We start from the raw sequence: 72,089 nt of genomic DNA, 5'->3' as shown, positions 1-72,089 counted from the left end.
GCGGTTTTCCGGCGAGAGTCCCAAATCCCTCAAAACACAACCAAACAACGCGATTCTTATGCCAAATTAAAGCTACAGACTTCTATAATCATTCCCAACAGTTCATATGAATCAAAAACATCAAAAAAACTAAAGAAAACAAAATCAAAAATGTTAGATATATTTGATAATGTCATGTCTAATATGATTTATGTTTAGTTTTCAGATCTTACTTAAACAGGACAAATCAGTACTTAACTGAAATCAGCACTTATACTGAAGTCAGAACTTAAGTCATCAGTACTTAAGGTTCAGGAGATATTTATCAAAAGATAATATCAGGACTTAAAGGAAATATTCAGATAAGGAAGGCAGCTGATTTACAGGAAGAGAAGATCTAGACAAACGTAAGAAGAGATATGCATGAAGAAGGAATTCCGTGAAGAATGGAATACTTGGAAGAAAAGATATCTGATTGATATATTTTAGGAAGCGGAATTATATTCCATATCAATTAGCGATTATCTTGTAACTGTGTAGTATATAAATACAGACATAGGGTTTACACTATAAGTGTTATAATTATCGAGAAGATTATTAATTGTAACCCTAGCAGCTCTCGTGATATTTGTTCATCACTGAGAGAGGACAGTTCCATACTGTAACAGAGTTTATTATTTTGAATAAAGTTTGTTTTCTGTTACTTGAGTTATTAAAGTTCGATTTGATTGTGCTATACACTGTATTCACCCCCCTATACAGTGTGTGTGACCTAACAAGTGGTATCAGAGCCTATCTATTAACACACAAACAGTTTAAGATCCAAAAATAATCATGTCTGAAGTAAAAACTCCAACTAAGCCCACCAAAACTGAAGAACCTCCAAAGACACAAATCCATAGCCGATATGAGGCTATTAGAGTTCCCATATTGAGACCATCTGAATATCCCATATGGAAGGTGAGGATGACCATGTTTCTGGAAGCAAAAGATCCAGAATATCTTGATAGAATTAAGGAAGGGCCTCACAAACCAACCAATCTCGTTGTTGCAGTTGCAGGTGAAGCAGCAAAGTCAGTACCAAAGGAGAAGAGTGACTACACTGCTGAAGATATCGCATCAATTGCTAAGGATGCTAAGGTACGACACTTACTGCATAGTGCCATTGATAATGTAATGTCAAACAGGGTAATAAACTGCAAGACTGTAAAGGAGATATGGGATGCCTTGGAAACAAGATGTCAGGGAACTGATACGATTAAGAAGAACAGGAAGACAATACTCACTCAAGAGTATGAACACTTTGACTCAAAGGCTAATGAGTCATTGACTGATTTATATGATAGATTTGTCAAACTCTTGAATGACTTGTCACTGGTTGATAAGGAGTATGATCTTGAAGATTCAAACCTTAAATTCCTGTTGGCTATTCCTGAAAGCTGGGATTTGAAGGCAACAACAATAAGAGACAACTATAATCTTGATGAAACAATTCTTGATGAAATTTATGGGATGCTCAAGACTCATGAACTTGAGATGGAACAAAGAAGCAAGAGGAAAGGAGGAAAGTCAAGAACAGTTGCTCTTAAGGCTGAAGATGAATCCCCCAAGGCAGCTACCTCAAGGAAAGGCAAGGGTAAAGCTCTCTTCACAAAGTCTAATACTGAGTCATCAAGTTCTGATAGTGATGATGACTCAGAATCTGAAAGCTTGCCTGAGACGGATGCTGATGAAGAGATGATGAAGCTGTGTGCCCTTTTGGTGAAAGGAATCACAAAGATTGCATACATGAAGTTCAGGAAGGGAAAGAAGTTTTCCAGGAAAGGTGCAAGTTCTGATAAGAAGAATTTCATAAAATCTGAGGGCAAAGGAGGAAAGTCTGACAGAGGAGATTATACGAATGTCAAATGCTACAACTGTGGTGAGAAAGGCCACATATCTCCTGATTGCAAGAAAGTGAAGAGTGACAAAGGCAAGGCTCTTGTCACAAAGAACAAAAGCTGGACAGGCACCTCAAATTCTGAAAGTGAGGAGAATTATGCCTGGATGGAAAATGCTGATATGGCAAGTGCTGAAAGCAGTCTTGAAGCTGCTGAGTTAAAGGTACCTCAAACTACTTATGCCTTTCATACTGATGATATTAATGAGTTAAGAAGATATCTTAAAACCATGTTCATTAGCTATAGAGATCAAACTTTAACATGTAAAAGATTAACTTCTGAAAATCAAAATTACAAAAAGAGGAATGATTATTTAGAAAAAGAGTTAGTCATGTTCCATCAAACTCGGAAAGATAGAGATGATGCTTTCTATGTTAGGGATGAATTACTTAAAATGAATGAATCTCTAAAAACTGAGTTAGAAAAGGAAAGAGAGATTATCAGGACTTGGACTAACTCTGGCAGAACAACTCAGAATTTGTTAAGTAGTGAAAACTGGAAAGAGGGCTTAGGTTATGGAGAGGATAAGAATGATAAAGGAACTGTAGATGTTAAGCCTATAGTTGTTAAATAAAAGCCAAAGTTAAAACCTGTTAAGTTTGTAGCTGTAAAGTCTGATACTGAGAAATCAAAAGTTAAAAAGAAATTAACTTCTGACAAACTAAAATAGGAAAAGCCAACTGAAGTTAACATAGGCTTAAAGACAAAGAAGTAGCTTAAGTACAAGCTGAAAGATGTTAAGAATGTAAACAAGGTAAAGTCACCTAGGAAAAATAGGAATGGAAAGGAAGGTGTGAATAAAGGCAATGATTATAAGCCTGTTCCTAATGCTCCTAGAAAAACATGTCATAACTGTGGAAAATCTAACCATCTAGCTTCTTTTTGCAGGAAAAATATGAACATAAACTCCTTACCTTCAAAGTCAGGAGTTAAGAGTCAGTCTGTTAGACATAAGCCACAAAATCCTTGTTTTCATTGTGGTAGTTTATGGCATGCCATTTATACTTGTAAGGAATATCATAGTTTCTACTATGATTATTATCAAATAAAACCTTCTTTAAAGAAAGTTAGCATTGTTCCTTCTAGTGTAAGTTCTGATACAAAGTCTGATAGTGTAAATGCTGATAAAAAAAATGTCAACATAAACTCTGATGCTAAATCCGCTGCAAATGTTAACAAACTTAATAAGGCCAAAGGATCCAAGCAAGTCTGGGTCCTTAAAACTAATCATTAATGGTCTTTGTGATTGCAGGGCAACAGGAAAAATATCCTAGTTCTGGACAGTGGATGTTCAGGATATATGACTGGAAATAAAGCCCTGCTATCAGACTTTGTGGAGAAAGTGGACAATCTGCTGAGTGTTAGTCAAATCTGTGACAGAGGTTATCATCTGGATTTCTTTGAAGAATACTGTGAAGTTGTAAGTAAATCTACAGGCAAAGTTGTTCTGAAAGGATATAGGCGTGGTAACATTTATGAAGTCAAGCTTTCAACAAGTACTGATGGTTTTGCAATCTGTCTGATGAGTAGAGCATCAATTGAAGAAAGCTGGAACTGGCACAAGAAACTCTCTCATTTAAATTTCAACAATATAAATGAATTAGTCAAGAAAGATCTTGTGAGAGGACTGCCAAAGTCAGTATTTGCTCCTGATGGCCTTTGTAATTCTTGTCAGAAGGCTAAACAAAGGAAATCCTCATTCAAGAGCAAGACTGAATCATCAATTCTTGAGCCTTATCACCTACTACATGTTGATCTATTTGGTCCGTTGATCTATTTGGTCCAGTAAATGTCATGTCTATTGCAAAGAAGAAATATGCTATGGTCCCAGTGGATGAGTTCACCAGATATACATGGGTGTATTTCTTGCCTACAAAAAGTGAAACTGCATCTGTCTTGATTGATCACGTCAGGCAACTGGATAAATTGGTCAAAGATTCTGTGAAGATAATAAGAAGTGATAATGGTACTGAGTTCAAGAATTTGTTAATGGAAGAGTTCTGCAAAAACCATGGAATCAAGCAGGAATTTTATGCTCCTGGAACTCCACAGCAAAATGGAGTTGTTGAAAGAAAGAATAGAACTCTCATTGAAGTTGCACGTACAATGCTTGATAAAGCAAAGCTTCCAACCTATTTCTAGGCTGAAGCTGTGCAGACTGCTTGTTTTACTCAGAATACAACACTCATTAACAAGCAAGGAAAGACACCATATGAGATGGTGAAGAAAAAGAAGCCAAATCTGAAGTATTTTCATGTATTTGGATGCAAATGCTTTGTTCTTAAGACACACCCTGAACAGCTATCCAAATTTGAATTAAAAGTTGATGAAGGAATCTTTGTTGGATATCCACTTTCCACAAAAGCCTTCAGAGTCTATAACTTGAGAACAAGAGTGGTCATGGAATCTATCAATGTCTCTTTTGATGATAAGAAGATTACTGGACTTGAAGATTTCAATGATCATGATCAGCTGAGATTTGAAAATGAAGACTTAAATTCTGATACTAAAAATCCTGACAGTCTAAATCCTGATACTGCAAACTCTGATGGATTAAACTCTGATGTTATTGAAACTGTGGTGACTACGCCAAAGGAAGATGCACCTATGCAGGGGGAGCATACTCAAGATACAACCACATCTCAAGAAGCATCAGAACATACATCTGGCTCTTCAAGTTCTGATTCGTCAAGTTCTGATAAGCCAAGTTCTGATAATTCTGAAAACTTAAATTCAGAAGAATCCAACTCAGAGAGCATAGTTTCAGGGCGAGCATCAGAAAATGTTGATGAAGATAGCATGGATCATGGAGGAGCATCCAGTTCTAGAGAAAACCTTCCATCTGCAAGGAAGTGGACTAAATCATATACACCTGACTTAATAATTGGAAATCCTGATGCAGGTGTCAGAACTAGAACAGCTACTTCAAGTGAATGTCTTTACAATTCTTTTCTTTCTCAGACTGAACCAAAGAAAGTGGAAGAAGTTCTTCAAGATGCTGATTGGGTGCAAGCAATGCAGGAAGAGTTAAATGAATTTGAAAGAAACAAAGTCTGGACCCTAGTGCCAAGACCAAAGAACAGATCTGTTGTTGGTACAAAGTGGATATTCAGAAACAAAACTGATAGTGATGGCATAATTACAAGCAATAAGTCAAGGATGGTTGCAAAAGGATACTCTCAACAGGAGGGAATTGATTATGATGAAACATTTGCACCAGTTGCTAGATTGGAAGCCATAAAGATATTTTTGCCTTATGCTGCTCACAAAAAGTTTACTGTCTTTCAAATGGATGTGAAAAGTGCTTTTCTCAATGGAGAATTGGAGGAGGAAGTATATGTTGAACAACCTCCAGGCTTTGTAGATCCCAAATATCCTAATCATGTCTACAGGCTTGATAAAGCACTTTATGGCCTTAAGCAAGCTCCAAGAGCATGGTATAATACTTTAGCTCAGTTTCTTCTGGAAAGTGGATTTAACAGAGGAACTATAGACAAAACACTGTTCTACCTCAACCATGGAAAGGACTTACTTCTGGTTCAGATATATGTTGATGATATCATCTTTGGTTCTACAAATGACAGACTTTGCAAGAAGTTTGCCAAATTGATGCAGTCAAGATATCAAATGAGTATGATGGGGGAACTTAGCTATTTTCTGGGCCTTCAAGTCAAGCAGAATGAAGAAGGCACTTTTATTTGTCAAACTAAGTACACCAGAAATTTGCTAAAGAAATTTGGAATGCAAGATTGTTCAAGTGCATCCACTCCCATAGCCATTGCAACAAAACTGGATAAGGACACTGGTAAATCAGTAGATATTACTGATTATAGAGGTATGATTGGCTCTCTACTCCATCTAACTGCTAGTAGACCTGATATCATGTATGCTACCTGTCTTTGTGCAAGATTTCAAGCAGATCCAAGAGAACCTCACTTAACAGCTGTGAAAAGAATTTTCAAGTATCTTAAAGGAACAGCTGATCTGGGAATGTGGTATCCCAGAGAATCAGATTTTAAACTAATAGGTTACTCAGATGCAGATTTTGCAGGTTGCAAAATTGACAGGAAAAACACAAGTGGAAGCTGCCAATTTCTTGGAGGCAGATTGGTTTCTTGGTTTAGCAAGAAACAAAAGTCAATCTCCACATCAACTGCAAAAGCAGAGTACATTGCTGCAGGAAGCTTTTGTGTACAGATTCTTTGGATGAAGAATCAGTTACTGGATTATGGGTTAACATATTTTAAAATCCCTATTTACTGTGATAATCAAAGTGCAATTGCTATGACAGGTAATCCAGTTCAACACCCAATGACAAAGCACATCAGCATTAGGTACCACTTCATAAGGGAACATGTGGATGAAGGTATAGTGGAATTGCATTTTATTCTAACAGATCAACAACTAGCAGATATCTTCACAAAACCACTGTGTGAAGCTACTTTTACAAGATTGGTAAATGAACTTGGAATGGTTTCAGGTTCTTTCTCTAAATCTGCTTAGCTTTTGTTCTGATGCATCAGACTTTATGATCAGTATTTACAGAAATTACTCTCTTTGTGTACTCTGTGCTTAATTGAAAATTGCTTAAGTACTGATTGTTGTCTGATGTGAATTTATGAACTTTGATAGTGATATGACTGTTTATGTGACTATTCATTCCTATGAGGATCACTGTGCTAGATGCTGACCTAGTAGTCTTTAATATACTAGAGATCCCATGTTAGAAGTAATTATTTATGTGGAAATCTATTGACACAAGCAAATTCTGATATTGAGCTTAGTTAAGTTTACTTTGTCTATCTTATTACTAAGTCAAAAACTAGAATAATGCTTTTCATCTGTTAAGTTCTGATGTTAGTAAATCTGTTGAATGTACTAAGTGCTGATAAACCTCACTTATCAAAAGAAAAAGGAACAGAATAAGGAATAAAAATCAGGTACTCCTTTGAGATCTAGAGTAAAAATGTGGAAGGGACGACCCAAGTGCATTGCTGGTATTAAGTAATATGCATCAGAAAAGCAAATAATTATTTTTCTTGGTGACTTTTCACACTCTATGATTACTGGAGAAATACTCTGATAAAAGCATAAATTCTGATAAGCAGTCGTGACTCACATACACTGAGAAGCCACTGTAAATTGGAATTTCAAAAGATGCATAAAATAAGCACAAAACAGTTGAGGTGGGCTCATGCATAAACTCACTCAATAGTAGGCTTCAGAATAATGACAGATTTTAAGTAAAGTTCTTAGTTATGCCCTATTTCTAAGATGTACTGAAGTGAATCAGACTTTACTCTTTGTCTGATATTTTGCTTAATGCACACACTTATATTCCATATGAATGATGAAAATTACTGTGGAGTTCAATGTTGTTTTAGATGAACAGTTTATGTGTCAGATTGCATAAATTCTGAGGACAAGTTCTGATGGAAGTTCTGATAAATAAAAACTGAAGAACCAAAATCAGAATTTGTGTGAAGAATCACAAAGATAGGCTTTCATTTTTCGAGTTAAGAAATCATGTTCTGATGACTGTTAAGTTTTGATATAAGTCTAAGTGCTGATATTAAATTCTGATCCTCTACTTGACTTATTTATGGTTTAAATCTGAAACAGTCTTATTTTATTTAATGTTTGGGAGGAATATTAACAGTCACTATAATTAGGGTTAGTGGAACACGTACATGCACATTCATATTTACTTGTTTTTTGTGCGCATTAAACCCTGTTGATCAGAACTTGGAAACAGATCAGCACTTAGAGGATGATGCTGACGCCTCTATTGCATCTCATATTGTTGTTTTATCAGAAGATGCTGATTCTGTCAGTTCTGATACTTCAAATGTTGATGTTACTGGTGATGCTGCTATTAATGCAGATGCTGATGCAGCTAGTCCTTCAAGACATGCATCTCAACAAACTGTTCATAAATCTGAACTAGTTAAGAAGTTTGTTACAAGAGCAGCACCAGTACCTTGGAGTGAAACTCCTAGAGGACAGGATTGGACTAAGGAATGGTACTCAGTTACCTTTGTTCTATCTGAAAAGATTCTTGCTGAGCACTTGGCAAAAGCTGATGAAATGTTAATTAATGATGATTTCAAAACACAGCTTCGAGTCACTGCATTGAGTACTAGACATCTGCGAGGTCTCCATTCAACAACTCATGCAGAGTTACGTCAAGTTAAGGAAGAATTGCTCAAGCAAGATATGACTAGGAAACTTGATAAGAAAAAATTCTTCCAACCTACCTTTAACAGAGTTGCTTACATTGAGAAGACCCAAGAAAAGCAACAGTCTCAGATTGATGATATTTTGAAACATCAAGCTTCTCAGAAATCACAACTCGATGAAATTCAAACATCTGTGGAATTGCTTGTCTCTCTTCTCTTACCTGCTGATGCCAAAAAGGGGGAGAAAGTAATTAAGTCCAAATGCAAAAATGTTAAGACACTGAAGGGTAAGGATGATGAAAAATATGACCAGGGAAACTCTGGAATGGGTGGAGGTCATGGTCAAGGTAGAAGTTTCTCATCAAGAAGAACTGAAACTACAAGTCATAGGACAAGTTCTGATGCTGGAAAAAGAATTACTTCTGCTACTGGTAAAAGGATAAGTTTTGATGAACTTCTGGATCTTGATGAAGAAATATCAAGGCAGTCATTTCTGAAAGAAAATCCAGGAATGGACTTGGAGAATCTGATGGAAGAAGAAGCTAGACTTAAGTCAGAAAAAGTCAATTCTAAATCTGAAGCTTCTGTTGGTAAAAAGAAACTTCCAAAGGCCAAAGGCATTGTGATAAAAGAAAGAACAAGTTCTGAAGCAACCAAGGCTAAATCAAAATTGCAGATAGATCCAAGGTCCACGGGCAAAGAGAAAGTTGGTGAACCTATCAAGGTTTATGTGCCTCATGTGGATGAAGAAATTACTGTTGAAGATGCTGATCTTGCTCTAACTTCAAGAAAAATTTCTAAGACAACCTCTGACATGGCTCAAGTTGTTCAGAGTAAAGATATAGTTAGTTCTAATATTTCAAAGAAGCAAGTAACCTCTGACATAGCTCAAGTTAACTTGATATCAGAAGATAAATCAAAGGAAACCTCTGACATTGCTCATGTTAAACCTTCAAAGATACTCCTACCAGGATTCAACAAAGCCAAACAGACTCAACCTTTGAAGACTGCTGCAAGTGGTTTTGAAGCAAGAGTGGTTACTGGAAAGGAAGCAAGAGATAAATCTAGATTGGGTAGTGTTGATGAAAGAAGAATACAGAACACAACCAGTGATCCAACTTCCTTAAGTGAACCAGGTATTAGAGCAACTCCTGAAAGATTGAATCAACTAGAATCTGTACAGATGGTTTACCATACCTACTTGAGAGAACACATCTTGTTGTACTTCATGACAGATGGTAGGGTTTATCATATAAGGGAAAATGCCATTCCACTGAAGTATTTTGAAGAATTGGAACATGTATTATTCTTACTTGAAGTGAATGACAAAATAACAGAAAGTGCTGCAAACTATTTGAAGAGTAAATTTAGAAATAGAAAAGGCTTTATTTTGTTAAGCCTGACAGCATATATCTTCCAAAGTACAGAGATCACAAGGGTGATATTGTTGAGATGAAGCCTAACTCTGCTAAGATTACAACTACCTTTCTGGGTTACAAGGCTGTGGAATTCAATCTTGAGTCTGACAAGGCATATTTGATCAGACTGGATCAGGACATAAGGAAAGCTAAAATTAATGATCTCAGGGCTGCAATCTTTCAAACTGGTGAAGATTCTGCAGAACTTAAAGATGCTAAAAGGAGGATGATTGATGAACTCAGATATGCTGAGATATGTTTGTTAAAGAATTATCTCAGAACAACTCCTGACATCAGAGAGATCAGAAAGTAAAGCCAAGTCAAGATCTACAACTGCTCAAATTCTGATATGTATACAGACTTAAGTTGTTATCAGAAGTTAAAGTTGGTAAAGCTTTAAGGACTGTAAGTTGTAGTTATTTAGTCAAGTTCTCATGCATTTGTACTTAATATTTTTGACATCATCAAATATCTGTTAAACTTGTATATTATGCTAATTTACAAGTTGGGGGAGATTGTTAGATATATTTGATAATGTCATGTCTAATATGATTTATGTTTAGTTTTCAGATCTTACTTAAACAGGATAAATCAGTACTTAACTGAAATCAGCACTTATACTGAAGTCAAAACTTAAGTCGTCAGTACTTAAGGTTCAGGAGATATTTATCAGAAGATAATATCAGGACTTAAAGGAAATATTCAGATAAGGAAGGTAGCTGATTTACAGGAAGAGAAGATCTAGACAAACGTAAGAAGAGATATGCATGAAGAAGGAATTCCGTGAAGAATGGAATACTTGGAAGAAAAGATATCTGATTGATATATTTTAGGAAGCAGAATTATATTCCATATCAATTAGCGATTATCTTGTAACTATGTAGTATATAAACACAGACATAGGGTTTACACTATAAGTGTTATAATTATCGAGAAGATTATTAATTGTAACCCTAGCAGCTCTCGTGATATTTGTTCATCACTGAGAGAGGACAGTTCCATACTGTAACAGAATTTATTGTTTTGAATAAAGTTTGTTTTCTGTTACTTGAGTTATTAAAGTTCGATTTGATTGTGCTATACACTGTATTCACCCCCCTCTACAGTGTGTGTGACCTAACAAAAAAACTCGGCACATCGATTTAGGGGTTATAAAATCAAAGTAAAAATACCCGATTACTCCTGAGAATACAACAAAACTAACTGAATCAACCAAACAATTAAATGATTCTTCAAAATCAAAAACTAAAATTTATGCCAAAAACATAAAAATCGATTTTAAGATTAAACGAACCTCAGTTGTTGATATTAGTATCAATAGATTCGTCTCTTCACAAGGATTATATCGGTTACTCGAGCTTTTTACGTGGATTAGTGAATCTCCTAAAAACATGAATTGATCTTCTCCCTTTTCCAAGAACACAAAAGTCACCAACACTTTCTAATTTTTTAATAATCTGATTTTTATAATTAATTAACTAAAAATTAATAATAATCCAGCTATTTATACTATGGAAATTAATACCCCTAAATAAAATTAAGGGGCTAATTACACTCCTAATGAAAATATTTGGCCCCAATTTTTATAATGTTTGGGTATTAATAATGAATTTTTAAATATCCAATAAATACAAAATAAATGCCAAAAATTGTGAATATTACAAAAATGCAAAGAAAAATATTGTATGATAATTTCATGATCATATAAAAATAAAAATGTGATTTTTGTGGGGTTTTGGTACCCGCAGGGGTCCGGAAAAGTCGTTTTTCGCGAAAAAGGTAAATTTGTAAAACGTCTAGGGGTTCAGAATAGCGATATGGTATAAGTTGTTTTTGGAAAAATAGGGCCAATGATTTTGTTTGAAATACGGGCTTTTAAAACATGGTTTGAGCTGTACGGGTTTTGATATAAGATATATAACTTACGTTTGGATCAAAATAGACAACACGTAGCACATAGCAGTTAGGGTTTAATAACGCAACACATTTAATCACATAATAATACACATAATTTATCTTTATTATGATATAATACAAGCATAATTTCTCGGTCGTTACAAAACACATCACACAATTGAGGCCACTAACTCTATGAGAAATGAAGTTAGGGACAGGTGCAAAGGGAGAAACCTCAATTATCAATGAATTCAAGCCCATTGTTGTGCTAAAGCTCAAACCATAAAATTTTAAATTCTCAAACAAACACCCAATGTTGCTTGACTATTTACCACCTAGGCCTGATGAACAAAAGCTTCTGGTAAGATAATTGAAAGTTACAAAATAATTAAGGATGCAGCTTTAAGAAGCAGAATTGCAAAAATCTACAGACATGGACAAATGATCTATGTAATGAGTGGGCATCCTCATTTTGTTGAAGCTAAAAAAGAGGAAGACAAAAGGATAAAGCTATTTCCAAAGCCAAAGAAAATGCAAGCCACTGTTGAAGCTAAAAAGAATGTTGAGAAGCATGCAACTAACCTAGAAGAAAAATTGGTTGATGAAAGAGAAAAGAACCCTAAATGGAAAAGAGGCAAAAGAATCAAGATGAAGCCTGTTAGATGGGTAAGCAGAATTTCTGAAGAAGAGGAAAGTTAACCATCTCAATTCATGCCTTCAAGCCAACCAACTGTGCCATCTAGGAAGCAGCTGAAATTAAGGTCAATCTTGAGGTCAAATTTCATGGTGAGCAAATTGTGCCAAAGGATGAGCCTTTAGATTGGGATAGTTTACCAATTCTTGATCAACACGTACCTCTACCAACCAAAAAGAGAACTTCGAGAAGGAAAAGCAAAGGAATCAAGCCAACCCTACCTCAAACCAAAGCCATCTCAAAATCCAAGCCTACTGTCAACAAAGATGACCAACTCTACATCTGTGACATCAAGGAATTCTCAGATATTGAACTCTTTCGGGATGAACTAGATGAAGTGAGGGGGATTGATGTTAACTACAGGCTTCCAAAAAAATTAGTGTTCAGATACAAAGGGGGTAATGAGATCACATGGCATCTTTACAGAATTCTCAATGAAGGCTACTGTGTCATAGTCAAAGTATTTTCTGCTATGAAGAGGGACTTTGGATTCACAAAGGTTGCCAAGTCAAAAATGCTTAAAAAGATAAGTTTAATTAGATAAAGTTGGAGAGATCCTAGTGCACTACCAAGAGTTTTAACTATCCTAATATTGGGAATAGAGTGCATATGAAGCCCTACTGGATTATGGAGTTTAGGGATGAAAAGTTTGTCAGAATATTTTTTAGACTTGAAGACCAGATCAAAATATCTAGTAATAAAACTCTCAAAGAAATGCAGGAGATGTTGTATCAATGAAGATAATAAAGTTGAATTCTACAGACAACTCCAACTTCAGATAGAGGAAAATAATGAGAGATTGGAAAAGAAGACAAGGGAATCAAGGAAAAAGAAATGATTTGCTCAGTGTAGAGGAGCACCTTGAAAAATGGCATGTAAACTTCTATAAACTTTTTTTGTACAGTTCAATCTTAGTGCAACACTTTACAATTTATTTACTTTTAATGTATCAATTATATAGGGTATTTTGTGATCATCAAGTCAACCTAAATTTATACCTATAATTCTATTAGACATAAACTGGGGGAGATTGTTAGGAATATGTTATAGTCTTGATGATAATTCACCAAAATACCTAAGTAGATTAATTAAGTGTCTTTTGTAGCCTTTAACGGACCGTTGAAGGGGTAGCTTATATGAATAAGTATGTAGCACATTCTGTACACTAGAATAGCTGGGGGATTTGGTAGTTTTTAGTAGTTTCTAAGTCATGTTGACTACTAGAAAGATATACAAAATAGGTTGGTTAATTGTAAATATAAAATACCTTGTAATTTTATATAAGTGAAAGAGTATCAACTACTATGGAAACAACTTCAATTGCTAATCTACAAAGCTGTCAACGGATGTATCCACAAGCTTCAATGGATAAAGTAATATGCCTTCAACTGATAAGTTAAGCCTTCAACGGATATCAGTTAAAGTTGTCAACGGATGTTATCAAGAATGTGATAACCCGGATTTTTCGTTACAAATATATATCTATCTTTGGAATTTTATATTATTTGTTTTGATAAAAAAATAATATTTTCTTATATGTATAGTTTACAAAATAGTAAGATTCACATGTTATGTATGTAGATTTTATTTAATACATTACAAAATAATGTATTTGGTTATAAATATATATATAATTAAGTATACTTTATCTTTAGATGTTTTACTTAGTCAAAAACTACTCCTATAAAGATAATGTGTACGTGAGTTCAAAAGTAGTGGGGTGATAACTACCCACAAACCTAGGAGTGGGTTTTAACAATTTTCTAAATAAATAGACTTGTATCAGGTTCATTTTTGTTTGCACAACAATCTTCTATCATGGTATGTTTTATTCTACTTCTTCTTTTTCAGCATACGTACATGTTTTATATATTATTCTATATTTTTACTATGCATTTGAACTATTACTACCTAAGTAATGTTTACCTTTTAGCTATGGTTAAACATTCTCCTTATTTTATAGAGCATGTTATTGTTTACATTGTTTGTACAAATATGTCAATGATATTACTTTCAAATTAATTATTAAAATATCTTACTTTTAAATTAATTATTAAAATATTCTTTCCTACAAGATATTTATTGCTTTTTTTTGACATTGGTCGTATAAATTTTCATGTGCTCCTAAAGTTATAGTTTTATTAAATATGCATTCTTATGTCATTAAAATTTTTGTATATTAGATAGTAAATATAATATTATATAAATGGATCTCTCTCTCTATATATATATACTTAGAAAGTCTTAAGATTTTTATGCATAAGAAAATAATTTTTTTATTAATGATTTATACATGAAATGGAATACATTATTTATATGTGATTTCAATTATTTTGGAACAATGATGCATGATTTTATGTTTTAGTTGAATTGATATATTTTTAATTTCAAACTATTATATGATTTTTTAAATTTCATATTACTAAAATATAATTTTGTACTAAAGTGTATTAAGTACTTTCTTTTTTTTATTTATTGTTCAGAATTATCAAAATGGCATATGTTCTTTGTTAACTAGTATGGTTTAGCACTGTATAGCCTATATGAACATTGAAGTAATATTGTTTACTCCTTACCATTATATATGGATTATTTATTAATTTTAATTGGTTTGATTATTTGAAACTTAGGATTTGTTTGGCAATATTTTGGATCACCATTTTTGCAGATAAGGTAAGTTAACTCTTCACACTTTTATTTTTATTTTGATATCTGTTAAATATTTTTGCACTGCTTTTATTTTAACAACTATGGATCAAGTAATTATTTTAGACATAAGAATTTCCAGTGAGCTCTGACCTATGAAACATTTAGTAATTGCGTATAGTTCCGGAACTAGATTTTGACACCTTACTAGGGCGTGCTTTGCACAGTTTATGATACCTTAGTAAGGGGCGCATTATTGACAGTTGTGAACCTATGATACTGTCCAGATATTTGTGACCTTAGCGAGCTGTGTAATTTATTTATGTTATATGTAAACTTTGGATTTTGAGCAATGATTTTGGCTTTATAAAAATTTTGAACTCCTTGGTCCACTAGTGTCGAATTGTTTTCTTGCTGGGCTGTTTGGCTCATGACTTACAAATTTTCAGGTGCTAAACTTCTGGGATGGACAAGGAAATGCATTTGGCTTGAGCTTATTGTAATAATATTTTAGTGATAGTGTCTTATCTTAGAGCTGCGTCTCTCTGTATTTGTCTTTATTTTAGCTATATGATATTATTTCTGAGTTGGATTTCGGAATCTTGTTTGCTTATGTGAGACTTATTTTAAGTATGAATAAAGTTTGATATCTAAGTATAGTTGTTGTATAAAAAGTTGGGGTATTACAAAGAATGCTTCAACAGACGACATCAATATAATATCAACGGATAACACCTATGAAGCATCAACGGATAATCAACAAAGATAGCAGTTGAAAAGGACTTGACAGAAGCTGACAGAGTCACATGGGTTGATAGTGTACAAAAGGAATGTGGCAGCCTGATTACAGGTGTTAGAAGAAAATGAAGCATTTCCATTTCCATACAGGACATGCTCGTTCAAAGATATTGTATCTAACTTGGATTGTATTGGACAGAAAAATGAAGAAACATGTGAATTGGACTTAGCTGATAGGAATATTTTTGTCTTATTCTTAGCTGATAGGAATATTTTTGTCTTATTGCACGTGTAACTTGGTGATATATAAACCAAGTGTAGCAAGTATTTAGTAGTGCAGAATTACAAGATTTAGAACAATAAGAGCAAGCAAGTTGAATCTTTAGTCTCTCAAGTTCTAAATTGTAAAATACTTGTAAGCAGCTGTGTGCATTCTTGCATCACAAAAAAATTCTCAATATATACATCTCTGGTGGAAATACAAATCCACCGAATTTTTTTTTAAACACTTGTTTATTTACTTTTTGTTAATTAAATACTCTCATAGTCTATTTACATTCTTGCATATTGAAACACAATTGTATATTTAAGAATTGATTTTTCAGAAAAGCAAAAAGAAACCAGAATTTCATTCAACCTCCTTCTGTAATTTTGTTGTTGTATTGTTAGGGAATAACAGTCTCCTGTGTGGAACTTACCAGAATCAAGTCAAACTGAGATATTCTGGATAAACCACTCAAAGATATTTTTTGACACCTTTTATTAGACATGATTTGGGATAGATATATCAACCTAACGATATATTATATACTAGGTTGTTTATGTCAGACAAACAAAGTCAACGGCTAAAGGCACATTTTTCGATAAATTTCAAACACTGCTTTTACAAGTCAGGACTGATCAAATTATTTAAAAGTGAGTCACATTCAAATATCTTACTCTTAAATATATTGAATAAATTTATTGAATATTTATGTTCAATTTATAGTGTCAAAAGCCATGCCAATAAAAAAATAGATTTTTATTCTGAAATACCCGTAAATCCTTATTTATTCGGATAAAATCATATTTAATTTAAAACTTACTATTCCTCAGACCTTATAGTCTCAATTTTATAAGTAATGTTATGTTTGAATATTTTACAAGATAGAACTTTTTTCTAACTCGTGGGTAAAGACAAATATACATTTTGGTGGCTCTAAAAGACTGTTTTAACATTCGAAAAATCCTAAAATATTCTCCGGATATCTTTTAGACTTGAAACTTGGGATTTGTCATATATATATTTCCTTCTACCATGTAGATTAATTTTTTAAATTTTGGATAATATTTTCCCGTGACCCCTGAAATCGATACGTAACTGATTTATCGCTCACTTAAAAGTCATAGAAGAGAAATAAATTTTAAAATGAATTTTTTTTCCTTGTTCCTCTAGGACCATTTCTAAAGGATCCCCAAAACTTCATATTTGTTCAATTATTTTTCAATTTTTGTGCTTACCAGTTACTCCAAAACCAGCTACTTGTGGAGAAGACACAACTATAACCTTTATAGTGAAGTAGCCAATGCCATGTTTGGATATAAGGAGATGTTGGACACACCAACACATAGCATTTTTTACAGGATATAACGCTTATTTTTTAATCTTGCAGGTAAAATTAGTTTATACATATTGATGTGTATATCATAGCAGATCAACTGCAATATCTTCTCTTTGTACCTGTTTGAATATATTTTTGTTTTTTTAAGCCTGAATCTATAGGATAATTTTGTTTTAATCTAGATTAAATGGTATATATTATGTTATTTTTTTGGTAAAATGATATTTTGATTTAATTTTATTTTAGTTTGTATCAATTCTATAATTTTCTTTTTAGCATGGATTAATAGTATATATTATTTGAAGTTGGTATGGCCCACCTATCTTCCGAGGTCACTAGTTTACTAAAGAAGTTTGCAAGCAAGGGACATGCTCTAAAAAATTGACTTCATTATGATTATTAGAAATCAAGTTTTACCATAACAAAAAATTCCTCTAATTTGGAACTCAAAACTTGCACATTAATTATCATGATGTTATTGTTGGCGACAAACAAATTATCTCTACTTTGGTTTTAATAAAATAATTTGGATAGTATGGACAAAAAATAAACCTGTAATTATATAAGCTGAAGCATCTTATTGAGTGACTGATTACCAAATTTTTACTGTTTCGCCTATTATAGACGGGTCCTGATATTCCATCATTTTTAAGTTTATATTATATTTTCCGGTGAATCAGGTGAACTTTTATTTTGTTTTAACTTGGATCAATATTATACGATTCACTTTTAGTTTGACTTTAATTTTATTTTTTCCCGGATCAATATTATACGAATTATCTTTAGTTTGACTTTAGTTTTCTTTTAGCGCATATCAAACTATACATTGTTTTATTTTAAAAACAAGGTCCATTACACCGACCAGCTCCAACTAATTATATTTAATTTACTTTCAAGTTTATATTTGACCAAAATATTATCCTTTGATGGTATAAGATATCTATTATCATAATATATGTTTTATAGTTCATTAAAGAATAATCGATCCCATTGTTATAGTAAAGATTGCTTTAGAGTCTTAATTAAAGGATCAATTAGAATGATGTAGACTCAGTATGAATTAGAATTTGTATTGGTCAAATAAGTTGACTTCAATATCAATTAGAATACTTCGATATTAATTAAAATTTAAATTAGTTTGAAGAAGTTGACTTCAATATCGATCAGAACTGAAATTAGTCGGCCAACCAACCAATTAGAATTTAAATTAATAGAAGATGTTCGCTTCAATATGAATTAGAAAAATATAGACTTCGATATTAATTAGAATTTAAATTAGTAGAAAAAGTTGACTTCAATATCGATTATAATTAGAATCGACAAACCAGACGACTAATTAATTAACCGAACTTTAAGTCTTTCATCTATTATCATATAGTATAATTTTTTAACATATTCGAATCAAACTATAAATTCAAATCCAGGTTTTATCGAGCTAAAAAATTAGTTCAAATTCGGAAATCCATTTGGATTGGAATCAGATCAAGAATTCATATGATCAAATTATATTGTAATCTTTGATTTATCTTTCTACAAAAGACAAGACGATAAGCTTTCTATTTCATTAATTAAATTTTTATTATCTATGCGGTTACTTTTTTATATATAACATTTTTTTGTCAAATAAAAATTTGTTATAACAAGTGTCGACATAAAAAAACGTGATGAAACTCAGTATAACAAAAAATATCTAAATATTTGATTATTTTCTCATTAAAAGATTTAATTTTAATTTAAAATTAAATTCAAATCTAAATTTAAAATTTCAGATTCATAAAGTCTAATCGGATTGAAACTGGATTGACTTTGGATACTCGATATATTACATTTTTCAGTCAACCTAAAAAGAGGCAGGTACTCTATAGATTTAAAATCCAATATCTTTATAGTTTATAGGAAGATTCAAAATTAAATTGAAACTCAAAATTTTAGATTCAAAAATTCAACGAATCGGAGCGGAGTGGGTTACTCTACAAATTTTAATATTTTTTAAAAAAAATCCTTCAAGTAAAAAAGATTTAGTCTTACACAACAAGTTAAAAAAATATAAAGTCATGTTTATGAATCAATACATATAAATATAAAAAAGGGTTTATTATTGGAGAAGAATTTATATATATCGAGAGCAAATACAACAATGTCGAACAACCTTCAACAAATCTCTTTGTATATATTTGTATGTACATGTGTATGTCTATGTGTTGTGTATGAGTTAAACTCTTAATCTTATGATTATTTTGATTGTACGGTATGATTGAAGTTGTGAATGTACTAAAATTTATGTTTTGTGTTTTGTGTTTCATCTTACAAGTCTTGGGGGTCTGGTTTTAGGGGTTCATATTATTCATATTAAGGTACTTTTGTTTGATAATTTAAGATTATTGTTCTATTTTTAGGTTTGTTCTAATATGTATTGTTTAATGTGGTCATAAACAAGTAGCTAACACAAATATCAGTCGGATTGATGATTGATCGATGTCGGGAGTAGGATGACAAAATACAAGATATATACGATTGTTATGAAGCACGGTTTACTAAACACTAGGTGAGAATTAAGACTTCCAACGGCAAAAAAAATTTGTACAAGAGCAGCTCATTGAGAGTAAACATGTTTAAGTAAAGGGCGTTTCTTTAATATTCTATATTTATTCAGGATCTCAGAATGATCAACACGAAACCAGAAATAAAAAAATCATAATATTATTTTAGATTTTTAAATTTATTTTATTTAAAAGCACGTTTATAAGGTCATTGCGAAGCGCGGCTTAATTAACTAGTTTATTATATATTTGTATATAAATCATTTCCTTTATTATATAATCTATCTTTGTTTATCCTTCATCGGTCCGATTAACCAGTTTAGGTATCCACGCATATTAGGCCCTTAATCAACTGTAGAGGGGGGTGAATACAGTTAATATAAGTAATTTGATAAAGTTTCAACATAATCAACAATTTTTATATTAACAGATAAAAGTTGATTACAAATGTACTCTCTAGAAAGGATGAACAAATATCCTTGAGAGCTGCTAGGTTATGTGAAAGTTATAACAATATCGCAATGCTTATAGCATGAACCTAATATATGCTTTATATAGAGCACAACTACACAATGTATAAGGAATCATATTCTATTAACAACAAGGAAACATATACAATTCTTTTGAGATAAAGTCATTCACCGCCTTGAGTACGTGTTTCCTTTTCCTAATCAAAGATAAACTGATGTGACAAATACTGATCACATCATCCATTGACATCGTCATCTGTCAATATCATTATCCGTCGATATCATCATCCGTTGATATCATCATCATCTGTTGATATAAGTTCTAAAGTGAACTTCTGATAGTTTCTGCTTGATATCATCAATTGCTCCTAACAATCTCCCTCAACTTGTTCATTATGGAAATATGGACAAGTTCCAATTGATGATATCAAAATTATCTAAATGCAGGGATCAAGAATGCCTATTCAATCTTTCTTCAGTGAATATCAGAATTTACTCTTCCTTCTGAATTGCTTCTTTAACTTGAGCAATGTCAGCGGTTAACTTCAGTTCATCAGCCCATTCAGCTTTATAAATCTTCCTTCTTTGGTGAGCTTGGTTGATTTCTTCTTCTTCATATTTTTCTTCAGTATCATAAGGTTGAACTACTGTATAGATTGGATCTATCAGCATTTAAGATTTAGTTTCCTTAGATACTGTTTTCTTCTTTGCAAAAGCTTTGGTTTTAGACTTTGAAATCTTTGACTTCTCTCTTATCTTCTCTTTTCTTTTAAGCTTCTTGTCAACAGTTACAGTAACTTGTGATCTGAGATCTTCTACCTGACTAATTTTCCTTATAACTACACCTCTGATTGGTCTGTTAAAAGGATCATCTTCATAAAGTACTTGAGAAATAATAGCAATATCAGAATTTATTGTCTTCATGGAATTCTTGAAGTCTTCCTCCATTTACCTTAGCTACTCAAGATCAACTCCAGGATTTTCTCTTGCAAATATTCTTCTACTCACCTCAAAGTCAAATAATTGAATCTTTGGATCCTTGTAGAACATAGTTGTCTTTCTTCCTTTAACTTACAGAGTTTGAAGATATTGACTTGCTTCAGCACCAGCTTTTATCTCCATAATACCTTGCTCTTTATTAGCAACATTTGTGACTTGTGAAGATTTATGTATTTTTGTAGTCACAGTCAAATCTTCTACTCTTCTTTTATTCCTCTTACTTTCTCCACCATGTCTAGATTGAAATCTAATGATTGCTTTTGATGAACCGCTAACTCCAACTAGCTCTTCAATTCTTCTCCTTTCACTTTCCTTCTGCCCCCTTATTACCTCCATCAGGATTTTCATCATCAGTATTTATCAATGTCAGCTGCTTTCATTTAGATTTAACAATTCCCCCCCCCCCTTTTGGCATCATCACCAAGCAGTAGAGAAAGAATCAGATCCATTGAATTCTGTACTTCTATAAGTTGATCAGACATTTGAACTTGTTTAGCTTCCAATCTAGCTTGGCTGGCTTCAATTGAAGTTTTCCTGACAACTATTGGTGTATTTTATTTCTGAATTTCCTGATGAGTAGTCAGATTTGAAACAATCAATGATTCTTTAATCTGATTGATTCGAGTAATAGTTGCTTTATGAGCTTTGTGTAAGGATCTGACAACTAAAGTTGATGCTTTCAGATGATTGAGCATATCAGGATTTGTAATCTTCTGTTTTGTTGTTTCCAGATGTGCAACAGCTTGTGTTCTGGAAATAGGATATGTATCATCTTTCCAATGGGCATTCCAAAGATTATCAAAATAATCCTACTTCTTCTTAGCATCTAACTCTTTCATTTTCTAGTTATCTCACATGCATAGGTTTATCTTCAGGGAAGAAAAGATCATCCTCAGGATCTAAAATAGCATTAGAAGCATTAGCTTCTTCACCATCATTAGATTCTTCAACAGCAACCAGATTTTGCACTAATCACTGAACTTCATTACCAGCTTCAGCATGTAGAATATAATTATAAATTGGTGTCGTATGTGATCTAATAGCTTCAGAAGCTTCCACATCTTCAGCAGTTAACTCCACATCTTCAAGTATGGGAGATAAATGAATTGGAGCTTCGAGATTAACTTCCAGAACCTCAGTTCCTGTAACATACTGTGGTGATTCTGAAATGTTTGAACCTTTATGAATGGACTGTTGTGCTACTATATCTTCAGCAACAACAGGGATTTTCTCAGGTGATGGTAAAGTAGAGTAAATGGACTATTTTTCAACAAAAACAGGGACTGTCTTATGTGGTGAAATAGTAGAATGTATGGACTGCAAGAAAGTATCGGTACTTTGACTTGCAGGGAGATTAATAGCCCTTGGTACATCAGAGTTTTCTTGAGATTCAACAGATTTTTTTTCAGCATCTGTTTCTTTAGTACTCTGAGCACCTGCAAACATATAGCAATTAAAACTTAATCTCTCTATTTTTTTAAGTAGTCTCACTACTCCTCACATCACATATTTTATGACTTTTAATAGTCAGAGCTTCCTCACAAGGATTACTAAATCATATCTCTCATCTACCTCTCCTTTTGCCAGGAAGGATCCTGCCTCTCTTAAATTATGTTTTTCTCTCAATTCTTTCACACATATTACAGAAAAAGGCTCAGAAAGATTATCCTACATAAATAAGAGGTGGCTAAAGAAGGGTGATCTCTGGTCATACAACTAAAGGAAGTCCTTAAATAAGATCTAGAAGTAATCATACCAACAGAATTTATATCATGAAAAATAAATGCTGAAAAGACTGAATCAGTATTTAGAATAAATGTTGATAAAGTAATAACAATATTTATACCTTGTGAATACACAATTAAGCTCACAGTTAATACTGTGGTTATGACAGCTGTTTTTTATCAATAATGAGAACCTCCATTTGAATTGGAGAGGATTTGATCAGGTTACTGTCATGTACCATGATCTCAAACCTTGTTCTTCTTGCAAAAAACTAAGACTTGAATGTGTTTGTTGAAAGCTATCACAGAGTCTTCAGTAAAAATTGATGAAACCTCTGTGTCTCTGTTAGTATCATTAAGATCTACCTCATCAAGTAGTCTCTAACCAACTAAATATTGTTTCTGAGTGGTAAGCACAATTCAAGAATCATGTCACTTGATTTTTGGCAACATTTGAGAAAAGGATTCAAGTGTTTTAATTGTGAGAAGAAATTTAAGATATAAGATGTGTAATATTAAGAAATGAGTGTGAACAACTTTCTTGATATGAAAAAGAAAGTTTCAAAGAATTTGGATACAATGCAACATTCGAAGATAATAATCCTTATTGACTAAGAATTAAATCTTCCATAAATTTCTTCCTTAACAATAGTTACCTCCTGTAGTGTGCTCATTTTGTACTTAAGTGATCACATGAACTTAAACAGAGATTCGTTTATTAACATGCACTATTAAAAACATATAAAATTAAGCATGCAGTACTGATTTGGATATCAACGGTTAATAGCATTCAAGCACACACAAGATAGTAAACAAATATTCACTTAAAGGAATCGAAGAAGCTTAAAGATTTTCATTAATTATGAAAAAGATGAATACAAAGTAGAATCATAAGATAGTCCTAATAAAAGCTAGAAACTATTCCTAGAAACTATCCCATCTTCAACTTCTTCGGAGCTTCTTGCTTCTTCATGGCTCGACGGTGATAAATTCCCGAGAATAAAGTTATGAATTAAACGAACATGTTTTAAATCCTTACTCAACGTGTAAACATCTATAACCATGAAAAATTACCCATCTGTGGCGAACTACAAACCTGTAATTACAATATTGACTTAAGCAATATCTTCATAAAAATAGCCAATCAAAGTTTGATCATTATCAGTATGTAATCACAACTATCAGGATTTAACAACTCTGACAGAACCTATTAGTCAAAGCAAGTTTAACTAATAACAGAGCATGTACGTATAATCAGTAGTTCAACATGCAATTTTCATATAAGATCATTTAGCATAATTTGCATGTTATCATGGCATCAACATTTAGCACGATAATTAGTATCTAACAAGTACTGACACATAATAAGATATCATGATTCAAAAATATCAATAGTCTTAATTATCAGAGTTTGAGAATTGTCCTGATATCATTCCCACTTCATTCACCAATCTTGTGAAAGTAGCTTCACAGAGAGGCTTGGTGAATATATCTGCTACTTGCTGATCTATTTGAACAAAGACCAATTCCACGGTACTTGCTTCCACATGTTCCCTTATGAAATGATACCTGATACTGATGTGTTTAGTCATTGAATATTGCACTGGATATCTTGTCATTGCAATAGCACTTTTATTATTACAATATATAGGAATAGAAGAATAGTTTAACCCATAATCCAGTAGTTGATTCTTCATCCATAGAATCTGAGCACAACAGCTTCCTGCAGCAATGTATTCTGCTTTTGCAGTTAATGTGGAAATTGACTTTTGTTTCTTGCTATACCAAGAAACCAATCTGCCACCAAGAAATTGGCAGCTTCCAGAAGTGCTTTTCCTATTTATTTTTCATCCTTCAAAATCAGCATCTGAATATCCAATTAGCTTAAAATCTGAATCTCTAGGATACCATAATCCCAATTTCATGGTGCTTTTGAGATACTTAAAAATTATTTTCACAACTAACAGATGAGGTTCTCTAGGATCAACTTGGAACCTTACACAAAGACAGGTAACATACATGATATCATGTCTACTAGCAGTCAGATATAGGAGTGAGCCAGTCATACCTCTGTAGTTAGTTATATCTACTGAAGAACCAATATTTAAATCTAACTTGGTTGCAGTGGCCATTGGAGTTGATGCAGTTGAGCAGTCTTGCATTCTAAATCTTTTGAGTAGATTCCTGGTGTATTTGGATTGATTTATGAAGATTCCTTCATCAGTCTATTTAACTTGTAACCCTAGAAAATAACTCAGTCTCCAATCATACTCATTCGGTACCTGGACTGCATTAGCTTTGTAAATATCTCACATAGTTTATCATTAGTAGATCCAAAAATGATATCATCAACATATATATGTACTAATAACAAGTCTTTACCATGGTATTTATAAAAGAGAGTTTTATCAATTGTACCTCTTGTGAAACCACTCTATAGCATAAATAGAGCACGTGTTTCATACCAGGCCCTTGGAGCTTGCTTTAGTCCATAGAGTACCTTATCCAGTAAGTAGACATGATATGGATACTTTGGATTGATGAACCCTGGAGGTAGTTAAACATAAACTTCCTCTTCGAGTTCTCCATTTAAGAATGCACTCTTCACATCCATTTTGAACATCTTAAACTTCTTGTGAGCAGCATAGGCAAGAAAGATTCTAATTGCCTCAAGCCTTGCAACTGGAGCAAATATCTCATCATAATCAATGCCTTTTTGTTGTGAGTCACCCTTTGTAACCAGTCTTGCTTTATTCCTTGTAATAATGCCCTCACTGTCAGTTTTGTTTCTAAACACCCAATTTGTGCCAACTACAGATCTGTTCTTTGGTCTTGGCATAACAGTCCAGACTTTGTTCCTTTCAAATTCATTGAGTTCCTCTTGAATTGTTGTAACCCAGTCGGCATCTTACAGAGCTTCTTCAACCTTCTTAGGTTCAGTTTGAGATAGAAAAGAATGGTAGAGACATTCATTCTGAGTGGCTTTTCTTGTTCTTACACCACTGTCAGGGTTTCCAATGATTAAGTCAGGTGTGCGTGTGTGACTTAGACCATTTCTTGTAGATGGATGTTGACTCCTTGAAGACGAACCTCCCCCTTGATCCATAAACTCTCTGTTATTTCTTTGATTAGTACCACTATTGTTTCCCTATGCTCCCCCTGAATTAGTGTTCACATTGTTATCAATATTTGACTCATCAGAATTCGAGGAAGATGAGTCTGATGATCTTTCGACTGATGTCTCTTGAGTTGAATCACTTATAGTAATCTCTGGATTTGAGTCATATTTCTCCCCCTCAACGTATACTTCAGTGTTAGAAGTATTTCCACTGTTTTATGGAATCTCAGAGGTTTGAGTGATATCAGGACTTACTATATCAGAGTCGGGACTTAAAAGTTCAGCATAAGGCACTTCATTTTTAAATCTCAATTTGCCATGGTCATCTGCACCTTCTAGACCTGTTATCTTCTTGTCATAAAAAAATACATGTATAGATTCCATAATTGTTCTTGCTCCCAGATTGTAAACTCTGAAGGCTTTTGTGGACAATGGATATCCCACAAAAATTTCTTCATCAGCTTTCAGATCAAATTTGGACAGCTACTCCAGATGAGAACAAAACACTTACAACCAAAAATAGGAAAGAACTTCAAATTTGGCTTATTTCCCTTCACCATCTCAAATGGTATTTTTTCATGCTTGTTGATCAATGTTACATTTTATGTAAAGCAAGCAGTTTGCACAGCCTCAGCCCAGAAGTAGGTAGGCAATCTTGCTTCCTCTAGCATGGTTCTTGCAGCTTCTATTAGAGTTCTATTCTTTATTTCAACAACTCCATTTTATTGTAGAGTTCCAAGAGCAGAAAACTCTTGTTTTATCCCCTTGAGTTTGCAGAACTCTTCCGTAGAGCTATTCTTGAATTCAGTTCCATTATCACTTTTGATGATCTTCACTTTGTATGTTGACCCTTTTTCCAGCTCCCTCACATGATCAAGAAGAATGGATGGAGATTCATCATTGGTGTGCAGAAAATACACCCATGTGTATCTTGTATATTCATCAACAATTACGAGTGCATACCTCTTCTTGGCAATTGACATAACATTCACTGGACCAAAGAGATCAATATGAAGTAGATTATATGGTTCAAGAATGGAGGATTCAGTTTTACTCTTGAAATTTTTTTCCTTTGCTTGGCTTTCTGGCATGAGTCACATAAGCCATCAGGAGTAAAAACTGTATTGGGCAATCCTCTTACAAGATCTTTCCTCACAAGTTCATTGATAATGTTGAAATTGAGGTGAGAAAGTCTTTTATGCCAGTTCCAGCTGTCTTTCACAGATGCTCTACTCAGTAGAAAAACTTCTGAATTATCAATACTTATGGAGACCCTGGCTTCATATAAACTATCATGTCTTACACCAGTCAATGCAATCTTGCCATTAGACTTACTGGCAATTTCACAATGTTCCTCATAGAAGTTGACATGGTAACCTCTGTCACAGATTTGACTCACACTGATCAGATTATGCTTGAGTCCTGCAACTAGAGCTACATTTTCAATGATAATATTTCCAACTTTGATTTTGCCATATCCCAAGATTTTTCCTAAGTTGATATCTCCATAAGAAACGCTTGGGCCAGCCTTCTCCTCATAGCAGGGATTTATATCCAGTCATATATCCTGAGCATCCACAGTCCAAGACTAGAGCATTCCTCCTGTCACCCTGCAATCAGTAATTTAAATCAGTTAGTGTTTTTAAGGACCTGGACTTGCTTGGATCATTTGGCCTTTTTAAGTTTGTTAACATATGCAGCAGAAGACTTTTTATCAGAGTTTATGTTAACATCCTTACTATCAGTATTTATACATGTAGAAACAGATTTCGCTTTAATTAAAGAGGGTTTCAGTTTATAATAATCATAATACAAACTGTGGTACTCTTTACATGTATAAATAGATTACCAAACAATACCACAATGAAAACAAAGACTCTGTGGTTTATATATAACTATTCTATTCCTAAACTCTGATTTGGAAGGAACAACATTTATCTTTTTATTCTTCTTGCAAGAATTAGCAAGATGGTTAGTGCTACCACGGTTTGAACAGTTCTTTCTAGGTACATTAGGAGGGGTTACATAATTTTTATTTTTATTAACAACTACCTTTCCAGTCCTATTTTTCCTAGACCTTTTCCTCTTGTCTTTCATGTGAAGATCCTTCAGCTTTTGCTTAAGCTGTTTCTGAGTCATTGAACCAATATTTACTGAGTTTGTGTGAACTTGTTCACTCTTATCAGTAATTAAGTTTGATCTAGGTGTTGAGGTTGTACATTCCTCATGGATTGACTTAACAGAATTAGCACTTGGATTAAACTTAATGGTCTTTATTTGAACCTTGTTTAGTTTGACCTTGCTATCAGTTTTTATTGGTTTTTTTATCTCAATTTCTTTTCCAATTTTCTTATCAGAATTAGATCTAGCTGAATAATTTAATCCCGATTCCCAACAGTCATTCTCTAAAATTTCCTGAGTTGACTTTCCTGAGTTAGTCCAAAGTTTAATGACTTCTCTGTCTTTTGCTAGCACTTTCTTTAGATAAGCATGTTTTTCTAACAATTTTTCCTTAACATAAACAACATTATCTCTTTATTTTGAATTTCTAGCATGGAAAGCAACTCAATTTCTAGGTGATCATTCCTTTTCTTTAACACAGAGTTTTCACTCTTGATTCTATTATTCTATAAGGTTTGATCCCTATAACTAACATGCGGATACTTAAGAAATAATCTTAATTCATAGATATCATCCATATCAAAAGCAAGAGTAGTCTGAGGTACCTTTAATTCAGCATTGCCAGCCTGAGCATCAGCTTTTATCATGAGAGCATAATTGACTCCATTATCTGAATCTGATGAATCATCCCAGTTTCTCTTCCTTGAGATCAACTCTTGTTTCTTCTCAACTCTGGGTTTTCTGTAGTCAGCTGCAAATTGTCCAATTCCATCATAGTTGTAACATCTCTCTTTTGACTTGTCAAGTTTTCCAGATCTAGATTCCTTCCCATCAGTATTTCTTCTGTTGTTCCTCTTATCAGAGTTTGAGGAACTGGAACCTTTTCTGGAAAATCTTCTCCCTTTCTTGAAGTTCTTGTAGACCATCTTATTGAAGCTTTTAACAAGTAGGGCAGCCATTTGATATCCTTATTGTTGTCATGATCACTATCAGTATCTGATTCATTATCAGTATTTGAGTCATCATCATAGTTTGATAATTCAGTATCTGACTTTACAATCATGGCTTTCCCTTTGGAGTAGCTTTTTCTCCTAACTTTCTCATTTGGCTTCTCTTCAATATTAAGTGCAACTGGTCTAGATTTAGATCCTTTCCTCTTACTTCTTTGCTCCATCTCTAGTTCATGAGTTTTTAAAACTTCATAGATCTCATCTAGAGGTGTGTTATCAAGTTGATAGTTATCCCTTATTGATGTGACTTTAAAGTCCCACTTTTCAAGGAGAGCATGTAGGAACTTCAAGTTTGAGTCCTCCAAATCATATTCCTTGTTGACAAGGGATAAGTCATCCAGCAGCTTCTGAAATCTGTCATAGATCTTAGTTAATGACTCATTGTCTCTTGAGTCAAAGTGCTCATATTCTTGAGTAAGTACTGTCCTCCTGTTCTTCTTGATAGCCGTTGTGCCTTGACACTTTACTTCTAAAGTATCCCATATCTCTTTTGTTGTCTTACATTCAATGACTCTATTGGACATAACACTATCAAGACTGTTGTACAGGATGTGTCTGACCTTATCATCTTTCATGATAGATGAGATATCTTCAGTGAAATAGTCCTTCCTTTCTTTATCTATCATCTTCTCTAGTTCTCCTACAAGCGAAACAGCTACCTTCATTGGTCTATGAGGACCATCATAGATCCTGTTTAGATATTCAGGATTCGTGGCTTCCAAACACATGGCCATCCTGAATTTCCAGATTGGATATTAATGTATCTTCAGGATAGGCACCTTTATTGCTTCATACGTACTCATGTTGCTGCTTATCTGTGACGTGGTTAGGGGTGGTGGTTTCGGATTCTGTGTTTCTTCTTCTTTGTCCGATATTGTTGATTGATTTTCAGATCTTAAACTATTTGTACGTTAACAGCAAGTTCTGATACCAATTGTTAGGCCCTTAATCAACTGTAGAGGGGGGCTGAATATAGTTAATACAATCAATTCAACAAATCTTCAACAGAATCAACAGTTTTTATATTAATAAATAAAAACTGATTACAAACTTACTCTCTCGAAAAGATGAACAAATATCCTTGAGAGCTGCTAGGTTGTACTCTATATTTTATATAGAGCACAGCTACACAATGTATAAGGAATCATATTATATTACCAACAAAAAAACTTATACAATGCTTCTGAGATAAATTCCTTCACCGCCTTGAGTTCCTGTTTCCTTTTCCTTATCGAAGATCAACTGATGTGATAAATACTGATTACATCATGTTGTTAATATCATCATCCGTCGATATCAATATTCGTCGATATCAATATCCGTTAATGTCATCATCATCCGTTGATATAAGTTCTGAAGTGAACTTCTAATAGTTTCTTCTTTATATCATCAATTGCTTCTAACAGCATATGACGTGCATGTTACTACTATTATTAGTAGCTTAGGTATTTAATAATATCTAGTTATATATATATATAATTTTTATTTTAATAAAATTTTCAAGAAAAAAAACCCGTCCTAATCTGATCCGGCCACGGATTTAAACAGGCAACATATTTTACATAAAAATCCGGATAAGATAAAAACCTGGATTTAATACTGATTCCAGTTTAAACTCTTTCTAGATAAAAGCCATGTCCAATTTACCTAATTCTGATGATGTAATTAAGAAGATCCGACAATTATGGGATAATCAAAATGGAGATTGAACCAAATTATACCCGATTCCGATTATTATAGATTGGTATAAATACTTTGTCCTCCCCTCAATATATGTAAATTTTGACTTTTGACCGATCATATTAACTATATTTTTATTGAATTTTATATGTAGTATATAATTAATTAGAAATATATAAAAAACTATACCATTAAAATATGCATCTATTCTATTGTAATTGTAAAATGCAACGTAAAAAAGTTTAATTTTTAAAATAATAAACCAATAATAATTTTTTATATTGTGGCAAAAAAAATTATATTAAGTAAAAAATTAGTCAATTTAAATTTTAGAATAGGGAAAATGAATTTTTTCGTCACCTAATTATTGTGTTTTTAGAAATTTACCACTCAATTATAATTTTTTTTGTTTTATTCACTAATGTTCGGTTCAGATTTTTTTTAGTCACTAACGTTAGGTTCAGATTTGATTATTAATATTTTGTCAATTTTCTATAGCATTATTAAAATATAGTGATAACTAGTACAAAAAATAACATATGTGTTTTATAAGAAAGCTTATATATGTCTGAGTTTGCTAGATGCATATGGAGAAGTCGTATAATGTCTGAATTTTATACGAATGTTATAGGAAGGAAGCATATTGTTGTTTTAAACATCTGGTCAGAACAGATGTATATACATTGTAAACAGATGCATAAAATAAGTTCATATATGTCTGTTATTTTTTAGGTGAGGTACTAAGCTCAAAACCAAAATTATTAGGAAGAGGTATCGCAATCCATACTAAAATTATTGGGAAATAAAAATATAAAAAATTTAATATAATCAAATTAGCAAATTGATCATAAAGTACTTATAAAAAATTAAAAAATTACATATCAATATTTTACCAAACTACACTTTCAAAAACTCAATAAAATCACCAATCACAACTCATTCATGCAACTCTTACCGGCCCAAAAACAAAACTATAAATCCATCCATTCTAATAGAATTGTGAAACAAGTATATATATAAACACAAATATATAATAATGTTGTGTTAGATATATTTGATAATGTCATGGCTAATATAATTTATGTTTAGATTTCAGATCTTACTTAACAGGACAAATCAGTACTTAACCGTTGATCAGTACTTATACTGGAAGTCAGGACTTAAGGATCCAGTACTTATATTATCAGGAGATAATCATCAGAAGTTAGATATCAGAACTTAAGTGCTGAAGGATGATCAGATAAGGACAGTAGTTGATTAAAGGAAAGAAGATCAAGATAAACATAAGAAGAGATATGCATGAAGAAGGAGTTCCGTGAAGAATGGAATACTTGGAAGAAAAGATATCTGATTGATATATTTTAGGAAGCAGAATTATATTCCATATCAATTAGCGATTATCTTGTAACTGTGTAGTATATAAACACAGACATAGGGTTTACACTAAAAGTGTTATCATATTCGAGAAGATTATTCATTGTAACCCTAGCAGCTCTCGTGATATTTGTTCATCACTGAGAGGTAACAGTTCCATACTGTAACAGAGTTTATTGTTTCAATAAAGTTTGTTTTCTGTTACTTAAGATATTAAAGTTCGATTTGATTGTATTATACACTGTATTCACCCCCTCTACAGTGTGTGTGACCTAACAAGTGGTATCAGAGCCTATCTGTTAACACACATACAGTTAAAGATCCAAACACAATCATGTCTGACACAGAAACTCCAACTAAGCCTACCAAAACTGAGGAACCACCAAAGACACAAATTCAGAGTCGGGATGAGACCATCAGAGTTCCCATACTGAGACCATCTAAATATCCCATATGGAAGGTAAGGATGACCATGTTCCTGGAAGCAACAGATCCAGAATACCTTGATAGAATCAAGGAAGGGCCTCACAAACCAACCAAGCTTGTTGTTGCAGTTGCAGGTGAAGCAGCAAAGACTGTACCAAAGGAAAAGAGTGATTATACTGCTGAAGATATAGCATCAATTGCTAAGGATGCTAAGGTACGACACTTACTGCATAGTGTCATTGATAATGTAATGTCAAACAGGGTAATCAACTGCAAGACTGCTAAGGAGATATGGGATGCTCTGGAAACAAGGTGTCAGGGAACTGACACAATTAAGAAGAACAGGAAGACAATACTCACTCAAGAGTATGAACACTTTGACTCAAAGACTAATGAGTCATTGAATGATTTATATGATAGATTTGTCAAACTTTTGAATGATTTGTCATTGGTTGATAAAGAGTATGATCTTGAAGATTTAAACCTTAAATTCCTGTTAGCTCTTCCTGAATGCTGGGATTTGAAGGCAACAACAATAAGAGACAACTACAATGTTGATGAAACAACTCTTGATGAAATCTATGGAATGCTCAAGACTCATGAACTTGAGATGGAACAAAGAAGCAAGATGAAAGGAGGAAAGTCAAGGACAGTTGCTCTTAAGGCTGAAGAAGAATCCCCCAAAGCAGCTTCCTCAAGGAAAGACAAGGGTAAAGCTCTTGTTATAAAGTCTGATACTGAGTCATCAAGTTCTGAAAGTGATGATGACTCAGATTCTGAAAGCTTGCCTGAGACTGATGCTGATGAGGAGATGATAAAGCTGTGTGCTCTTATGGTGAAAGGAATCACAAAAATTGCATACAGGAAGTTCAGGAAGGGAAAGAAGTTTTCCAGGAAAGGCATAAGTTCTGATAAGAAGAATTTCAGAAGATCTGAAGGCAGAGGAGGAAAGTCTGACAGAGGAGATTATACCAATGTTAAATGCTATAACTGTGGTGAGAAAGGCCACATATCTCCTGATTGCAAAAAGGTAAAGGGTGACAAAGGCAAGGCTCTTGTCACAAAGCAGAAAAGCTGAACAGACACCTCAAACTCTGAAAGTGAGGAGAACTATGCATTAATGGCAAATGCTGATAAAGAAAGTGATGAGAGCAGTTCTGAAGCTGCTGAAACAAAGGTACCTCAGACTACTTATGTTTTTCATACTGATGATATTAATGAGTTGAGAAGATATCTTAAAACCATGTTTGTTAGTTATAGAGATCAAACTTTAACATGTGAAAGATTAGCTTCTGAAAATCTTGCTTTTAAGAAAAGAAATGATTTCTTAGAAAAAGAGTTAGTCATGTTTCATCAAACTCAGAAGGATAGAGATGATGCTTTCTATGTTAGGGATGAAGTGCTAAAAATGAATGAATCTCTAAAAACTGAGTTAAAAAAGGAAAGAGAGATTATCAGGACTTGGACTAATTCTGGCAAAACAACTCAAAATTTGCTAAGTAGTGGAAACTGGAAAGAGGGCTTAGGTTATGGAGAGGATAAGAATGATAAAGGAACTGAAGAAATTAAGCCTGTTGTTAAGCAAAAGCCAAAGTTAAAACCTGTTAAGTTTGTAACTGTAAAGTCTGAAAATGAGAAATCAGAAGTTAAAGAGGAATTAACTTCTGACAAACTAAAACAGGAAAAGACAGCTGAAGTAAACATAGGCTTAATGACAAAGAAGCAGCTTAAGCATAAGCTGAAAGATGTTAAGAATGCAAACAAGGTAAAATCACCTAGGAAAAATAGGAATAGAAAGGAAGGTGTGAATAAAAGCAATGATTATAAACCTGTTCCTGATGCTCCTAGGAAAACATGTCATAACTGTGGAAGTTCTAATCATCTGGCTTCTTTTTGCAGGAAGAATAAGAATATTAACTCCTTACCTTCAAAATCAGGAGTTAAGAGTCATCTGTTAGATACAAACCATAAAATCCTTGTTTTCATTGTGGTAGTTTATGGCATTCCATTTATACTTGTAAGGAATATCATAGTTTGTACTATGATTATTATCAAATAAAACCTTCTTTGAAGAAAGTTTTCATTGTTCCTTCTAGTGTAAATTCTGATTCAAAGTCTGATAATGTAAGTTCTGAAAAGAAAAATGTTAACATAAACTCTGATGCTAAATCCGCTGCAAATGTTAACAAACTTAATAAGACCAAAGGATCCAAGCAAGTCTGGGTCCTTAAAACTAATAATTAGTGGTCTTTATGATTGCAGGGCAACAGGAAAAATATTCTAGTTCTGGACAGTGGATGTTCAGGACATATGACTGGAAATAAGGTCCTGCTATCAGACTTTGTGGAGAAAGCAGGCCCAAGTGTTTCCTATGGAGATGGCAACATTGGAAAAACATTGGGATATGGCAATATCAATCTTGGGAATGTCATAATTAAAGAAGTAGCTCTGATCTCAGGACTTAAACACAATCTGCTGAGTATAAGTCAAATCTGTGACAGAGGTTATCATGTTGATTTCTTTGAAGAACACTGTGAAATTGTGAATAAATCTAAAGGCAAAGTTGTTTTGAAAGGATACAAGCGTGGTAACATTTATGAAGCTAAGCTTTCAACAAGTACTGATGGTTCTGCAATCTGTCTAATGAGTAGAGCATCAATTGAAGAAAGCTGGAATTGGCACAAGAAACTCTCTCATTTAAATTTCAACAATATAAATGAACTGGTCAAGAAAGATCTTGTGAGAGGATTGCCAAAGTCAGTATTTGCTCCTGATGGTCTTTGTGATTCATGTCAGAAGGCCAAACAAAGAAAATCTTCATTCAAGAGCAAGACTGAATCATCAATTCTTGAGTCTTATCATCTACTACATGTTGATCTATTTGGTCCAGTGAATGTCATGTCTATTGCAAAGAAGAAGTATGCGTTGGTCATAGTGGATGAGTTCACCAGATACACATGGGTGTATTTCTTGCACACAAAAAGTGAAACTGCATCTATCTTGATTGATCATGTCAAACATCTGGATAAATTGCTCAAAGATTCTGTGAAAATCTTAAGGAGTGATAATGACACTGAGTTCAAGAATTTGATGATGGAAGAGTTCTGCAAAAACCATGGAATAAAGCAGGAATTTTCTGCTCCTGGAACTCCACATCAAAATGGAGTTGTTGAAAGGAAGAATAGAACTCTCATTGAAGCTACACGTACAATGCTTGAAGAAGCAAAGCTTCCAACCTATTTCTGGGCTGAAGTTGTGCAGACTGCTTATTTTACTCAAAATGCAACACTTATTAACAAGCATGGAAAAATACCATATGAGATGGTGAAGAAAAAGAAGCCAAATCTGAAGTACTTTCATGTATTTGGATGCAAGTGTTTTGTTCTCAAGACTCATCCTGAATAGCTATTCAAGTTTGATCTAAAAGTTGATGAAGGAATCTTTGTTGGATATCCACTTTCCACAAAAGCCTTCAGAGTCTATAATTTGAGAACAAAAGTGGTCATGGAATCTATCAATGTCTCTTTTGATGACAAGAAGATTACTGGTCTTGAAGATTTCATTGATCATGATCAGCTGAGATTTGAAAATAAAGACTCAAATTCTGATACTGAAAATCCTGATAGTCTAAGTCTTGATACTGTAAACTCTGATGGATTAAACTCTGATGTTATTAAAACTGTGGTGACTACGTCAAAGGAAGATGCACCAATGCAGGGGGAGCATACTCAAGATCCTACCACATCTCAAGAAACATCAGAACATACATCTGGCTCTTCAAGTTCTGATTCGTCAAGTTCTGATTCGTCAAGTTCTGATAAGCCAAGTTCTGATAGTGCTGAAAATCTAAATTCTGAAAAATCCAACTCAGAGAGCATAGTTTTAGGGGGAGCATCAGAAAATGAAAATGAAGACAGCATGGATCATGGGGGAGCATCCAGTTCTAGAGAAAACCTTCCATCTGCAAGGAAGTGGACAAAGTCACATACACCTGATTTGATAATTGGAAATCCTGATGCAGGTGTCAGAACTAGAACAGGTACTTCAAATGAATGTCTTTATAATTCTTTTCTCTCTCAGACTGAGCCAAAGAAAGTGGAAGAAGCTCTTCAAGATGCTGATTGGGTGCAAGCAATGCAGGAAGAGTTAAATGAATTTGAAAAGAATCAAAGTCTGGACCCTAGTGCCAAGACCAAAGAATAGATCTGTTGTTGGTACAAAGTGGGTATTCAGAAACAAAACTGACAGTGATGGCATAATTACAAGGAATAAGGCAAGGCTAGTTGCAAAAGGATATTCTCAACAGGAGGGAATTGACTATGATGAAACATTTGCACCAGTTGCTAGGTTAGAAGTCATACGGATATTTTTGGCTTATGCTACTCACAAAAAGTTTACTGTCTTTCAAATGGATGTGAAAAGTGCTTTTCTCAATGGAGAATTGGAGGAGGAAGTATATATTGAACAACCTCCAGGCTTTGTAGATTCCAAACATCCAGATTATGTCTACAGGCTTGATAAAGCACTTTATGGACTTAAGCAAGCTCCTAGAGCATGGTATGAGACTTTAGCTCAGTTTCTTCTGGAAAGTGGATTCAACAGAGGAACAATAGACAAAACATTGTTCTACCTCAACCATGGAAAGGACTTACTTCTCGTCCAGATTTATGTTGATGATATCATTTTTGGGTCTACAAATGACAGACTTTGCAAGAAGTTTGCCAAACTGATGCAGTCAAGATATCAGATGAGTATGATGGGGGAACTTAGCTATTTTCTGGGCCTTCAAGTCAAGCAGAATGAAGAAGGCACTTTTATTTGTCAAACTAAGTACACCAGAAACTTGCTAAAAAAATTCGAAATGCAAGATTGTTCAAGTGCATCCACTCCCATGGCCACTGCAACAAAACTGGATAAGGATACTGGTAAATCAGTAGATATTACTGATTACAGAGGTATGATTGGCTCTCTACTCTATCTAACTGCTAGTAGACCTGATATCATGTATGCTACCTGTCTTTGTGCAAGATTTCAAGCAGATCCAAGAGAACCTCACTTAACAGCTGTGAAAAGAATCTTTAAGTATCTTAAAGGAACAGCTGATCTGGGATTGTGGTATCTTAGAGAATCAGATTTTAAACTAATAGGTTACTCAGATGCAGATTTTGCAGGTTGCAAAATTGACAGGAAAAGCACAAGTGGAAGCTGCCAATTTCTAGGAGGCAGATTGGTTTCTTGGTTCAGCAAGAAACAAAAGTCAATTTCCACATCAACTGCAGAAGCAGAGTATATTGCTACAGGAAGCTATTGTGCACAGATTCTTTGGATGAAGAATCAGTTACTGGATTATGGGTTAACTTATTTCAAAATCCCTATTTACTGTGATAATCAAAGTGCTATTGCTATGACAGGTAATCCAGTTCAACACTCTATGACAAAGCACATCAGCATCAGGTACCACTTGATAAGGGAACATGTGGATGAAGTTACAGTGGAATTGAACTTTGTTTTAACAGATCAACAACTAGCAGATATCTTCACAAAACCACTGTGTGAAGCCACTTTTACAAAATTGGTAAATGAACTTGGAATGGTTTCAGGTTCTTTTTCTAAATCTGTCTAGTTTTGTTCTGTTTCATTAGACTTTATGATCAGTATTTACAGAATGTAATCTCTTTGTGTATTCTGTGATTAGTTGAAATATGCGTTCAAGTACTGATTGTTGTCTGATATATGTTTCTAAACTCTGATAAGTGATATATCTGTTTAAGTAACTATTCAATCCTATGAGGATAACTGTGCTAGATACTGACCTAGTAGTCTTCAATAAACAGATGATCCCATGTAAGAAGTAATTATTTCTGTGGAAATCTTATGACACAAGCAAATTCTGATAATTGAGCTTAGTTGAGTTTACTTTGTTTATCTTATTACTAAGTCACAAATTAAAATAATGCTACTCATCTGTTAAGTTCTGATACTAGTAAAACTGCTGAATGTACTAAGCGCTGATAAACCTCACTTATCAAAAGAAAAAGCAAAAAGGATCAAAGAATAAAATCAGGTACTCCTTTGAGATCTAGAGTAAAAATGTGGAAGGGACGACCCAAGTGCATTGCTGGTATTAAGTAAATATGCATTAGAAAATCAAAATATTTTCTTGGTGACTTTTCACACTCTATGATTACTGGAGAAATACTCTGATAATAGCATAAATTCTGATAAGCAGTCATGACTCACTTACACGGAGAAGCCACTGTAAAATAGAATTTAAAAAGATGCATAAAATTAGCACAAAACAGCTGAGGTGGACTCAAGCATGAACTAATTCATCAGTCGGTTTCAGGATAATGACAGCTCTTTAGCAAAATTTTAGTTATGCCTTATTTCTAAGATGTACTGAAGTGAATCAGACTTTACTCCTTGTCTGGAATTTAGCTTAATGCACACACTAATCACTCCATCTGAATGATGAAAATTACTATAGTGGTCTATGTTATTTTAGATAAACAGTCATTGTGTCATTTTGCACTAACTCTGAGGACAAGTTCTGGTTGCATATTCTGACAATTAAGTTCTGAAGAGTATAACTCAGAACTTGTATGAGGATTTACTCAGATAGGCATTCCTTTTTCGAGTTAAGAAATTATGTTCTGATGACTGTTAAGTTCTGATATAAGTCTGAGTTCTGATATTACAGTCTAATTCTTTACTTGACTTATCTATGGATAAAATTTGATAACAGTCTCGGTTCAAACTAGAATATGTTGAAGTGGAAGATTAATAGTCACTATGGTTAGGGTTAATGGTATTCGTACTTGAACAGTCCACTTTTACTTGTTTCTTGTGCGCATTCAACCATGTTTTCTCCTTCCAATGAATGTTATTCTTTTTCCAAGTCTGGGGAGACGAGGTAGAATTAATTCTACCTGTCAGCATTAAATACTTTTACGTCTCCTGGCATTCTCTTGCCTATATAAGCAGTCACTTCACATCAGCCTTCCCATCAAATTCTTTCTCACAAACTTACCTTCATACTTTTTCTTTCAAAAACGCAATGGTCAGATACAACATGTTTTTGAACTACCAAAACTTCAATATGGAGCTAAGTTGTGCCGACTGGCAGCAGGAATGGCACGTCACGGCCATTCCTGAAGTGATATGGGACTCTGTCCCATAGGACGTACTGACCCACCTCCTGTTCTTCTATATGGACTACCATCTCCATCTGGAGCGATTGGAGGAGGAAAGGCTGGAAGCTCTCCACCAGCAAGAGCGAATCATCCGACTCGCTATTCTGTTTGTCGAGAGTAGGAAGAAGAAATGATTTAATCTCGTCTTCTTCCTGTTTTTCTTCATCATCAGCTTTGTCAGACTTCTTAGCTAGGACTAAGGCTGTTGATGTTAGGTTTAGCAGCTTAGGGAAATCTTGTATAAATTCTGATGTAATCTCAATTTCATGAATGTATTCACTTGATATATTAATGAAATTTGTTTTTATTTCAAGATTTTGTCTCTAAGATATTTTGTAATGCATTGATAAATCCTGATTGATATTCTGATGACCATATAAATTCTGTTTTAATTTAAGTTCTGACTTTCCTTTATCAGTACTTACTCATATGATTTATCTTGGTCATTTTCACTTGACTTATTTTCAGAATATTAATGTTGCAGTGAAAAATAATTCCATAAGTGGGAACAGCTTCAATTTTGAATTAAAACTATTTCACCTTAATTAATGGCATATCTGGGTAAGTGGAACGGTTTTTTTTCCTTGAAAACAGGTGAGTGGGTAAGTAATAATTACTGTTTTCTCGAGCCCAGTAACTATCCTTTATTACTGCATGTCTGACAGGTGTCCAACAGTAACATTTTTTTTCAGAGTATAAGTACGACAGAGAGAGGATTTCTTTAATCTTTTATTTCCTTCATATTTTTTTCTCTCTACTTGCTTTTACTCTCACTTTCTCTCATCTTCTCACGTTGGTTTTTCATACAGACATTTTATCAAACACCTAACAGGCACTTTTTCAACCCTCAGCACCTATAGATCTGTTTACTCTGATGTCCAACCAACAACAAACACCCAAAAACCATCATCCTCAGCACCTACCACTCATTCTACTCAACCTACCCTCAGGACATATCTCAAATCCTATCTTTCCACTTCACAGACTGTTCAACCCTCATCCTCGGCACCTACTGTGAAGCCTTCATCCTCCAAGCCAAAGAGGACAAAGACTGTTCCTCAAACACCTCAAAAGAGAAGGAGGATTGCCTTGAGAGATGAATCTGATACTGAGGAATGAGTTCCTTCTTTAGAACCTGTTGTAAGTGAAGCTGAGAAAGAGACTTCTCAGAGGGATTCTGGAATTGGGGGAGCTAGGCTTCTCAAGAGGCTTAGAAGAATGACAGTTCCTGACACTCCAAAGGAATCCAAATCAACAAAGAGATACAAGAAACAGAGGGCACACAGGCCAGTTTCAGATGATGAAGAGGAAGTAGCTAAGGAAGGGGATCAGGAATCTCTGATCTCACGAGACAAGGAATTTGCTCCAATCACTTCTTCTCCATCAACTCCATCTCAGGAAGCTGTTTCTGAAAAGGCTAACACACCATTTGTGTCTCATGTTGATCCAGGCACAAGTGCTGATATTGATGTTCAAAACTTGGTTGTGCCTGAAGTAATTCTCTTAGAAGCTCCAATAGCAACTAATCCTTCAACAACACCTGTTACTGATGCTGTTCAAACTCCAGAGTTATCTACAACACCTTCTCTGCATCAAGATGCTGATGATCAGACTTTAGGTGAGCATCAGGATATGGCTGTTGATCAGAACTTAGAACCAGATCAGCAATTAGAGGATGTTGAAGCCTCCATTGCTACTCACACTGTTGTCTTATCAGAAGATACTGATTCTTTAAGTTCTGATGCTGTAAATGCTGGAGATACTTGTGATGCTGCTTCAACTGCAGATGCTGATGCAGCAGGTCCTTCAGGACATGCTCCTCAACAGACTATTCTAAAGTCTGAACTGGTTAAGAAGTTTATTACCAGAGAAGCACCAGTACCTTGGAGTGAAACTCCTGCAGGACAGGAGTGGACTAAGGAATGGAACTCAGTTTCATGTGTTCCAACTGAAAAGCATCTTGCTGAGCACTTGACTAAAGCTGATGAAATGTTAAATTCTGATGATTTCAAAACCCAGCTTAGAGTCACTGCATTGAGTACTAAACATCTACAAGGTCTTCACTCAACTACTCATGCAGAGCTACACAAGATTCAGGAAGAATTTATCAAACAGGAATAAGTTTGGAAAATTGATAAGAAAAAGTTCTTCAAACCTACCTTTGACAGGATTGCTTATATTGAGAAGACTCAAGATCATCAACAAGCTCAGATTGATGATATTCTGAAAAATCAAGCTTCTCAGCAATCACAACTGACTGAAATCCAATCCTCAGTGGAATTGCTTATCTCTCTTCTACTTCCTGCTGATGCCAAAAAGGGGGAGAAAGTAATTAAGTCCAAATGCAAGACTGACAAGACACTGACAGGAAAGGATGATGAAAATGATGATCAAGGAAACCCTGAAATGGGTAGAGGTCATAGTCAAGGTAGAAGATTCACATCAAGAAAAGCTGAAATCACAAATCACAGGACAAGTTCTGATACTGGGAAAAGAATAAGTTCTGCTGCTGGTAAAAGGATAAGTTCTGATGAACTTTTAGATCTTGATGAGGAAATGTCAAGACAGTTATTTCTTCAGGAAAATCCAAGAATGGACTTGGAAAGTTTAATGGAAGAAGAAGCCAGGCTTAAATCAGAGAAAGTCACATCTAAATCTGAAGCTTCTGGTAAAAAGCCACTTCCAAAACTCAAAGGCATTGTGATCAAAGAAAGGATACATACTGAAGCAACATTGGCTAGATCACAACCGCAGATAGATCCAAGATCCAAGGATAAAGAAAAGGTTGGTGAACCTATCAAGGTTTATGTGCCTCCTGAGGATGAAGAAATTACTGATGAAAAGGATAATCTTGCTCTGACTTCAAGAAAAGTTCTTAAAACAACCTCTGACATGGCTCAAGTTGTTCAGAGTCAAGAAATTGTAAGTTCTGATATTCAGAAGAAGCAAGTAACCTCTGACATAGCTCAAGTTAACTTGATATCAGAAGATAGACCAAAGACACTCCTACCAGGATTCACTAAAGCAAAACAGACTCAACCTTTGAAGACTACTGCAAGTGGTTTTGAAGCTAGAGTAGTTACTGGAAAGGAAGCAAGAGATAAAACTGGATTGGGAAGTGCTGATGAAAGAAGAATACATAACACTACCAATGATCCAACTTCCTTGAGTGAACCAGGTATTGGAGCAACTCCTGAGAGATTGAATCAACTGGAATCTGTACAGATGGTTTACCATACCTACTTGAAAGAATACATCTTGTTGTATTTCATGACAGATGGTAGGGTTTATCATATAAGACAAAATACCATTCCATTGAAGTATTTTGAAGAATTGGAGCATGTATTATTCTTACTTCAAGTGGATGACAGAATAACAGGAACTGCTGCAAACTATTTGAAAGAACAGATTCAGAGACAGAAAAGGCTTTATTCTGTTAAGTCTGACAGCACATGTGTTCCAAAGTACAGAGATCACAATGGTGATATAGTTGAAATGAAGCCCAACACTGCTAAGATTATAACTACCTTTCTGGGGTACAGGGCTGTTGAATTCAATCTTGAGTCTGATAAAGCTTATTTGATCAGACTGGATCAGGATATAAGAAAAGCAAAGATCAATGATCTCAGAGCTGCAATCTTTCAAATTGGTGAAGATACTGCAGAGCTTAAAGATGCCAAAAGGAGAATGATTGATGAACTTAGATATGCTGAGAGATGTTTGTTGAAGAATTATCTCAGAACAACTCCTGACATCAGAGAGATCAGATGATGAAGCCAAGTCGAAGATCTACAACAACTTAAATTCTGATATTTGTACAGATTGAAGTTGTTATCAGAAGTTGAATATTGGTAAAGCTTTAAGGACTGTAAGTTGTAGTTATCTAGTCTAATTCTCATGCATTTGTACTTAATATTTTTGACATCATCAAATATATGTTAAACTTGTATATTATGCTAATTTACAAGTTGGGGGAGATTGTTAGATATATTTGATAATGTCATGGCTAATATAATTTATGTTTAGATTTCAGATCTTACTTAACAGGACAAATCAGTACTTAACCGTTGATCAGTACTTATATTGGAAATCAGGACTTAAGGATATCAGTACTTATATTATCAGGAGATAATCATCAGAAGTTAGATATCAGAACTTAAGTGCTGAAGGACGATCAGATAAGGACAGTAGTTGATTAAAGGAAAGAAGATCAAGATAAACATAAGAAGAGATATGCATGAAGAAGGAGTTCCGTGAAGAATGGAATACTTGGAAGAAAAGATATCTGATTGATATATTTTAGGAAGCAGAATTATATTCCATATCAATTAGCGATTATCTTGTAACTGTGTAGTATATAAACACAGACATAGGGTTTACACTAAAAGTGTTATTATATTCGAGAAGATTATTCATTGTAACCCTAGCAGCTCTCGTGATATTTGTTCATCACTGAGAGGTAACAGTTCCATACTGTAACAGAGTTTATTGTTTCAATAAAGTTTGTTTTCTGTTACTTAAGATATTAAAGTTCGATTTGATTGTATTATACACTGTATTCACCCCCTCTACAGTGTGTGTGACCTAACATGTTGTAATAATATGAATTTGGTATTAAATCAAACAACTCTCACACAAGATATTTATCTTACAAATATAGTTTTATAACTTATTTTTTAATTTTTTTTTGTATATAAAAATTTAAATGTTAAATTAATATTTAGAAGAAAAAAAATTAAAAATAATTCATGAAACTACATCTTTTAGGAGTCTTAAAATGATTGTCAAACTCTCATCACCAAGATAAACGTCCTGGGGGACATATGGAGTATTATATATAAAGATATAGACATATATTAAATCATTAAAATATTACAAACCGCCACTATATTTTAATAATGTTATCAAAAATTGAAATAATGCTAATAATCAAATCTGAACCTAAAGTTAGTGACTAAAAACAAATACGAACCTAACATTAGTGGGTGAAAGAAATAAAATAATAGTTGAATGGTAAGTTTCTAAAAACGAGATAAGTTGAATGACGAAAAAATCAATTTTCCCTTTAGAATATCAAAATGGTTAAATGGACATCTAATTAAGGTACGAAGAGCATAGAGAAACCCAGAAAAAAAAATGTTTGAAAGAAGCCTAAAATAAAAACCAAAAATCCAGGCAGTGCTAAATAATAAGTGAAGAAATGGTGAGAGGAAGTGAAATTATTTTGAAAAATGGAATCAGTAAAACCCTTCTTCAAATAATGGTCTGCCCTCTTTCTAAACAACCATTAAGGTGAGTTTAATTTTTAATCTTTTCATTAATTGTTTGGACATAATTTTCTTGAATTTCAAAGATTGTAATTTGGATATTATGTTTTGTTGATGTAGGTTCAGTGAGAAATCAAATTCACTCATCAGTGATGCTATTGGCGTGTCTTATCCTGTGAGTTCTTCTCTGCCTGCCTTAAGAAATTCGCTTTGTATGATGTAGCTTCATTGATCAATGATATGCAGTATGCACATCTGTTTTCGATACGTATATCTCTTCTACGAATTTTAGTGTAAATGAATAAGCTTGTTAAATGAATGATTTATTCGGGTCCCAATGTACTTTTTAATTGGGACAAATGAATATTCTCGATAAATGAATAAAATTCTTTGGTCCTAAGGGTATTCATGTACATATTGAAGTTTGATGGTACATGAAGAATGTATGTTATTAAGAAACAAATTAAAAAGTACTTGACAACAACAAAAATATTAAGAAATGTCTGCAATTCCACAATTGAACTCATATGACCTGAAATACCATAATTCAAGAAGGGCCCAAATTAATACGCATTTGAGTTTCCATCAAACAGATTGCATATGTAAAATATTTAAAATGCATATAGATGCATCTCTGAAGTGTGCATCTCCGGAAGAAGTTTTCCAAGATCAGCATCCCATATACCCTTGTCACCTGAACAAGGTGATACGCATTTTGAGATGCAGATTTTATGTGGTTGTCTGTTATTTTATTTTATTTTATTGCCACTGAAAGGAAAATTTCATTACTTCAAATCATTACAAAGAACATGATAAAACTCCGGATGAACATCCTCCATCCGCCAAATACGATCAGCTGGTAAATAGCTATATCTCGCTAAATAGTGAGCTACTCTATTTGCAGATCGTTTTACAAACCTTAACATTACGTTTTGATTGTGTAATCCTGCTAGAATTTGCCGACAGTCATCCACTACGCGCCCCAGATAAGATAAGCTTGAGTAGCAGCTGCGTATCCACTGAACTAACTCCAGGCAATCGGTCTCCACCTCCACATTATATTGATTCTTCATCTTGACCCAGCTGAGAGCTTCTCTAACTCCCATTGCCTCTGCTAAGACTGGTGTTACTGAGCCTTGACAGCATCTTGATCTTGCTTCAATCAGTTTACCCTCGTGATCTCTAACGACAAAAGCGTGGCTGTACTTGCTTGGATTTGCAAATATCGCTGCGTCGGAATTAACTTTAACTCTACCAACTGTTGGAGTTCGCCATTGTTCTACACCATCCTCCTGGGTCATATAACCCATTGAGACGCTAAAAGTGTTATCCTGAACAAATTTCCACTGGTTAAAGACAGACATTGCCGACGTGACTATATTAACAGACTCCATGCCTTTCGGCTGCCACACTAATTCGTTCCTGTTCTTCCAGATCGTCCAGGTTATCATTGCTGTAATATGAACTTGTGTTCTATTTCTCTGTTCAAACACCTTTTGCAGCCAGTCATAAATTGTGAGAGAGGCACCAGATATGGCCTTCAAATCTGAAATGTTCCAACATTGCTGAGCAAAGGAACACATGACTAAAGAATGTAGCACCGTTTCTGAGCTTGAATTACAGGTAGGGCACCATTCATTCACAGGGACATGTTTACTGCGTAAATTATCTTTGGTAGGGAGACAATTATTTGCAGCACGCCATAAAAAGTTTTTTACTTTTGGAGGAATTTTTAAATTCCACAAATTCCTCCAAAATCCAGAATTGTTAACCACTGTGACGTTTCCCTTCATTTCCTGTAAAAGCAAGTAACCTCCCTTAACTGAATATTGTCCCAACTTATCTTGCTTCCAATACCAGTTGTCTTTGACTTGGTCATTCAGAGGAATATTGACAATAATCTATGTATCTCGTTGATCGAAGACGTCTGCAATTAAGTCAACATCCCATCTTTTTTCACCTGTGATCATCAATGACGAAACTGTTTGATTCTCAATAGCTGCGTTTCTCGTATGGATATATGGGTCTTGTTCATTTGGTAACCAAGTATCTGTAATGATGTTTATACTTTCTCCATTGCCAACACGACAAGCTATTCCTTGTTTAACCATACTTTGGGCTGCTAGAACGCTTCTCCATATATAGCTCGGATTACTACCAAGTTGAGCTTCTAAAAACGAACCTGCATGATAATATCTGGCTTTAAAAACACGGCTCACCAGCTTTTCATGAAATTGAATCAACCTCCATGCCTGTTTAGCTAGGAGAGCTACGTTAAAGTCCCTGATATTACGAAAGCCCATTCCTCCTTCGTTTTTCCTTGAACACATTCTATCCCACGAGACCCAATGAATACCTCTTTCCTTTTTCCGATCCGATTTCCACCAGTACTTACACATAACTCCTTCCAAATCCCTGCAAATTTCAACTGGTAATAAAAACACACTCATGGTGTAGTTCGGTATTGTTTGACCAATTGTTTTGATTAGAACCTCTTTAGCCCCCCTTGACAACTGTTTTTTATCCCAGCCTTCTATTCGATCTTGCAGCCTCTCCTTAATAAAGCCAAATACCGCAGATTTCTTCCTTGTAATAAGACTAGGCAAACCTAGGTAGGAACTATTCTCATCTGCTTCCACAAACCTCAACTTATCACGTAATTCATGCTTAAGAGCTGCACCAGCGTTTTTGCTAAAAAATACTGAAGATTTGTCTACGTTCACCTGCTGACCAGAAGCTGTTTCAAATGTATGAAGCATTTCCATGATATGGTTGGCACTCTCTATACTTGCTTTGCAGAAAACAAAACAATCATCCGCAAAAAGAATATGTGATATGGGAGGAGCTCTTTGTGTGACTTTAATACCTTGTATTAACCCTCTCGATTCATACTTACGAATAAGAGCAGAAAAGCCTTCAATATATAAGAGAAACAATTAAGAACTTAAAGGATCACCTTGTCTGATGCCCCGAGACGGGGTGATTGAACCAAAGTTTCTTCCAGCATGAGAGACTTTGTATTTAACGGAGGAAATGCATGCCATGAACAACTTAACCACTTTATGATCAAAGCCTATTTTATTTAACACTGCAGCCAAATAATTCCACTCTACCCGATAATAGGCCTTGCTCATGTCAATTTTTAACACCATCCAGCTTTGCTTACCCTGCGTTTTCCTTTTGAGAAAATGCATTAGCTCGTGAGCTACCATGACATTGTCCGTGATGAGTCTACCAGGGATAAAAGCGCTCTGATTATCGGATATAACCAAATCTATAATTCTCTTCAAGCGGTTTGCCAACACTTTGAAGATTACCTTGTATATCACATTGCAGAGTGATATTGGTCTTATATCCTTCATAGATTGAGGGTGTCTCTTTTTTGGAATCAAGGCTATATTGGTATCCACCAGGTGGTTATCAATTCGACCAGTTTCGAAGAACTGTCTAACAGTTTGCACCACATCAGTGTGAACGATTTTCCAAAACTTTTGATAAAACCCCGGCGTTATTCCATCTGGCCCTGGGCTTTTATCCGGGTGCATATGGAATAATGCAGCCTTTGACTTCTGCTTCTTCCACAGGTTTGAGCAGCATGTCATTTTGATCCCTGCACACTTTAGGCTCAATGCAATCAATCACTTCTTGCCATTCTGTATGAGACCTGGTAAATAACTCCGAGAAATAATCTGTCACCACATTTTCCAACCCTGTATTCCAATCCACGAGCTGGTCCTGATTGTTTTTTAGACTACAAATTTTATTAATTGCTCGTCTCTTTTTTACCGAGGAATGGAAGAACTTACTATTATTATCACCTTCTCTTAACCACAGCTGTTTAGACCGTTGCCTCCAAAACACTTCCTGTTGCGCATATACCTCAGACAACTTCTTCTGTGCTTCTCTGCTCACTGAGATTGAGTTACTATATCTCCTTCCTTTCATAGCCTTCAAAATTCTCTTGCAATTATGAATTCTCTTCTTAAAGCTTCCGGTAATTTCCTGGCCCCAGGTTGATAAAATACTTGAACACTTCTCTAGCTTCTCAAACAATGTCTTATTTGTATTTCCTGCCCACACTTCTTCGACAATTTGATGACACATTGGTTCGCGAAGCCAAGCGTTCTCGATCGCGAACCTGAAATTCTTTATATGAACATCTTTTATGATTTTCTGAAGCTCCAGCAATATGGGGCAGTGATCTGAAGTTGAGATCTCAAGATTAGTGAGCGTAGCATCCGCAAACACATCAAGAAAAGGAATATTAACTATGGCTCGATCAAGACGAACTTCTATCCATTCTGAAGTCCCAGCCCCTCTTTCCCAAGTATAAGGGTAACCTCTCAACTCCATATCAACCAAATTGCATTCATTCAACACCTCTCTGAACCCTTGAATCAATCTTTGTGGATAAGGTCTGCCTCCTGCCTTATCATTTTGTGACGTCACATTATTAAAGTCCCCAATGAGACACCAAGGAAGGGAATTGTTCATTGCTAGGGTACGCAGCATACTCCAAGTTTCTTTCTTTTGCTCCTATCAGGTTCGCCATACACTCCCGTCAATCTGTACTCATTCCCACTTTTATTCTTTATCCTCATATCGATATGATTCTTGCTAAAAGAGTTTAAAATTGCTTCTTCTTTATACCTCCATAACATAGCAATGCCTCCACTAAGCCCCTGTGTTTCCACCGTTACCATTCCCTCAAAGTTTATTGAGTTCTGCAGTCTTTCTACTGTCTTCTTTTTACAAATAATCTCACTTATAAACGCAAAATCGGGTTTCTTTTGGAAAATAATTTCCTGTAGGAATTGAAAAGCCCACGGGGTCCCAAGCCCGTGGCAATTCCAGCTTAAGGTCGTCATAATGATAGGCGAGCATCCTCCTGGACACTCGCCCTTAACCCGTTTTTTGACACGCCTTCCTTCATTCTATCTGTATGTTGTTCTTCCTCAGTTTCAGGACTTATTTCCATGATCACATCTTTATTACAGCCCATATTATTGAGAGGATCCAGCCCATCTCCAGTACGATGCTTCTTGGACTCTATAACCGTAAAATCCTTTTTATTGTTATCGACTCCCGTAATTTTAGTGATAGACATAGGTGCAGTAACTAACTCATTTCCCGCTCTTGTTTTTCCACTTTGAATTTCTGAAATCCCTTGATTTTCTCTTTCCAAACTAATTTCCTGAATTGTTGGAGTAAATTGTGGATCGAAAGTCGTGGTTTCCTTGCTCACTCCATCACCCTTTTTCACCGTTTCCGAGCTGCCAGCTCCGCCGTGCATCTCTGTTCTTAGCCATTTTGCACCTATCGGCTTAACTTGGCCTCTGAGGGGTGCTCTCATCCATGGTCTGTATGGCTTAATAATTTCTTCCTCCGGGGTTTCAAATAATCTACTGCAGAATTTCTCCGAATGACCAATAACTCCACAAATGAAACAGAACTGAGGAATGTTTTCATATTTGAAGTTTATCCAATACCATTCATCTCCAGCCATTTTGATTTTCATTCGTCTTTTTATTGGGTTTTTCAAGTTGATGGTGACTCTTATTCTCATATACTCCCTCCACACCCCCTTGAAATTATTTGGACAACAACGAACGAAATGACCAACAAAGTTTCCAATGTTCTTCAACACTTTCTCTGACATAAAACCCGGCCTCATGTCGTGAATCTGCACCCACAAATCCATTGAATTTAGCTCTACGCATCTTGGGTTCTCTCCATTCTTGAGACGCGCCATCACTAAAGGGCGCCTGTTAAAGGACCAAGGACAACCTTCCATTACCCTGTTGACATCTAGCTCGTGATAGAATTGAAATAGATACAAGTTTGAGTCCAACTCCTTCATGTAACTCCTTTGCCCGGTTTCCAAATTGCAGCCATTGTGTGCTGCAATGCAAGAAAATCAACCTTTCCTTCAACGATGAACCTTCCCACCACACATAATTTTGGATTAAAACCTTGAATAATATGATTATGTTCTTCTTCTCCTTCTGCTATTATCTCGTAACCAGCCTCCTCCTCTTCTTCCAGAGACACCATATTCATGCTTTGAACCAATGTTTCAGGAATAGCCATGATACTTCTAATGATTGTAACCAGAGAGTAAAGATAATAAAATGATTGAATAATAATATTGAATCCTTAATGCAAAAACTCAGAACATGTCAAAAGACAAGACTCCTAATCATACCAAGACAAATCAAACCATGTCAGATGACAAGACCAGTTTGAAGCAGATTTAAGTTTAAAGAAATTACAAAAAACAAGAAGAGGTGCAAACTCCCTGTTTTCAATGTGTATAATAAAGTCCAAAGAAAAGCCTATGTTTACAAATGCGTTTAGAAAATATCAAAATTATTTTGGGTAGTTTTTATGTCTTACTGACAGTTACTTTTTTTGCTTGTTGAATAGATAGTGGACGGGATCCCGCATCTAGTGCCTCATGATGGTAAGATAATTGAATCAGATACTGCAACAGGACCCAGTGATTCTGTCGATTCATCTAACACAAACGGATAGTTGAAGAGTATGCTACTAAGATAAGATGATGTGCTGATGTGGAAGATGTAGTTTTCTTATTCCGAGTTGTTAGATTGCAGATAATGCATATTGCGATGAGATTTGGTAATTTTATATCATCTTTCTTTAATCTTTTGGGTGAGTAAATGGTTTGTGTAGTTGTGATTTTCATACATATGAATAATCCAGATCCTTGTCTGCTGTTGCATTGATCTGTAACTTGTTTGACAGAAAGCATGTGTTGTATTTGTGGCTAATGTCATCAGTTAGTATCTAAGATTCAGCCTTATTGTTGTAGTTGTACTTTTGCCAATGTAATAAATTGCTACTAAGATGAACATGATCATGCCTAGTTTTTTTATGATCTTTCCCACAGTGTGGACTTTTTGTGGTGTACCTACACATTGTAATCTCATATTAATCGGAGGAAAGTAGTAAGATATTTATCTTAATTTTGGTACTATCTGTTAAGGAATAAATAAATGCCATGTGAAGCGAGATAAACAGCCTTGGGCTCTAGCTGTGGATTAAATTATATTTTCTAAAGCTGGCTAGTAATTTTGCAAAACTTAGAATACTAATTTATAGTGTTAATTGTAATGGTGGCAATATGTACATATCCTTTACGACTATTTAGCTTAGTCTGGCTTGTCCGGTCCAAGTTCCTCAACATATTGAAAATCTGCTTCCAAGTTCACATTTTAGTCCAGGCCCTAATTATTCATTGGAGATGCATAGCATACATCAAAAGTTTGAAACCATAGATTCTAAGATTCTCCTTCTACTTCACTCTCTGGCCTTTGCCTACACAATGTTAGAACTGAAATGAAGAAGCTTCATTTTCTTCTCATGCGCTTCTGTGAAATGATTATTGGACTCCCATTTGTTTCTGGTATTGTGTTTGGGAAAAAGTAGCCTTTCCATGAGAGATGGAATGTAGAACCATAAAATAATTGCTAATCCTTCCAACCCAAATAGCTAAATGACTAGCTGAATAATAGAAAATATTGATTGCCAAAAATTTAACTTGTCAAAAATATATTCTACTCCATACGTACTATATATATATTGGCCAGCTATTCTATTATTATATCACAAAATATAACTAGGTGATTCTGAAGAGATATACAGTTAAACCTCTTTAAAGTAATACCCTTGGGACCGGGAAAAAATATTACTTTACCGAATTTATTACTTTATCGATATAATAATATTTTATTACTTTATCGATAAAGTAATATTTTATTACTTTACCGAATTTTTATGTTTACGTGGTACAGTATAATATATAATGTACGTATAAAAACTAGAATTAATCACATGCAATGTATTTGATCTAAAATTACTTTTATTATGATTACTTATATCCAAAAAGTTAATATCTTGAATGCTATTAGTTTTGCTAACATGGCTTGGAATATTGATGTGAAAACAACCACAATTGCAAATTGTTTTCGGCATTGCAAGATTCGTTCAGAAGAAAATGATGAACAAGAACTTGGAGAAATAAATGAAGGTGTCGAAGGATTAAATGAAGTTATCTCTAATTTACGATATAGGAATGTGATGGATGTCGAGCATCTCTTAAACTATCCAAACGAGAATGATGCGGTTATGGAATCACCTACGGATGAAGAAATCATTGAGTCGGTAATGAGCACTGATGAAGGGACTGATCCTGAACCCGACGATAGCAATGTCATCCCAAGCGTGTCATCAAAGGAAGCATTTCAAGCACTCACCACTTTGAACAATTACTTGTTACAACACGAGCAAAACATACCAGGAGTTATTTTTGTTTTACATAAAGTCAAGGACGAGATTAATTTTGGCTTTGGTGGAAAGAAGAAACAAGCTACAATAGATTCATATTTTAATAAGAATTAAATTTTGTAATCATATACATTATACAGTATATATATATATATATAATTATGGAATTATTACTTTACATATTACTTGGGCCCTTAATGACTTTCGAATTTTTTATTATCTTATGCTTTTAGCGAGAATATTACTTTACAACATTGGCCCAAGTTAGGACCGATGAAAATTATTACTTAAGCGAGGTTATTACTTTATCGGATATTACTTAATCGAGGTTTAACTGTATAGGCAAAAAAAAAAAAGGAGTAAGAAAAAGAGTGAATATTGTAAAACATAGCCGGGAGAAGGAGCTGGCTAAATATAGCCGGAAAATCTTGGCTATCTAAAAATTTGGTGAGCCACATTAGGCCCTTTGGGATTTCTGCAAGAGTATGACATTATAAGAGCAACTCCAACCTCCTAGTTATATTGGCTGGTCATTTGATTATTATATATTAGATGTATATATGATCTAGTTATTGGCGGGTAGATGGTCTGATGGGAAGAAGGCAGCAAAGCAGAGTGACAGACAATAAAATATGATAATAGCCAAGAGTAGAGGCTCACCGTATTTGCAAGGAAATAGTGCCTGACTATAAGTTTAACTAGCTATTAGAGGTACAGCTGTCTTAGAGATGTTCCGACAAGGCAAATGACTGCAGTATAAAACAGCCATGTCGTGTAATTGTGTAATTTGTAGCATAACAACTGCATACTGAACCAATAAAGTTTTGATAAATGGATGTTCTTGACGAAGCAACCACAAGAGTAAGGTAATTTTAGGCTAGTATGACTTTCATTTCAAACAAATACCCTGCTCAAATTTTAATCTTCTATGTACAAAGTGCTTGCTTAATAAAGTGATATCAAGCAGGCAAGTATGTCTAACTATGTCTAATTTGACAAGATAATGAAACAAGTCCAATCATTTTTTTGAGTTGCAAGAATGTCATAATTAAAGCATCAAACACGTGGCAAACCAGGTTTCATAACCTGTTAAAAACATCACAGATCAAAGTTATAATTTCGAAACAACCTGTTTCTCAGTACTCAAGTTAACCCTGCAGGTTATTATCAGGCAAGGAGAACCAACACTTGAGAGCTCTAAACTTTAATTAGTTATAAGAAACCATGCATCTTTACAGCTAATTAAGTTGGTGTCTCCTAACTAAGCCCAAGTGAATCATTTTACATAAGGAATCATGTATCTTGCCTTGGACTTCTGCATCTGGCTTCTACCAGTTGTATTTATAGATGTTAATAATGATATCAGCTACTTGATAATGAACTTCATATCAAGTTAACCTAGTTTTAGAAGAACATCCATTACAGTTACTTAAAACAACTGAAGTTGAAGTAATATAACATAGAATAGAATGGTTGGCAAATTACACATTACATTCATTCCTTCCGAGTTGCGAATAATCTAAGAGAACATCTTCGGCATTTAAGCATAGGTCTCCACATTAACAAATACTGGTCTCTCAACTTGTCAAAATGGAGAACTTGAAGACCGGTTAAGAGTGTGAGTGTGCTTCTTAGCTTGAGCTGCCTCCCAAAACTGCACATATATTATACATACATAATTACATATATACTTTTATGTTAGTCATAGATAGTTAACAGGAAGGAGAGTATTTTTTGAGAGCTGAGTTTCTAAACTTTAAAAAGAAAACAGGGTATAGAAATGTACCTCTTGGTCCATTTTGAGCCTGGCATTTTCGGCTTTTAAGGTTTTGAGTTTAGTCTCCAAGTCAGCTGTATGTGCCTGTTAATGGGAGAAGAAATGAATGTAATACATCAAGGAGGCCTGAAGATTGTAATAAATGATACCTACCTCTTTTCGATCCCTTGACCGAGCAGCAGACTCCCGGTTCTTGATCAAACGCTGGTGATGACGATCAGAGGGACTAATCGCTATTCTTTCCCTTGCACTACCACTACTCTGCATGCCCAAGCCTAGACATTGTTGTTTTGGGGCTGAACAAGTCATGGTATAAGATGAGAATGAGTTTCCTTGTGGTCTCGACAACACAACATTGTTAGTTGCATGTCCAGCAGAGAACAAATTGGTTGGTTCAGCTGTTGTTTGCGGAACAACAGGGTTGTAGTTTGGGTACTTAAAGGGCCTGGCCAAGAATTCTTGGAGATTCATAGCATCAAAACTAGTGTTGGGGTTTTTTAGAGAGGAAAGATTAGGAATGTCTTTCCAGATTTCTTCCATTCTTCTCGGATGTATTACAATTTTAATGTGTGTGTATGTGTTTTTTTCTCTTAAGAAGATGAGATAGATTTATATAGCAAGTGAGGTGTTATATCTATAATTCTATAAGCTGCAATGTACGGAGTATAATAGTGTACTAAATTTGGAAGAAGAGATGAAGAATAGTGTACTTAACACAATTGCAGAATATTTATATATGTAGATATAAACAGGGACATGGAGAGGGAGAGGGAGTAGTGTGATAGGATAGGAGTAGAAAGGAAGTGACTTTGCTTGTACCGTACAACTCTTACAAATTGAAAATAATTAAGATATATATACGCATACAGATACAAGGCAGCCTATCAAACTCTTTGCTTTACATGTGTAATGTTCATCTAAGAAATCAAACTAGTGGCAAACATGTAGTATGAGAATATCAAACAAACGTCTTACATACTTTATATATATGTATATAAAGACACTTTTATGTGCTCTCTTTTGGTTTAAATTTTTGATGTTTTAGTTAATTTTATTTTTGCTAATTAATTTCACGCACCTTTACTCGAACTCTTGACCTTGGGTGCGACAAGATTTTAATCTCCACGTGGGCCCAAGAATTAAACCACTACATAAATATTATGTCGGGCATGTTTTTGTTATCTTGCATGACCGGTAACATTTTTAAAAAGTATCCACTACAAGTCTGGTGTCTAGAAATACAACACCGAACTTCAAATTTAGAGGCTAGAGCTGCTGCAAACAATTTCTTAGTTTGATACAAATGTGATTTTAGTATTTAGTTTGATACAAACATTCTCGGAAAAGAAAACATAAAGGGGAAGGGATAGGGTTGATTGTTGAATAAAAAAAGAGTAAAAAAGATACTCCTTTCGTCTCTCCCAATTGTTATCGTTTCTGTCAGAGTGTCCGACACGCATTTTAAGATGAATAAAAAATATAGTTCTATAACTTTTTTCAAAGTTTTCTTTTTATATATAAAAATAGAATGTTTAAATTTTTATTCAAAAAAATAAAAATTTTAAAAAAAGTAAAAGAATTTCTCTTCATCCTAAAATGCGTGTCGGACACTCAATAACAATTGGGAGGGACGGAGGGAGTAAGAAACTACCACTCCACTCTAAACCAGAGAGAATGGAAACTAAGTATGGAATTAGGTTCCTTGGATATAAACTACCTTGTAGAGTACAAATACAGAGGGATGTGTTTCTGTTCTTGTACATGTCATGTAGAGAGAGGGGGGGCTGGGCTGAGCTGAGGGGAGTTGCATTTTACTACTCCTATATCTTTGTTCACAGAACAGTCTAATCACAATAAATACAAAGTGTGATCAGTTGTGTATTTGAACAGAGCTTGTACAGTGCAAGTCAAAAGAAAACAATTGTGTAAGATATTCGCATGTAAGACCAATTCGTGTCATATTCAAGTCCTTCCTACTGAATATATCTTTCATTATTTCAACTGTTTTCTCACTTTGATCATTCCTACATGTCATATGGAATATTTAATTTCAATCTCAGTGCCTAGACCTTGTTGAAAACTTCTCCAAAATTCTGGATTTGTTTTCAGATTTTAATCATTTTATTATTGATATACTAAAACTCCATACCAAGTAGTGAATCCTGAGCTCATGCACTAGCTTTTGGTTACACAAATGTAGATATATTTCATATACAAATAGCATGGATGAATATAGATACATGCAAATGGGTCCCCTTCCCCAATCATGGCTGTTTGGAGTTTTTTCAGAGTCAACCCTTACGCAATGGTTCATTGCGGAAGGCTACCCTTCCGCAATGATTCATTGCGGAATGGTATTAAATTACCTTTTTATCCTTACTTCCGCTATGATTCATTGCGGAAGGACTGAAAATACCCTTTTGCCCTTAATACTTCCGCAATGATTCATTACGGAAGTCGTGTACAGATATACCCTGCTAACCAACTGTTAGCAGTTTTATCAATTAAATAAAATTCTTGAGCGTTTTTTGGGCGATTCCGTGCGATCCTAAGACGATTTCTAAGGCAATTGCAACTGATTATTTTGTGTTCTTCTTCCTTGATTCAAAGGTTCTTTATTCTTCTTCCATTTTTTTCTCTTGTATACGCACAAACACACACGAGATGTATGTATAGTACACACACAAGATGTTCTTGATTATACACACATGATAATCTTGATTATTTGTGTTGATTTTGTTCTTTTTTAGTCGAATTGTATGATGATTTTATTCTTTTTTAGTTCGAATTGTAGCATGATTTGATACTTTTTAGATGGAATTATATGTTCTTCATTTTTTCTGATTAATTAGTTCGAATTAGGGTTAGTATTAATTAGGAATTTTTTATTTCGAATTAATTAATTTTTATTTCGAATTTGATGGGTCATTGTTTAAGTGTTGAAATTGATGATTTTTTGCTTAAGTGTTTGTGTAAAGTTGAGATTAAGCCTAGTTTGTTCTTTAGGAAAATAACAGATACCATAATATTCAAAAAGTCCACCAGTTATCAATATTCAAAAAGTCCACCAGTTAGAATGTCAAAACTTTAGTTGGTACTTCTTACATTACTTAATTCAAGATTGTTTTTTTTTCTTTTGCTAATTACACAATATGTTTTACTCCTACTATCTTATGTTTTACGTTTACAAATGTAATCTTCTTTGCGCTTGCTTGGATGATTGAACATTCATAAATTCTGTTTGATATCTAATATAGATGAATGAAATACACATATTTCCATACCTGTGGTTTGCGATATACATGGCTGAATGAATATTGTATTATCCTATATTACTTATCTAAATGAATATTGTACTTGTACAAATGCTTCTGAAAAGTGAATTGTGCTCCATCCTCCCCCCAGTCGTCATGTAAAGTGATATATTTTAATTTGAAATAAATTAGTTAAGAAATGAATTTAGGTTTAATTTTGAGTTGTGAATTTCATTCGAATAATTAGGTTAATATTTAAAATTAATAATAAATTAATGCAGACAAGAAACTGTGAGATCTACATCAAACTCCAAAGATGGCACAAGCAAATCAGAATCAAGCAAGGGTAAGGAGCAAGTTGCTGAGAATGAAGACAACTCCAGCCAAGATGACTCTGATGGTATTGATGAGCATCTTGCATTTCTGTCCAGGAGATTTGCAAAGATGAAATTTAGGAAAAACACTAGAGCCACTAAACCTCATAAGAACATGGTGGACAAATCCAAGTTCAAGTGTTTCAATTGTGGTATAAGTGGACACTTTGCAAGTGAGTGCAAAAAGCCAACTTCTGAAAAGAAGAAATTTGACCAAGTAGATTACAAAAAGAAATATTTTGATCTGCTCAAGCAAAAGGAGAGGGCTTTCATTACTCAAGAAAAAGACTGGGCAGCTGATGGAGAAGAAGAGGATGAAGATGTGGAATATGTCAACTTGGCTCTCATGGCTGATTCTGAGGAAAATGAAGTTAGTTCATCAAGCAACCAGGTAATCACTACTGATTTAACACAGCTTACTAAAGAAGAGTGCAATGATGCTTTTAATGACATGTCTACTGAATTGTATCATTTGCGTGTGTCTCTTAAATCTCTTGCTAAAGAAAATAGTAGGATTAAAGAGAACAATCTGTTTTTAAGTAATAGAAATGCTGTGTTAGAAGATAAGTTGATTGACCTAGAGAAAACTAAGCTACATTGTATATCTGTTGAAAATGAACTAGCTGAATCTGTTAAGAAAGTAGAAATACTTTCCAATCAATTAGAGAGAGAGCAAGAGGTGATTAAAGCCTGGAAGACATCTAGGGATGTTAGTGCTCAAATTTCCAAGGTCCAAGGAATTGAATCATTCTGTGAGACTGCCTGGGATAAAAACAAAAAGAAACTGGAATTAATTGATGGGCTGTCAACGGATGTGGAATCAACGGATGATGAAAGTTATCCGTTGAAGGAAGAAAAGGAGCATCCATTGAAGGTTCCTCAATTAAAACAGGCAGATGTTTCTAAAAGTGAAAATCTAAAGAAACTCAACAAAAGGTTTGGTTCAACTTCCAAGAACTTTGTCAAAGAAGAAGCAAGCACATCCAAAGATTTCAGTAAGGTGAATATAGGACACATGACCTTAGAACAGTTAAAGAATAGGCTCAAAGTGGTTGAGGATAAAAAGGAAACTAAAAGGAAATCTAATAGAAATGGGAAGGTAGGGGTTAACAAACATAACAATTACACACCTGATAAGTATGCTCCTGGAAAAAGCTGTGTGCATTGTAGTAGTGTTAATCATCTATCTGCTAATTGTAAATCTATTAAGAAAACTCCCATACATGTGCCCTCTTCCATGCCTAATATGTCTGCATCACCTCTGCATGCTATGCTTGTTATGTCTCAACAGAATCCTTATGCACATTTTGCAAACATGCCATATTTTAACAATCTTTATCTTGCTGCATTTAGTATGCCTCAAATGCCATACAATATGCCAATATGGAATAACATGCTTGCACAATCCATGCCTTATCAAATTCCAAATGTGCTAAATGATTATGTGACTAACCCTACACCTCAACCAACTACATCTAAGATCAAGGTTGACTCAAAGTTACCTAAGTCTAAAGATGCAGGAGGAATGAAGTCTGGGAGAAAGGCTAACAAGAATGGACCCAAGGAAACTTGGGTACCAAAATCAACTTGATTGATTTTATGGTGTGCAGGGAAAAAGAAGAAATCTATGGTACTTGGACAGTGGCTGTTCAAGACACATGACAGGAGATTTCTCCCTGCTCACTGAGTTTAAGGAGAGAGCTGGCCCTAGCATAACCTTTGGAGATGACAGCAAAGGGTTTACTATGGGATATGGCTTGATTTCAACAGGGAATGTCATCATTGATGAAGTTGCATTAGTTGATGGTCTCAAGCACAACTTACTGAGCATCAGTCAACTATGTGATAGAGGGAATACAATTTCCTTCAATTCAGAAGTCTGTGTTGTCACCAGTAAGAAAGACAACAAAGTGATTCTAACTGGAGTTAGAAAAGGAAATGTGTACTTAGCTGACTTCAACTCTACAGATGCAGAATCTATTACTTGTCTCTTCAGCAAAGCAAGTCCAGTTGAAAGTTGGCTATGGCACAAGAAGCTATCCCATTTGAATTTCAAGACAATGAATGATCTAGTCAAAAAGGACTTAGTCAGAGGAATTTCCTCTTGTTGAATTCTCAAGAGATGGTTTGTGTGATGCTTGTCAGAAAGGCAAACAAAGGAAAGCATCATTCAAAAAGAAGCTTGAAACAACAATTGATGAACCATTACAGCTGCTACATATGGATTTATTTGGACCAGTCAATGTATTGTCAATTGCAAGAAAAAGATATTGCTTAGTGATTGTAGATGATTTCTCAAAGTTTTCATGGGTCTATTTTCTTGGATCAAAGGATGAAGCAAGTGAAATCATTATCAATCACATCAGGCAAGTCAATAATCATCCTGACTTGAAGGTTAGAAATATCAGGAGTGACAATGGAACTGAGTTCAAGAATTTGTCAATAAGCCTGTTCTGTGAAGAAAATGGAATCATGCATGAGTTCTCAGCTCCAAGAACACCTCAGCAAAATGGGGTAGTTGAAAGAAAGAACAGATCTTTGATTGAGGCTGCCAGAACAATGCTTGAAGAATCAAAGTTACCAACATATTTCTGGGCTGAAGCTGTTAATTGTGCCTGCTACACTCAGAATATTTCTTTGATCAATCAAACTAAAGGCATGACTCCTTATCAGTTGTTCAAGAGAAGAAAACCAACTCTAAACTTTCTTCATGTCTTTGGATGTAAATGTTTTATACTGAGAAATCAATCTGACCATAAAGGGAAGTTTGATGCAAAGGCTGATGAAGGGATATTTGTTGGTTACTCAGCTGGAAAATCTTATAGGGTCTACAATCTAAGAACCAACATTGTTATGGAATCTGTGCATGTTGTGTTTGATGATAAAAAGATTGATGGACTAACAGATGAGGGACACAATGAGAGACTCAAATTTGACAACATTGAGATATATTGTGATGATAGTGAAGAGGAGATTGATGGAGATGACACTTCAAAAGGGATTCAAAATATGCCTTTGGATAATGCACAAAATTCTGCATCCGTTGATAGAGGCAATGCAGTATCCGTTGAAAGACATAGTGCATCATCCGTTGAAGTACAAAATGAAGCATCCGTTGATCATAGTTCATCAACGGATAATCGATTTACATCATCAGTTGATAGAACTCCAAATTCCCTACAAAGAACCAACAACTCAGGGGGAGTTTCAACTAATCAACACTCTGTCTCACATCATGACAATACTGAGGCCACCTCATCTAGAGCACATCTTCCACCTCAAAGGAAATGGACCAAGAATCATCCCTTTGAACTGATCATTGGTGATGCATCATCTAAAGTGCAAACAAGAAAAGCTACTCAGGGGGAGTTTCAACTAATCAACACTCTGTCTCACATCATGACAATACTGAGGCCACCTCATCTAGAGCACATCTTCCACCTCAAAGGAAATGGACCAAGAATCATCCCTTTGAACTGATCATTGGTGATGCATCATCTAAAGTGCAAACAAGAAAAGCTACTCAAGATGAATGTCTGTATAGTAGTTTTCTATCTCAGGAGGAACCTAATAAAGTGGAAGAAGCTTTATTGGATCCAGATTGGATATTAGCTATGCAGGAAGAGCTGAACCAATTTGAGAGAAACAAAGTTTGGAAGCTGGTACCCAAACCAAAGAACAAGAGTTCTATTGACACAAAATGGGTATTCAGAAACAAGATGGATGAAAATGGCATTGTCATAAGGAATAAAGCCAGATTGGTTGCTAAAGGCTATTCTCAACAAGAGGGAATAGATTTTGATGAAACATATGCTCCTGTTGCAAGACTTGAAGCCATCAGAATTTTTCTAGCCTATGCAGCCCATGCCAATTTCAAAGTCTATCAAATGGATGTCAAGAGTGCATTTCTAAATGGGAAATTGGAGGAAGAAGTCTATGTAAGTCAACCTCCAGGGTTTGAAGATCCAAATTTTCCAGACTATGTGTATTATCTGTTGAAAGCACTCTATGGACTGAAGCAAGCACCTAGAGCCTGGTATGAAACCCTATCAAAATTCCTTTTGGAGAATCACTTCACTAGAGGTACTGTTGATAAAACTCTCTTCTTTAGGAATGTTAATGGCTCTAGTATACTTGTTCAAATTTATGTAGATGACATAATATTTGGTTCTAAAGATAATAAACTTTGCAAAAAGTTTGCTAAGCTAATGCAAAGTAAGTATGAAATGAGCCTGATGGGAGAACTAACCTATTTTCTTGGTTTACAAGTTAAACAAGTTAGTGATGGAATTTTCATTAGTCAAACTAAATATATTCATGATCTTCTAAAAAGGTTTGACTTAATGGAATGTTCATCTGCAAAAACTCCCATGGCCACTGCCATCAAACTTGAATTGAATAAGACTGAAAGGTCTGTGGACATTACAAGTTATAGAGGCATGGTTGGTTCACTTTTATATTTAACTGCCAGTAGACCAGATATAATGTTTGCTACATGTCTGTGTGCTAGATTTCAAGCTGATCCTAGGGAGTCTCACTTAATTGCTATCAAGAGGATTTTCAGATATCTCAAGGGTACACCAAATTTAGGTATTTGGTATCCTAGAGAATCTGGCTTTGATCTAATTGGTTATTCAGATGTAGACTATGCAGGTTGCAAAATAGACAGGAAAAGTACAACAGGCTCCTGCCAATTCCTGGGAAACAAGCTTGTATCATGGTTTAGCAAAAATCAAAATTCAGTCTCTACTTCTACAGCTGAGGCTGAATACATTGCTGCTGGAAGTTGCTGCTCTCAAGTGTTATGGATGAGGAATCAACTCCTTGATTATGGACTTCATGTTGATAGAATTCCTATCTTTTGTGACAACACAAGTGCCATAGCCATAACAGAGAATCCTGTGCAGCACTCAAGGACCAAGCACATTGATATCAAGTACCACTTCATCAGAGAGCATGTCATGAATGGTACAGTGGAACTACATTTTATTCCAAGTGAACAAAAAATTACAGACATATTTACCAAGCCACTTGATGAATCAACATTCACAAGATTGGTAAGTGAGCTAGGTATGCTTAATTACTCATAAAATTTATGTCCTAATTGCAATTTGAATTGAAGCCTGAAATGTATTAGTTGCTAGAACAAATTTGACTTCTTAACACAGATTATTCCATCAACGGGTATTTCCTATCCGTTGAAAGTCAAAATTGTTCCATCAACGGATGTTCATTATCCGTTGAAAGACATATACATTTCTGGAATTTTTATCCGTCAACGGATAAAACTGTAGTACTTTTCAACGGTTGACAATTTACTTTATCCGTTGAAATGTCACATCAGTCGATTCAGGTGTCTTACAGCCGTTGATTCTATTTTCTTAACCGTTGATACTCATACATACAGCTGTATGTATTTGTTTTAAAGGTAGTTTTTAGAATACTTACAGTTTATTCTTAAACGGCTGAAACTCACTTACATATATTTATTGTTTAATCTTTTATTTATGCTTTTTAATTTGAGAAAGTATAAAAGCCCTTCTGATTTTTCATTTTTACTTTACGCTTTCTTGAAACTTCAAAGCTTTTACCATTTACTCTCTGCAAAACCTTCAAGTTATTCTCTGCAATTTCTACTTACAACAATGGCACCAGTAGTAAAAATTATGTCTCAATCTGGGTTCATCTATGAGAAGAACAATTTCATAGCTTTGGTAGCAAAGAATGAACCCCACTCAGATTATCACAAAATGATGGACTTCATCAAAAACTGTAAACTTAGCTATGCAAAGCTGGAAGCCCCAACGATTTACTGTGAAGTAGTTGAGGAGATTTGGACAACTGCTGAGTTCAACTCCATAGATATGACCATCTCTTTCACTCTCAAAGGTTTGGTCATAACCAATGAGAATAACAAACTCAAGTGTTGGGCACAAGAGAAAAGAGTTCTTGCAGATTTATTGAGAATGGATCTCAACAGCAGTGTACCATTGGTATATTTACCAATCATGGATGCACCTCAGGTAAGTGAGGTAATTGTTTCTACAACTCCTACTTCTTCCAACCCCTCTATTTCTTTATCTTCTAGTGTGCCCATGGAATCTGTGACAATGCCCCAACAGATTCCTACCAAGGTCACCAAAACTAAACTTTCAAAATCAAAGACAAAGAAAACCACCTCTGTTGTTTCTCAAAAGACAATAGTTGTAACACCTACCCTTAACCATGAGGGGAGTGAACAGGGTGTGAGTGGTGAGGGGAGGGGTGAACATCAAAGAAACCCCCAGGATAAGGAAGGAGAGATAAGTGTTTCCCAAGCTAGCCAAACCACAGTTTCTCAAAAAGCTGTGGTGGTTGAAAAGGTTACTAGCACATCCCTAGCTGCATTCTCCCAAAAGGATGTAACTATTGAAAATAGTTCCCAACCAGGAACACAGATCAAACGAGGGAGGGACACAAAAGCCAAACACTCACCAACAAAAGCTTTTATTAGAAGAAAGAGGGCTAGAACCCAATCTTCTACACAGGGTGCACACACTGCACAGATACATCCATCTGTATCTATGCCTTCTCAAACTCAGTTTGATGTGGCTCCAACAAATGTGGAGTCACAGCCCCATTCTCTCACAATTAACACACATCAATCACCACACACTTCATCACCATCTCTGGATGTGGATATGTTATTCCCATCAATTCCTGATTCTCCCTCTTTACAACTCAGGGAGGAGCCCCACTCAAATACAGGTGATCATCATCTTTTAGATGATTTGTTGGATCACCCGCAAATTCTTTCAGATGTAATTGAAGGATCTGTGTCACCAAAACTCAAATCAATCCACACAGATTCAACAGTTATATCACTTTCAATTTCTACTTCTTTTCCTTCTTCAACGGATATCACTCATCCGTTGACAAGTGGTTGTTCTTCAACGGATAAGCTTAACAGCAGTTATCCGTTGATACCATCAGTGTCACCTTCAACGGCTATTTCATATCCGTTGATAGTCTCTACACACACAACTGAAACAATTCCAAGTGTAGAAGACATGATTACTGTACAATCACTTTTAGGACTGAGGGAAGGGAGTGACAATTTGAGTGAGAGGCTGGGTTGCACCCAGGCAAAAGGAGAGATTGAGAGCTCAAATATGCATGTTATTTCTTCCAGCATGGCAAAAGTAAGTGAGAGGAGTACCACCTTAGTAGGTGAAGGTGAGGAAGTGAGGAGTGTGAGCCAGGGGGAGCCCCTGATGCAAGAATATAGAGAAAAAGAGAGAAAGGCAGGTACAGCAGATATAAGGGTGGATCCAGCCATTGCTAGTGAGTCAATGATTGTGGATGATGCTGAAAAGGAAAGACAATTTCAGCAATATTACAAAGCTGTAATTGATAACATTTCCTTGGATGCTGACACTTTTACTCATCCTGTGTCAGCCTATCAGTTGTTGGCTGCTCAGGGCAATGAGGAGGCAGAAAAGACACTACATCTAGTACATACAACAGAATCTCTTCAAAGGGATAAAGCTGCTATTAACAAGATGCCTTCTACAGCTGGTGAGTCATCTGAGGAATTTGGAGTAAATTATGATGATGATGACTCTGTTTCTTTTGATGGAAGCATGAACTTAGGGGGAGATGAAAGCCCTAGTTCTATTCCAAATTTACCTGAATGGGCCTTGACAAAGGAGTCTACATCAGGGCAATTCAATGTCTCCTTAGTCAAACAAATCAGTACTATCCAACAGGCCATTCAAAAAAATTCACATGCTGGTACCAAGGCAATCCTTACAGCTCACCTGGACTCACTGCATCTCATGAAGTTGCAGCAAGTCAGACAGAATATGGGTGTGGATGAACTCAAGAAGGATATTGCTGACTTGAAATCCTACAATTCTGAAAAATTGGATTCAGTCATGCCCTATGGTACAATGAAGGACTTATTGTTGAGATTAAAAAAGGATTCAAATACTGAAAAGAGGCTGGTTAAGTTAGAAGACAGAGTCCAAGTTATTGAAAATTTTGTGGCCAGCATTCTTCACAACCAACAATCTCAAATAAGTCTACTTATGCAGCTGGCAAAGGCACAAGGCTTGACCCCTCTCCTTGATGATAACAAAAAGGGGGAGAGAAAAAGGGAAGGGGAAGGAGAGCCATCTACAAAAATCCAGATATCTAAAGTGCTAGTTCCTGCCATCACTACTTCTCCAATTATGCAAATCAAAGGAAAGCCTGATGGAATTGACCTAATCCAGCTAGCAGCAGCTGAAATTCAAGTGAAAGAGCAAAGGAGGAGAATTGATGAAAGGGTGCAACAAGTGTTTGGCTCAACACAAGATAAATCAATATCTGTGAAATATAGCACAAAGGTTGAACCAATCATTATGGAGCACAAGCCAGAAAGGAGGAATAAGGTTGGAGAGACTTCTTTCAAGAATCTAAAACCTATAGTTCTCAAGCCCAACACTAGATCCAGCAAGGACTCCACAAAGAACCCCCTAGACTTTGCTCAGATGAAAGAAGTGGACTTTCCTCTTCCAAAGCCTGATGAAGACAAAGTTTTGGGTGCCAACATCAAAAAGCACAAGGAGACCAAGGACATAGTTGAAAGAATGAAAATGGCCATTATCTTTAGAGAGGGAAAGAGTATCTGTGTGATGCAAGGACATCCCAAATTTCCAAAGGCCAAGAGGGAAGAAACCAAAAGGTTGAAGAAAGAAGCTGAAAAACTCAAGGCTGACAAAAGAGCACAAGCAAAGCTTGAACAACAGCTAAAGTCAAGTCAAGCTGAAGGAGAGAAAGGAATTGAAGTCAGGGGTGAAGACAAGATTGCAAACCTAGATGAGGTTTTTGGGAGTATATTTGGTGAGAGTATGGAGGAAAGAGAGGAATGGCAGAAGGGAAACAGAAGAAAGGCCAAGGCACATAGAAGGAGTGAAGATAACACTGAAGAAACTAAATCAATATCTAAACCACTACCTTCCATACCTGAACCTTGTGTTGCTGATCCCACTATAAACATCCATGGTGAACTAATCATCCCAAAAGAGGAACCTATTGATTGGGACACCATCAAATTGCCTACCTTTTTAACCACTCTTCCACTACCAAAGAAATAGAAAAGAAAATCCAAATTTACACCTCCCCTAACCTCTAAGAAATTCACTCAAAAACAAAAACCTAAGCCTAAGCCACCCATTTCTAAAGATGATTATATTCACATCTGTGACATAAAAGAAATTTCAGACATTGAACTCTATCTGGATGAGCTGGAGGATGTAAGGGGAATAGCTGCCTACAGACAGCTACCAGAGAGATTGGTGTTCAGATACAAAGGAGCTGGGGAAAGAACATGGCCTCTCTACAGGATTCTGAATGAAGGCTACTCTACCTTGATCAGAGTCTTTTCAGCCATACAAAAGGATTCTGGCTTTACCAGGACTGCCAAGACTGAAATTCTCAACAAGATTGCCAACATAAGGAAAACTTGGAGGGAGCCCAATGCTTTGCCCAGAACTTTACTCATTCAAGAAAGGGGAATTACAATCCACAAATCACCTCATTGGTTGATGGAATTTAGAGATAATAAAGGAGTCAGAAGATTTTTCAGACTTGAAGACCAACTCAAGATTGACAGCAATGAAACTCTCAAGGAAATGCAATCTAAGTTGGATATCAGTGATGAAGATGAAGCTGAATTCTACAAACAACTCCAACTCCAAATTGAGGAAAATGACAAAGGGCTAGGAAAGAAAACAAGGGAACAAAGAAGAAAAAGATGATTTGCTCAGACTAGAGGAGCACCCTTGGAAATTCTGTAAATCTTCAATTACCTCCTAGTACATACACTTTTGCAGCACTTTTAAATTTCTACTTAGTTTCAATTCATATATTTGTTAAGTGTTTTGTTATCATCAAGTTAACCCTGAATTTATGTCTACAATTCTTATAGACATAAATAGGGGGAGATTGTTAGGAATATATGTGCATTAGTTTGATGATATGTTTAACAAAACACTTAAGTAGAAGTTTAGTGTTTGTAGCCTCAACGGATAAGACCACTTTGGCTATCCGTTGATGGTGCAGCTTTACTTAGAAATAAGTCTAGTGTTGTAGCACATTTCAGTCTCTGTATTTAAGATATAATTCTTAGAAGTTGAGAGAAAATATAAGTCATGTTGACTACTAGAAGATATGCAAATAGGAAGGCCAATTGTAAATATTTCATGCCTTGTAATTTTGTATAAATGAAGTGGTATCAACGGATATCTTAAAGACCTTCAATGGATGAGAAACAAAGCTTCAACGGATGTCTCTAAAGCTTCAACGGATAGAGCTTCAACTGCTAACACATCAACGGATAAAGCCATCAACGGATGAAGGCTTCAACGGATGTTCTGTTAAATAGCAGTTGATAAGTGGTAGTTGTAACAGCAGACAGAGGCACATGGGTTGACAGAGATAACTGAAATGTGGAAGCCTAATTTCAGGAACATCAGAAAAAGCGGCCGTTCTACTCTAGTACAAAGAGGCAATAGTCAACAAAGTACTTGAGTGATATGGAGAAGAAACAAGTGGAGAACTTATTTTATTATTGTATTTTTATCTTTGTCTTCACTTGTACACTTGGTGATATATAAACCAAGTAGCAGCTAGTAATTAGATAAGAATTTTTTCCAGTGCTGTTTAGAAAAATCTTGAGAGAAAAATTATCTAGTTTGTACTAGGATGCAGCTGTGATCAACATCTAGAATCACAGATTTTCTGAAATACCATCTCTGGTGGAACAACAATCCACCAGAAAAGTTTTTAAGGTCTGTTGTGTTCTTTACATTAGTGCTTGAATATATATCTGTCTGTATTAGCTTAAAGCAATTCACACACTTGTTTATCTTGAACACAAAGCCTTTAAAACTGCTCAAAACTAGAAAAAGTTTTGAGATTTATATTCAACCCCCCTTCTGTAAATCTCATTGTTAGTCCTCTAGGAATAACAAGGTCACAGGTGGTGCAATGGGAGTTCGCAAATCCCCATCCTTGTTAAACTCGTCAGATGAATCTGAGTCATAATCTACAAGTTGCTAGTTTCCCTTTTAGGGTTCCAGATTTGAATTCTGGGAAGGTAAACAATGATCCAATGAATTTAGCATAAAGATCAAAGTTCCCTTCTAATGTCTGTGAAGACATTTCCTTGTGACTCATCAGGTAATATCTGAATCATTGTCAACAAGTTGCCGATCTGCACCTATGTCAGATCCACTATCCGCAGATGCATCCAGGGGATTTAAGCCTGGGGAGGTAGACACTGACCACTGACATATGGCTTTTGGATCAGTATCCTCTCCTAACACCTGTAAAGGCAATTGGTCCATTAACGAACCTTAAACAATCGAATTTGACCTTAAAATGGTCGAAACTCTTGTTTCCGTCAACTCATCCTTTGTGTGTGTAACCTCTCCTTGTGCATCAAGGATTGTTTATGTTTGAAGTGGTGACACTACATCGGATGCCTTGGCCGACAGGAAAAATTCAATAGACGCACCATGTTGAGAGAATGAATCTAGTAACTGTTTTTGTGCCTTTTCAGCCATTACATCTTTTTGAGAAGATGTATGGGGGCTAGCAGTTGTCTCGGTTTAAATACTACTCATCTATGTAGGAGACAGAGCTATTGGGTTGACTACAGAACCTTCCTTATGTGGTGCACTAAGGCACTATCTCCCTCACGCTCATTCATACTACATTTAGTGGTAAGAGAGTGTTGGTTGGTTCTGTTTTTATGTTTGTCTTTTACAGTCTGGGATAGATGTTGTGGGTTTTCAACCTCATGACTGTCAATGAAAGAAAGTCATTGGAGACTGAACCTGTATCACAGAACATATGGTAATAGAGAGAAAATGATTTACAATAGTGATTTCAAAGGATTTTACATGAAATAAGAAATCACTAATATAGAAAAAAGTTTGATTTTGTTTTTTAATATGAATGAGTTTTTGATAAAACATTGATCACTTAGGGTAAAGTCTAAGTAATTCTCATTCATGTCAAAAGCTTACAAATATCTGCAACATAATATTAACAACATATCATTGACCGATACTTGTCAAGTACTTTAGATACTAATTGTTATGTTGCATAAGATTTAAAATAAAATAAAAATAAAATAATACAATACAAATAATAATAATAAAAACAAATATCAATGAATTAAATACCAAATATCTATCAACAAGATATCAGCATTCAATTTCATATATCATACAATATTTATAATTACAGAAAATATAAATAAAAACTTATATAAATGTTGCAAAAATATAAAAACTATTTACAAGTTCAAGATAACATTACCAGCTTGCAAACAGCCATATCCCTCGGATACACCTTTGTTGTTATCTCCAAAGGTAACCATGGGGCCAGCTTTCTCAACCACATTTGATAGCAGGGCTCTATCTCCGGTCATATGTCTTGATGATCCACTGTCAAGAATCCACACTACCGGTTATACCTGTTTAATGCCCTGCACTACAAATGGATTAGACCTTCTTCGGAACCCAAACTTGGTTGGGCCCGGCATACTTGTAGAATTGTCCTTTGTCAGGCAAAAGAATATTTTTAATTTTAATTATCTCAACTTTCTCAATGACTGAACATTTGACCTTGTAAACAGCCTTAACAAATTTCTGTTTAAGCTTAGGCACAAATGTCTCCTTTCTAGCCTTAGAAGGACTGACAGTCTTAGACCTATCATGTTTCTTGTTATTCACATGCTGACGAGGAGTAGTCTTATCATTAGAAACATGCTTACCATTAAAATAAGCATACATCATATTAAAAGCACAAGACATACAATTAGAAACACCACATGCTTTATGAGAGTGATTAACAGCAGGCAATTTATGCATGGTAGACATGGCATTTTTGTTATCCAACTCATGTGTGTCTGAGTTAGTCTCAGTTACTTTCACAACTTTGACTGGAACTTTCGACACACTTGACTTGGAAACAACCTTCTCATTAGCAAGATCTTCAGCACGTATTTCTTCTTGAATAACAGAAGAGGTCGCATCAAATGGTTCAACAATTGATGGTTTATAGAGGGGTTCATCAACACCCTTAAGCACATGTGGTACTTCCCTCCCTTTATCACAGACACGAGGAGGGGAGTTTATGCCTAATTCTCCAATAGCAACATTGTAATCATAACCTATTCCAGATGTTTGATTAACATATTGCTTACTGTAGAACTCTTTAGCCTTCGAATAAGAATTGAAGTAGGCTCTAACCTTAGTCTCAAGACCGGTGATCTTGTCTTTGAGAATAGTTTCGAGTTTTCTATAACAGTCAACTCTATTCTCTAGAAA

At 35.0% G+C, this 72,089-nt stretch overlaps 3 protein-coding genes across 3 annotated transcripts; 2 read left to right on the top strand and 1 right to left on the bottom strand.

Annotated features, from left to right (window-relative positions):
- The first annotated feature begins 44,852 nt into the window (after positions 1-44,852).
- Positions 44,853-51,913, top strand: LOC141713084 (uncharacterized). The gene is made up of 3 exons (XM_074516318.1): positions 44,853-45,038; positions 45,134-45,188; positions 51,440-51,913. Exons 1-3 carry the CDS (start codon positions 44,947-44,949, stop codon positions 51,545-51,547), a joined length of 255 nt encoding a protein of 84 aa, XP_074372419.1. The 5' UTR covers positions 44,853-44,946; the 3' UTR covers positions 51,548-51,913.
- Positions 51,914-52,954: 1,041 nt separating this feature from the next.
- Positions 52,955-53,434, top strand: LOC141714802 (uncharacterized). Its single transcript, XM_074518300.1, has one exon. It carries the CDS (start codon positions 52,955-52,957, stop codon positions 53,432-53,434), a length of 480 nt encoding a protein of 159 aa, XP_074374401.1.
- Positions 53,435-54,734: 1,300 nt separating this feature from the next.
- On the bottom strand, positions 54,735-55,904 carry LOC141710960 (bZIP transcription factor 27-like). The gene is made up of 3 exons (XM_074513435.1): positions 55,251-55,904; positions 55,107-55,181; positions 54,735-54,974 (listed from the first exon to the last, which is right to left on the bottom strand). The coding sequence occupies exons 1-3, from the start codon at positions 55,635-55,637 to the stop codon at positions 54,906-54,908; spliced, it is 531 nt and encodes a 176-aa protein (XP_074369536.1). The 5' UTR covers positions 55,638-55,904; the 3' UTR covers positions 54,735-54,905.
- Positions 55,905-72,089: the final 16,185 nt, after the last annotated feature.

Source organism: Apium graveolens, chromosome 3, assembly GCF_009905375.1.
Source record: "Apium graveolens cultivar Ventura chromosome 3, ASM990537v1, whole genome shotgun sequence".
NCBI lineage: Eukaryota > Viridiplantae > Streptophyta > Magnoliopsida > Apiales > Apiaceae > Apium > Apium graveolens.
This window is presented reverse-complemented; position numbering and strand designations above follow the sequence as displayed.

Excerpts from the sequence above, each read along its gene's own strand:
- LOC141713084 (XM_074516318.1), top strand. The coding sequence starts at position 44,947 with ATGGTGAGAGGAAGTGAAATTATTTTGAAAAATGGAATCAGTAAAACC. Across the intron at positions 45,039-45,133 it reads CTTTCTAAACAACCATTAAG|GTTCAGTGAGAAATCAAATT; the intron begins GTGAGTTTAATT and ends TTGTTGATGTAG. Across the intron at positions 45,189-51,439 it reads CTATTGGCGTGTCTTATCCT|ATAGTGGACGGGATCCCGCA; the intron begins GTGAGTTCTTCT and ends CTTGTTGAATAG.
- LOC141714802 (XM_074518300.1), top strand. The coding sequence starts at position 52,955 with ATGGCTTGGAATATTGATGTGAAAACAACCACAATTGCAAATTGTTTT.
- LOC141710960 (XM_074513435.1), bottom strand. The coding sequence starts at position 55,637 with ATGGAAGAAATCTGGAAAGACATTCCTAATCTTTCCTCTCTAAAAAAC. Across the intron at positions 55,182-55,250 it reads GGTCAAGGGATCGAAAAGAG|GCACATACAGCTGACTTGGA; the intron begins GTAGGTATCATT and ends TCCCATTAACAG. Across the intron at positions 54,975-55,106 it reads GGCTCAAAATGGACCAAGAG|TTTTGGGAGGCAGCTCAAGC; the intron begins GTACATTTCTAT and ends ATATATGTGCAG.